General features: G+C 45.6%; 3 protein-coding genes, 1 long non-coding RNA gene and 1 pseudogene across 15 annotated transcripts; 2 read left to right on the top strand and 3 right to left on the bottom strand.

The window, feature by feature from the left end:
- Positions 1-6022: 6022 nt before the first annotated feature.
- On the bottom strand, positions 6023-8139 carry LOC100273591 (putative D-mannose binding lectin receptor-like protein kinase family protein). Its single transcript, NM_001148008.1, has 2 exons — positions 7577-8139; positions 6023-7482 (listed from the first exon to the last, which is right to left on the bottom strand). Exon 2 carries the CDS (start codon positions 7223-7225, stop codon positions 6185-6187), a length of 1041 nt encoding a protein of 346 aa, NP_001141480.1. The 5' UTR covers positions 7226-7482; positions 7577-8139; the 3' UTR covers positions 6023-6184.
- An 844-nt stretch (positions 8140-8983) lies between these two features.
- Positions 8984-9763, top strand: LOC103654592 (uncharacterized; annotated as a pseudogene).
- A 2973-nt stretch (positions 9764-12736) lies between these two features.
- On the top strand, positions 12737-13577 carry LOC103654590 (uncharacterized). Its single transcript, XR_002268885.2, has 3 exons — positions 12737-12832; positions 12913-13332; positions 13419-13577. It is a non-coding gene; the product is annotated as an uncharacterized lncRNA (long non-coding RNA).
- A 12593-nt stretch (positions 13578-26170) lies between these two features.
- On the bottom strand, positions 26171-30399 carry LOC103654591 (uncharacterized). Its single transcript, XM_008681431.4, has 8 exons — positions 30294-30399; positions 30012-30142; positions 29848-29929; positions 29420-29549; positions 29172-29323; positions 28704-29102; positions 28575-28619; positions 26171-27958 (listed from the first exon to the last, which is right to left on the bottom strand). Exons 1-6 carry the CDS (start codon positions 30365-30367, stop codon positions 28862-28864), a joined length of 810 nt encoding a protein of 269 aa, XP_008679653.2. The 5' UTR covers positions 30368-30399; the 3' UTR covers positions 26171-27958; positions 28575-28619; positions 28704-28861.
- A 1277-nt stretch (positions 30400-31676) lies between these two features.
- Positions 31677-68213, bottom strand: LOC100193624 (Terpenoid synthases superfamily protein). Of its 12 annotated transcripts, none has more exons than XM_035966667.1 (7): positions 67991-68213; positions 65477-65573; positions 59968-60047; positions 59034-59121; positions 58834-58922; positions 56995-57082; positions 31677-32969 (listed from the first exon to the last, which is right to left on the bottom strand). In XM_035966667.1, exon 7 carries the CDS (start codon positions 32933-32935, stop codon positions 32153-32155), a length of 783 nt encoding a protein of 260 aa, XP_035822560.1. In that variant the 5' UTR covers positions 32936-32969; positions 56995-57082; positions 58834-58922; positions 59034-59121; positions 59968-60047; positions 65477-65573; positions 67991-68213; the 3' UTR covers positions 31677-32152. The 12 variants fall into 12 exon arrangements, with proteins under 12 accessions (XP_035822560.1, XP_035822556.1, XP_035822562.1 ...); XM_035966663.1 differs by having other exon boundaries at positions 58834-58932; positions 67991-68211; XM_035966669.1 differs by lacking the exon at positions 58834-58922 and adding an exon at positions 34935-35041 and having other exon boundaries at positions 67991-68211.
- Positions 68214-71108: the final 2895 nt, after the last annotated feature.

Below are 71108 nucleotides of genomic sequence, written 5' to 3'. Positions count from 1 at the left end.
TTGCTACGCTCAGGAGCACGAGCGAGAACAGGCTGAGCAGGACGCCAGGCTCCAACGTGAGAAACCACTTGTCCCTCGGAACTTGCTGCCTGATTTTGCTCGAGCATTGAACATGCCGAGTGAAGTCAGTGGAGACCTAGCTCAGATCGCCAATGCTAAAGGCTTGCCTCGCACCTCGGACGCGGAAGGCTACAGGCAGATCCTCACCCAGGTGGCGAACAATCTTCTTCTACTCGCCCATCCAGCAAACGAGATGTGCCACGTCATCAATAGTCAGCGAGATGCAGGGAGCAACATCAATGCTTCGCGCGATCGTCGGCACGAAGGGGAGATGAGGTGACAGGAAGATTACGACCGAGATCATGGTGCACCAGCACACAGCCATGCCACCAGAGCTAAGTCGACAACATCTTCTATGAACTGCCCGGTTGTAGGCCAATCTGCCTAGGAGAGGCGACATGACGCACGATGTCACTCACCTCCTAGGGACCGTCATCGATACCATGCTCGAGAATATCGCTGGTAGGAGCGGGGGACATGCGGTGTCTCGGCCCTTTCCCCTCGGCTCCGGGCAATTCAATGGTGACCTAACTTCAAATTCTAAAACGTTGACAAGTATGAGCCCAAGCAGGATCCGGGTGGCTAGTTGGCTGTCTACACGACTGTGGCTTGGGTCACCGGAGCAACGAAGGATGTCATGACAGCGTACTTGCCCATTATCCTCGAGCAAGATGCGCTGCAATGGCTCTGACATCTTCCTCACCACTGCATCGACGACTAGGACGACTTCAGCCGCCAGTTTGTCACAAACTTTCAATCTCTTTCTGACAAACCGACACAACCTTGAGACCTCAAGTCCATCAAGCACCAAAGCAACGAGACAATCCACTCGTTCTTGAGGCATTTTCAAAACATTAGGAACCGCATCCTCAACATCGTGGAGGCTCCCATAACAGAGTACTTCTACTACAGGTCCAATGACTCGGCCTTCATCCGGGTCATCCTCTAGAAAGCTCCCGCCACCTTAGAACAGTTACTCTGAGAGGCAGACATCTACATCACCACCGATGAACGGGCCCAGGACCTCATCGACCATACAAAGCCTTCACTCCACGCACAGAAGGAAGGGAACCAACAGTAGGACAAACACTGGGATAAGAGGCCCATAGGCGAAGTGCACGTCGTTAGGCCCCTGGCGACTCAGCCCCATGGCACGCCATGAGGCAATGTACAAACAATAGACGAGATCCTCAACACCTAGTGCCCATACCACAAGGAGATGCACCACACCCTGCAGAACTACAGGGATTTCAAGAACTCGGTCGGGCACGACCGACCATTCAAACTGCTGCCCCCACCGCGAGGAGAACCTACCGAACAAGAACAACCACAACAGCAGGGTGGGTTGGTGGCGGTGCCTTCTCGCACATCAACAGGGAGGTCAATGTTATTTTTGGGGGCCATGGGTCCCAGGAGAGCAAAAGACAGCAGAACCTCACCGATTGGTAGGTCCTGGTGGCAACCCATAATGCCCCAACACCGTATCGGTGGTCAGAACACTCCATCATGTTTAGTCGAGTTGACAAGTGGCTCAACTTCGACAAACTCCGGCAAGTACCCTCTACTTGTCGACCCTATGATTCAAGAAAGTCGGGTCAAGAAGGTTCTGGTGGATGGTGGAAGCACCAAGGGATCCCGACTGCTGACCTCATTCAGTCAGATACCCCATTCTTCGACATCATACCGACTGAAGGGTAGTTTCTGTTAGGGCACATCTTCATGTCGGTCACCTTCAGCGCTCCAGACAACTACTGGACCGAGTTCCTATGCTTCGAGATAGCTCAGTTCGAGTGCGGGTACAACACCGTCATCGGGAGACCGGGGCTGTACAAATTCATGGACATCCCACACTACCCATAAATGATACTCAAGATGCCTAGAACTCAGGGTGTCGTCACCATCCGGGCTGACTTCTAGGGAGCCGCTGAATGCTTTTAGGGGCTATCCAGAGGGCCCTCGCCGCTGGGCCCTCGATGTCATTTCTAGGGACGAACGACAACTCATCGCCAGGGGATGACCTCACAATCCCCACAAATGAAGCATCTACCGCTATGACTATGCGACTGACCAAAGAAACCAAGAGAGCTAACCTTGGTTTCTCCGATGAGCGCAAGACGATGATCATCAGTTCCAGCCTCACTGCCAAATAGGAAGGCACGCTTGTCCAGTTTCTGCAAGACAACCATGATGTATTCGCGTGGCAACCCGTAGACATGCAGGGAGTCCTTAGAGAGCTGGCCAAGCACAAACAAAAGGTGTATCCTCAAGCAAAGCCGATCCATTAGAAGCTACGTCGTTTCACACCCGACAAGAGAGAAGCCATATGAGTAGAGTTAGCTCTCCTAGTAGCAGTGGGTTTCATTAGAGAAGTAATGCACCTCCAGTGGATTGTGAATCCTATTCTTGTACTCAAAAAGAATAAAGTCGATTGACGCATGTGTGTCGACTATACCAATCATAACAAACATTGCCCAAAGGATCCTTTCGGGCTCCCTAGAATATACCAGGTGGTCGACTCTACCGCCGGCTGCTTTATGCTCTCCTTCCTGGACTGTTTCTTGGGATATCACTAGATCAATCTAGCAAAGGAAGATCAAGAAAAGACTATGTTCAACATGCCCTTTGGGGCATTTTGTTATACCTCCATGTCGTTTGGCCTCAAAAATGCTAGAGTGACTTATCAACGAGCTATCCAAACATGCTTAGCCGACCACTGGGGCAAGCGAGTGGAGGCTTACGTTGATAACGTGGTGATCAAAACCGTGAACCCAAAAAATTTCATCGACGATCTCCAGCAGGTTTTCAACAGCTTGAGGCGCTACCATTCTAAACATAACCCGGAGAAATGCGTATTCGGGGTACCAGCCAGGAAGCTTCCCAAATTCATCATCAGTCAGCAGGGAATCGAGGCCAACCAAAGAAGATTGAAGCATTCCGAGGATGGATCCACCGTGATCACAGAAGAAGGTATAGAAGCTTTCTGGCCGCATGGCAGCACTGAGTCGTTTCATCTCACGGCTCGGCGAGGGAGGAATGCCATTCTACAAATTGCTTAAGAAGGTGGACAGATTCTAGTGGACTCTCGAAGCTCAAGAAGCACTAGAGGCAGTCAAGAAACTCTTGACCACTCCACCAGTTCTCAACCCACCCAACCGACCCACCAGCTGAAGACCTACTGTTATACATCTCATACACGACTCACGTGGTAAGCACCGCGTTAGTAGTCGAACGGGTAGAAGAAGGGCATGCATATCCACTCCAGCATCCTATATACTTCATCAGTTAAGTCCTCGGGCCCTCAAAGATCAGATACCCTTAGGTCTAGAAATTGTTGAATGCAGTTCTCCTCACCGCGTGAAAGTTGCGCCACTATTTTGATGATCTCAAAGTCATAGTTGTTATAGGCTTCCTGATATTTTTGCCTAAGAAATACAACAACCAAGTGTCACATGAGGACCAGGGGAAGAGTGCAAGGCAATAGAGCAAGCAGAATCAGATCGGAATGATTGGAGGATGCCAATCATTAGGTATATCAAGAATGAGGAAGAACCAAATGATAAGGACACTACTGAGCGCATCGCGAGGCAGTCGGTTCACTATGCAGTCATAGGATATGTATTGTACAAGAGAGGGGCCACGTGAGTCTTCATGAAGTGCATCGACTCAGGTGTTGGGAAATGTTTACTGGAGGAAATTCATGCAGGGCAATGTGGAGTGCATGCAGTATCAAGGACACTCATGGGCAAAGCTTTCAGAGCTGGTTTCTACTAGCCAACAGCTAATAAAGATGCAGCCGACCTAGTCCAGAGATGTGAGGCATGTCAATTCTTAGCCAAGCAACAACATCTGTCAGCACAGCAGTTACAGACTACTGCAGTCACCTGGCCCTTCGCATGCTAGGGGTTGGACTTGATCAGACCATTCAAGAAAGCTCAAGGAGGGTATACACATGTGCTGGTAGCTATCGACAAATTCACAAAATGGATAGGATGCAATCCGATCGCTACCCTTACTTCAGCCAAAGCAATAGGGTTCATCCAGGAAATCATCTTCTGATTCGGGATACCTAATAGCATCATCACAGACCTAGGTTTGAATTTCACCAGCGCTGAATTCTTTGATTTCTGTGAACAGAAATGCATCCAGCTCAAGTATGCTTCAGTAGCGCACGATAGAGCTAATGGACAGGTAGAGAGAGCAAATGGAATGATATTAGAGGCGCTAAAAAAAAAGGTCTTTGACAAAAATAAAAAGATTGTGGGAAAATGGATCAGAGAACTGCCCCACATAGTCTAGAGTTTGCGAACCTAGCCCAGTCGAGCTTTGTATGGAAATACTCCTTTCTTTATGGTGTATGGGTAGGAAGTAGTATTGCGAGCAGATCTAACCTATGGGGCACCCGATTGGCCTTCAGAAGTATCGCAGAGGCAGAAGCAACCCGACTTGAATAAATTGATGTACTAGAAGAGGAGCAATTAAATGTTGTTATTTAGTTGGCCCGATATCAGCAGACCTTGAGGCGTTACCATGACAAGGATGTACGTCACCGAGCATTCTCAGTAGGAGACCTAGTGCTCCGCCACATACAATCAGGAGAAGGATGGCACAAGCTATCACCACCATGGGACGGACCTTTTATAATCGTAGAAGTAATTGAGCCCGGGTCATATCGACTCACTCAGATGGATGGTACTCCGATAGGGAACTCTTGGAACATTGAGCACCTCAGTAAGATTTATCCATAGTAGCACCATGGACTCTAGATCGTAAGCTACCACTTGTAATTTTGCGACTTCATTATCAATAAAGCTTCAACTTTCTCTCCAGATACAAATATACTCTCGTATGCTACTTACAGAGCAATCGGCTTAAGTCGGGATTGACTTAAGTCCGTGTCGCATGCTCACGCTTACAAAACAAAGGGTGTAAACTATACCCTATTAACGGAACCATCGGCTCAAGTCGGGATCGACTTAAGTCGGTGTCACATGCTCACGATTATAAACGAAGGGTGCATGATGTACACTTCTAACGGAGCAATCGGCTTAAGGTGGGATCGACTTAAGTCGGTATTACATGCTCACGCTTACAAACAAAGAGTGCATACTATACCCTACCAACAAGGATATGGCTCACATCGAGAAGTGGTTTAGCCGATGCCTCATACACACACATACACTTATACGCAAAAAAGGATGCATGCAAAATCCCATCAAAAGAAACAAAGCAAAATACAGGGACAAACACTAAGCTCCTTTTCCCGTAACTCGTCACAAAACACAACAAAGCAGTTCCAGATCTCAGATTCAAATTAAATGGCAAGTACACTTATCAAAGGAGGAAGCACCTCCCTGCTTACCCAAACCTTCGTTCTATTTTCCAAGATTACAATGTGTCATGGAGGAGCATTTTCTAGAGGGGCGTCGGTCACGGGATCACCAGGGGGCGATTATAACAACAGCAGTAGGTGGTGAGAGTCCAAGTGCTACTACTCGCTCCCATTATTGGTGTGTCTGTGTCTCTGTGAGATGGTTCAGATCAAAATCTTTCAACAATAGAGCTTGTTTTTGGCGTTTTAAAAAATGTCAATATAATGGTCCACCGTCCATGCCTAACTTGGTGGGAACTTTCTTGGAACGCAGCTCTGCTGGAATTTGCGTGTCTGCCGTGCTACGGTTAGTGGACAGCGTCCGAGATATCTGTGTCGCTTTCTCTCTAGAGAAAATAACTCAACCAAAAAAAAAGGCTTCAGTTTCTTTTCTTTCCAGCAGGAAATGGCTTCAGTTCTCTTACTGAACTTGTTTTAATATGTGTTAATTAATTTGGTTTTGCAAATAGAAGGTGTTATAATTATTTTTAATCTTCCACAGTCATCCAACCCACTGATTATCTGTCCTTATCTCTTACAATCCTACGGCTTTCATGTTTGTGCATTTCTTTCAGTTGCTTCATATACCATTTTAGGACATGCTATTGGTTTTCTATATAAGAATGAGCAACATAATTTCTGTTGTACACTAGAGACAATTTACAATGGTGTGATATCCACAATTCCAATCACTGAACATATTGTTTTAGAGAGGACTGCTAAATTCTCTACACAAATAAACTGCCTCAAGGAATTTCACCTTGGGCCTGACACTTCTGAAGCTAGAGGTGGAGCTGACATGACCACAATTCTAGGAGCGCTAAAGCTTGGTGGATTTGTCACGACAAAGTTATGATCTATGTCAGTTTCGACACTGATAGAGCCTTCCAAGACTTTTACGACCTCGGACATTTTGGGCCTTCGTTTGCAATCAATCTGCAAACACCACATTGCGAGCTTCATCATCTGAATTGCTTCTTGCTCCTGTGCCTGACTGTCACTAGTAATGCACATATCAATCAAATCTACCAAGCGATCACTCCTCAACTTCTCCTCTAGCAAGGTAATAAGGTGAAAGCTCTTTTCAGACCGAGAAGTGTCCAGGTTCTTCCTTCCACTGATGATCTCCATCACAACCACGCCAAAGCTATATACATCAGCCTTTTCAGTGATGTGCGACGTCAACCATTCTGGAGCTAGATATCCAGGCGTGCCTCTCATTCTAGTAACCACTTGGCTCTTATCCCGGTCGATGAGCTTGCAGAGTCCAAAATCAGAGAGCTTAGCGTCGAAGTTGTCATCTAAGAGGATGTTCTGTGGTTTCACGTCCAAGTGAGCAACTCTCTTCATGCACTCCTCGTGAAGATAGGCGAGGCCCTTTGCTACATGAGCAATAATCTTGTGTCGCGTTTGCCAATGCAGGCGAGGAGCGTCGTCATCGCCCTGCCCCTGCCGGCAAAAGATCCACTGGTCCAGGGATCCATTGGGCATGTACTCATAAACCAAGAGCCTGTGAGTTTTCTCTGCGCAGAAACCGATTACCCTCACCAGATTGATATGGTGAATGCTACCGATGGTCTGGACCTCCGCCAGAAATTCCCTCTTTCCCTGACCAGCTCTATCCAAGCGTTTCACCGCAATTGCTTGCTCACCAAAACGTCCTTTGAAAACGGAGCCGAATCCTCCTTCCCCCAGCTTCTCTCTGAACTGATCAGTTGCTTCCTGTAGCTGCTCAAATGTGAACCGTCTGGGCATCCCTGGTAGCCTCCCAAACTCTGCTTCCTCCTCTTCCTGCATCTCTTGGCGTCGATGCAATCGTCGTCTATGCAGGACGAAGAAAAAGACCAAGGATGCGATCAAAATGAAGCCACCTATTGAACCACCTAGAACATAACCAAATATTCTTGGCCTCTTGGATTTTGATGAGGATGTGATGCTGCTTGTTCCATTTGTTGCAGTAGGTGAAGTTGGAGGCGGAGACAATGGTGAAGTTGGAGGTGGAGACAATGACACAAGATCGACGGGGGGACAGAAAATGATCTGGTAATCTGTTCCTGACGGACACGAATATGTAACGGGACCATTATCAGTGGCGTAGGTATAGGCGTCGGGGCACATCCGAGCGTAGAAAACCGTGTTGCTGTTTACCGTGCTGGCGTCGCAGGAAGATCCGTTGCACGCGCTGCGGCAACCCCCTGGCACCTTGAGCTCATCGGGGCACTGCGACGTGATGTCGGCGGCGCAGCGTGGACCCCTGCTGCACCCCGACGACCCCTTGGACGACGGCACCGGCAGAAAGTCCATGGGCAAGTTAAAGCCGTCGACGACGGTGATGTCGAAGTAGTCGTCCATGTTGTTGGAGTCACTCAGGGTGAACTCTGCCATCGTCATCGGCGGTTGGCCGCTGGTAGTGCATGCCAGCACGCCGCCGCAGTCACCCGTCTGGCAGGATTTCTTTCCGGGGCCGTCGAACGAACAGCCCGTGCGCGCCCACACGCGGCCACTTTGCGTGTTGCCAGGCACTTGAAGCACCCAGGTCTTCCCAGGCTCCAGCTGCATGCCGCCGCCCACTGGTGTGGCGGCCGGCCACACTGTGTAGGAGCATCGGTTGGTGATGTTGATGGTGGAAGAATGGCTGCTGTTGGTAGCGACGCCGAGGACGAGGAAGAACAGCAGCAGGAGGTGCTGCGTCCAAGTGCTACTACTCCTCGCTCCCATTATTGGTGTGTCTGTGTGGTGGTGCCAATCCTTTTCAGGACCCAATCTTTCAGAGGGGCAATAATACAGGTCTCATTTGGCACATGCGTTCTGTTCTGAACGGGTCAATGGTCCACCGTCGACGCCTATACATGGTGGTGGCCACACTTTCCTTGAACACAGATATTCTGGCATTTGCGTGTTGAACGGCCGACTGGAGTCCAGGGAGAGATGTGCCTGCGCCGTTGTTTTCTTACTAGTGCGTTACGCGCGCGCCTGCACGCGTGTTTTTTTATACCAATAGCACAATAGCAGCAGTAATACAAATTTAGATTACAATAAATAGCAAGTTGCATTAAACTAGTATACTTGAGTGTCCGGTAATAGTGTATCTGCAGGGTTTATATAGGCAAGCATAGTTCTAGAAAAGCTCCAACAGTAAAGTCATATATACATAAAAGTCTACTGACCAAAAGTGACTTAGTTTTTTCTTGCATCCACACAGTTTTAGGAAGGCCTCAACGTCAGGTTAATATGTACATAAAAGTCTTATGACCAAAAGTGATGAGGCCTTTCTGTGCGTGCAAATAAAAGTCTACTGATCAAAAGTGACCTAGCCTTTCTTGCAAAGACACAGTTTTAGGAAGGCTTCAACATCAGGTTAATCTCTACTACTACTTAAGTCCTTAGTGTAGACGTCCACAACACCAACGGTGCACGGTTCTGCCATCTATCCGAGCTTGGAAGGTTCCCGAGATCCCCGCCTCCCTACGCCGATCCGCCCCTCACGCGACGTCTCTCTCGCTGCATCCTTCCGTAGTCTCCTCCCGCAATCAACGCGTCCTCGCCTTACCATGCCGACCTAGCCTCGGCTCTCCATGGAAGGTGCGACCTCTGCACCCAACTCTCCAGGGAAGGAGCGGTCTACTCTCCATGGCCTCCCGCAATCAACGGTCTCTCGCCCCACCACGATGCCCCTAGCCTGGCTCCCCATGGAAGGCCGTGGAAGGTGCGACCGAGCCCCAGCTCAACATGGAAGGCGCGATCCACTCTCCTCGCCCCATCATCGGCGTCCACTATCCATTGAAGAGTCCCGCCTTCCCAGTCCCCTTCCCCACATATGGCCGGCGAACCCATCGCCACCGTGCCATCGGGGCCCGACTCCGCGGCGGAGGCCGACCACCTCCTGGCGCTGGCCGAGTCGGAGCTCTCCGCGGGCAGGCTCCGAGCCGCGCGCAGGCACACCCTCCGCGCTGCCCGCCTGTACCCGATCTCCCCGCGCGCCCCGGTGGTGGCCACCGCCGCCAACGTGCTCCTCGCCGACGCCTCCTCCCACCACGCCGTGCTGCTGCTGCCCGAGCCCGACGACCCCGACGCCTCGCCGCTCTCCACCTCCGAGCTCCGCCGCCACTTCAAGTCGCTCGTCAAGTCCCTCCGCGTCGGCCTCGACGCCGCCACCGCAGCCGCCTACCCCTTCGTCGCCGCCGCCGCCGAGGAGGCACTCGGCCGCGCCACCGAGGCCTACGAGGCGCCCACCGCCCCTGCCCCTGGGACCTTCTGGACCGCCTGCGCCGGGTGCCGCCTCCTCCACGAGTTCGAGCGCAAGTATGTGGGATACTGAGTGCGATTAAGGTTCATCAAGTGAAATTTAGATACTGATCGAGTGCGATTTATGTTTCAGCTCTAGAAATTGCTGATCAATTAATTGTGGGGGAAGCGTCTCTACTTCCTTCCCGGTTGGTCAAGGCGGACAAGCGGTCGTCGGTCTGGTATCCCATTCCTGTGTCCTCTCTCCTCTGTGTAGATGGCGAATTCGTGGAGTCCGAAGAATCTGAATGTTCTCGTGTTCTTTACATAATCCCTTGCCAATTATGGCAAGTTTTGTTTGCTCCATTTGTTTTATGGTATGATGGTCTGGATCTGATGAGCCCATTCAAATTCTTTTGCCCACTCGTCGTCCCTCTTTTTCTACTGTCTGTCTGTGCATCGGAATTGCTGGATCTATCACGATCTTGTCTGTCAATCACATCGCAAATACACCCAACTTTTGTTTGCGGCGGGGGGGGGTGTGCTACATCGGAACTCAGGGACATTATGCATTACGACAGCAGCAACGCATAAAAGTTTGGCACATGCATTGATTCAGAGTTTCAGACAAGAAATTCAGAGTCTATCGGAACTCAGGGACATTAAGCAATACGACAGCAGCAACGCATAAAAGTTTGGCACATGCATTGATTCAGAGTTTCAGACAAGAAATTCAGAGTCTAACCCCATACTTTTTGTGTGATTTTCTTCATCCTTTCTGTCTGTTTCCTTTTCTCTCTTAACTGTTCATTCTTCTTGCTGCCCCAAACATGCCCTAACCGTGTTACACCTTTCTCCAAATCTCACTTTTTTATAGAAAAAAACAAGGCCTACGACTCGACCTAGAACTGAGATGTGTTCTAGAAATGGAAAAATGGTTAGGCTCAACGAACTTTGTATCTAGCCGTGTTAAACACTATACTTGAAATTTTTATTTGACCATGCTATTTAAGGGTCAACAGAAACATGTTTCGGTTCCCCCCAATTTACAAGTAATATGTACGTCAGGTGTGTTCAGATTCTCTTTGCAACGCACGGGAATCAAGTTGAAGTAGTGTTTTCTTGGCAGATGTTCGCCTTTAGGACATTGCTGCGAGGTACTACTACAATATTGGGGATTACTTCATTCCTTGATCATCTAATATTTTTTTCATCGTCTCTGCATTTCTTTCTGCAGGGGAATCGGATATGCCACAGGCTGCGTGATGTTGTTGTGGGGGAAAGTTGTGACCGATATGTTCTCTACTAATCTCGGTACCAAGCTCTGACTTCACCTTTTCATCAGATGCAACTTCAGAAGCCCGTGAAGACCACCTACCTCATTGATCTTGTTACCCACCAGATATAAACTCTGATAATTTTGTTATATGCGATGATGTCAAGATATGGTTAGGCACTGATACTGCTCTTTATCTAAGCTTTCATGCAGACTCCTATTTCCTTCACATTTTATTCCTTTTGTTATGAGGCACACTTGAATTGTGTATTTCTAGGAGTATTGAATTAATTGTACCAGCAATCGTCTTTTGTATGTATTAGTTAGGTTGTGCATTTGTTGGGAAATGCCATAATTCTTTGGAGTTTCTATGTATCACCATATCAAATTTGTTTTTCCCTAATCAGGGAACTCAATTGGTAAGCTTTTTTATTATTAGCTCAACATTAGTTATTAATGGGATATTGTATGATGTTTTCTTTCTTTTCTTTTGCAGTTGTACTGCTCATCTCTTTCGAGAAGATCACACTGTCGCATTTCTAATGTTTGGAGCTTTCTTCACAGTGCGAGTAATAGCAGGAGATCTTCCGATAATGGAATGGCTTTGATGTCTCATTCCTTTTATGTGGTCTTCTTTTTTTGGCAATGAGCACAAAAACAAGGATATTGACCAGAAGGACATTGTCAATGTCATGCCATGTTGCATGCCAACAAATTTGAAGTATGCAAAAATGTTATGCAATGTCATGGTTTTTCGCCTGACTTGTTTTTTTGTTACTTGTCAGATTTCATCATGATCATATGGAAAAATGTTATGAAGATTACTGAGCAGCTCGGCAAAACAGGTGACTAAACATAGGCACTCAAGAGTGGGCTCTCCTCTCGTGCGACCGCAGCAGCCAGCCACGGCCTGGCCCCGGCAGCTATAGCAGGCAACAGTCCCCACCCGACTTTCCCGGCACCCAGCCCCAGTAGCTGTAGGCAGCGGCAGCGCAGTCGCCTGCCAGTGCCCTCCGCTCTCCCAGCCACCCTCCATACAAGTACGCTTATATGTTCTTAAAAAACTCTTCACTATATCACAAAGCTCCAAAACACCACATTGTTATTGATCTTCCAATCGGTCTTATCATATACTAGCTTAAATTTTCTGTGTTTTCCTGATTGAATAGCCATTTGGTCCCTTGCTGCACTTTTTCAGCCAGTAATTGCTACATTTCTTTCCACTCAGTAAGTTCTCATTATATTCATCAAGTGATATTTTACCCTCTTCATATGGAACATGATAATATCATTTCTACCAATATAAAACATATTTCCTGAACTGTTTTTTTCGTTTTCTATATTGTAATCACGCTAAATGACCATTTGTTGGATTAGAACAGTCCTGAAACATCACTGATTTCTTATTGTTACTTCGACATAGTATTCAGAATAGAATACAAAAATATAGTAATGAGAATAGATTACGAAAATCATGATTACATAGTAGATGTAAAAATGCATTTTATTGAAACAGAAACTAGTTCTTTTACCAGAATAAGCCAGCTTATGCCATCTAATTTTGTTTGGGGAAACTGAACCTATTATCAGCTCAGCATCATGTACATCATTCTCTGTTTATTTGAATTCCATGTGATGATTTTACAATGTATATTTCTGATATTATCAGATTTGCGTAGTTGTATTGACAAAAGTGGATCTGATAACCATTTACAGATCTGAAAGTTTCCCTTTGTGGGTCACAGGATGGTCAGTTGAGCTGATGGCTTATGCCTTCCTTGTGGTCAGTCCACCCGACATGAGTCAATGCTTTGAGGATAAATCCGTGCGGTTGATCACTGATGCTTCAGTAAGTTCTCCAATTTCAAGGGAGAAGTCTCAAGATTTGGACCCCAATATGCGAGGTAGGTTTGATGATTTTACAGGAATTCTTCTTGCATTTGATTCATGCTTATTAAGAGGTCTATTTTTTGCACTTTTGCAGACAAAGTTATCTATTCATCTCCAAATTTTGATCCCAAAGTTTTCCTTTTGTGGGTCCACAAAGACACGAGCGCTGCTGACTTAGAGGCTGGTGCTCTCACCTTGAAAACTGATCTCAAAGGGAGAACACAACAGAAAAAACTATTAGTCAAGGAGAACTTCGATTGTTTTGTCTCGTGCAAAACTACAATAGATGGTATTTGTGTAGTTGTTAGATACATCCATATTGCAAATAAATGTTCATGATCCTGAGTTCATGGACAATGTTTTGCATCCCCATGTAACACAAAAAAAATTTCTGTCAAAATTGAGACAGATAGAGGAAGATCCTGAAGGTGCAGGTACTGCTCACTTGTATTCAGTGACACTAAAAATTAGTGGTGTGGCAAATCGTGCATTTGAGCCTCTATTTGAGAGGCAGGTATATACACTAACGCGTCTCTAGAACTATTGCTATTGCTTCAAGTTTCCTTATTGAGTGCACTAAATTCTTAACTTCTGGTACAGGCCCAAGCTGAAAAGATCAGATCTGTTCAGGGAATGCTTCAAAGATTCCGAACACTATTTAACCTACCAAGTGCAATTCGTGGGAACATTAGAAAAGGAGAATATGATCTTGCTGTCAGAGAGTACCAAAAAGCAAAGTCAATTGTTTTTCCTTCTCATGTATGGCAACTTCCTGTTTTATAGAGATTGAGCGCCCTTCCTCACTATTTGAACTTTACTCATCCTCATGAAACTATGATGCTACCTGTAGGAGCGGTTTGTTAAAGGAGGGAATGACTTTTAGACCCTAATAACTTGTCTACACTTAAGGTAAAAATTGTTGTAATTACTATGGTTACCTCCTTTAGTGTCGTAAACTCAGAATAACCATAGATCCCTTTGTTGCTTACATATTATTCATGTTCTACAAGCTATTGAGATTTTGACTAGCCGCTACATTTTAGTGCAGGTTTTCATAATTTCTTACCTTTATATCTACATTTTAGATTTCCTCCCTTTTGACACTACATTTTAGCTGCTCACTCGGAAGCTTTCCATCCCTGCTGGAGTACTCAGCCCATACAGGTAAATGCATGCCTTTACTTGCATGAAATGCATTGTCTTTCTTTTCAACCGTGAATGTGAATTGGATCCATCATTCATGTGCACACACAAGGCTGGTCTGAATTTGGAATGCACTGTTGTTCTGCCTGTGATCCACTTGGTGGTTTTTATTTGCGTTCACATATTAAAAAATATATTATACCCTAATTCTGAGTCAAACTTTGGTTAGACCTGGATTTGTTGATTAGTTTCCGTTGTTGTGATCTGTTGAACAAACTATAGGTTAGGTGTGTTATCAGATTCTTAGATCTGTCCTGTATGTCTGATCTCTACCATGTTACAAACATCTGAAACTTAATAATAGTCACTACTACATTCACATCTGCATCTGCTGGTATGACCAGGATCCGTCCACCCTCTTTATCGACGATGAAGCGACACCCAATTCTAGGCGCGAACGAACGATGGCGCCCTCGTGCGGGATATCGGTCTGAGTGATGAGACACTGCTGTTATTGGGGTTTCAGGCGCGCCTGACTGCTCCCACTCCTAGGCCCAACATGTCTTTCCGACGCTACCTACCGGTGCCGATGAAACGCAAACTTAAAATCGTGCATTGCAAGATGTTGCCTTCTCTTTATGTCTCCTCTACTCTACGCCTATGAGCTTTCTTTGTTTCTAACTTTTTCTGTGGTTTCACTTTCAGCAAGCTCAAGCGGTCAACAGATCAACTTAGACGAAATGCAGATGCATTGGAAATATTGAGGAAGACCAGATTCCCTCATGTTCATGGAGCAGGTGAAAAGAAGTCACCAGAGACAATTCTGGATCATGAGACTATGAGAGGACTTTGGCAACAAATGTTCGGTTTGGGTTTCTCTGGGTGGTTCTATGATACTTTATAATTTCTTTTGGCTTATGTGTCATATCAGTAGATATGAAAATAGCTAAGCAATGTCAATAATATTAGCTTCCTTGTTTCTTGTTAACCTAAGATGACTGACCTATTTCACTTGTTTTTCTAGATGTGGTAGTAGGTCATTAGAGTAGTTCCCTTCAATCCTAGCACTCAGCCATGTTGTAAATGGTTTATTTCTATTGTGAATCGTGTTTTTCTTTTTTACTGGTGGGGTTAGTGGAAAATCTGGACGTATCCGCGAATGGTGGAGAAGCACACAAAACAACAATTATATGCAAAAACTAAACAATTATACGAATTTAGTACCTTGATAATCACATTGATTAGAGTCCATTTGTATTTATATTAAAACATAACTGCTTAGGAGGTGTATGAGGAGGATAACGAGATGTGCAATGCGCGCAACAGTAAGTAGACTACCATCACTTGGTTGCTCTTCAAGTGTGCAAGTGTGTCTATGGACTGTATGGTTCTTTGGTTTTTGTTGTTCGCTGAGGTGTAAAGTAGGAAGAAAATGCAGCCCTGACCCTGCAAGTGGGGAATGTATCGTTTTTGCTGCAACTGAAATATGCGGTGTTCTTTTTTATGCACTAATATTTTGTTGAATATTTTGTATACCGTTGCAACGCACGGGCATCTACCTAGTATGTACATAAGTCTCATGACCAAAAGTGATGAAGCCTCATACCTGTATATAAATGAGAGTAGTATGTTAGAATAGACAGCACTAAAGAGCTCAATGTAATATCAGGATCATGAAAAAATAACAACATTCTTTGAAAGGAGAGAAACAATAATATACAACATGTTTATTTTATCTTTCCCTCTGATCACGGCAAGCAGGTACTAAGTCTATTAGTACAACAAGATATGTTATGTCTATGATCTCAAATTACAAAAACTTAATCGAAAAGTTAAATTGTTTCTCGAAAAAGGTACATGAGGAGGCTAATAATCTAACACACTGTTATGACAATATGTAATGAAAAAAAGGAGCAACTGCATCTAGGTAATGTTTGAAGAAAAGGTTTAAAGCATTTAAATAGAAATCATGAAAGACAGGATAACGTTAAAGAAATAAATTGCTGGATTGTAATCTATTGTTATATTAAATGCTCTTATCAGCACCTGAAGCATAGTTACTTTTTAGTATGAGACTATGAGTCATTAATCCTTACAGCAGATTGACCTCTGAATTGTAGTGTAACCTTTTTGGTTCTTGACAGTATAATAAAGGTTGTGCTTCTCTAATCAGAAGACTGCAATTTAAAGTTAGGCACTTCCGAGTACAAATTTAATAGTGAATCTATGTCGGCCCAACATATAAATCCAACTGAATTCTGGTTATGGTCAGATACAAATTTATCTACGTAGTAAAGGGAAATGTTTTTTGTACTACTCAAGTAGTGCCATGTATCTAAACCATCGATCATAATTATGATCATTCTGTCCAAGTGATTTCAACCATTAGATTATTGTGTTAAGAAGAAAAAGAGTATAAATACAATGCAGTCATGGCACACACATCTTCAGCTACGTGTAGCAGCACTCATAAAGTGAACTTCAAAACTTTTTGCTATAACTTATTGGGAAGATAATACAACAAATGTATAAGTATGGTGGAATGATCCTAAATTTTCCTGGTTCTGAACCCTTTTCCGCTGGTATCTGTAATCTAGTGTCAGCATACACTTCAGTTTGTGATTATTGGAATATGTCTTTTTGGTTTTATCATTTTGATTATTTTGGTCAATTTCATCATATGTTATAATTACAAGGATTGAATATGTTTACAATGCAGATGACTATGATCGCTCAATAAATGAAGCTATAAAAATTACAAAGTATGCTAGCCATTCCTTTCTTAACAATCATTATTAAGAAGGAATATAATGTAATTGATAGTCGCCTAGAGGGGGGGTGAATAGGGCGAAACTGAAATTTACAAATATAAACACAACTACAAGCCGGGTTAGCGTTAGAAATAAAAAACGAGTCCGCGAGAGAGGGTGCAAAATAAATCTCAAGCAAATAAGAGGTGTGACACAAGGATTTGTTTTACCGAGGTTCGGTTCTCGCAAACCTACTCCCTGTTGAGGTGGTCACAAAGACCGGGTCTCTTTCAACCCTTTCCCTCTCTCAAACGGTCCCTCCGACCGAGTCAACTTCTCTTCTCAAATTAAAACCGGGAACAAAACTTTCCCGCAAGGGCCACCACACAATTGGTGCCTCTTGCCTTGATTACAATGGAGTTTTGATCACGAGAACAAGTGAGAAAGAAAAGAAGCAATCCAAGCGCAAGAGCTCAAAAGAACACGGCAAATCTCTCTCGCTAATCACTAAAGTCTTGTGTGGAATTGGAGAGGATTTGATCTCTTTGGTGTGTCTAGAATTGAATGCCTAGCTCTTGTAAGTGGTTGAGAAGTGGAAAACTTGGATGCAATGAATGGTGGGTGGTTGGGGGTATTTATAGCCCCAACCACCAAACTAGCCGTTTGGTGGGGCTGACTGTCGTATGGTGCACCGGACAGTCCGGTGCACACCGGACATGTCCGGTGCGCCAGCCACGTCACCAAAGTCGTTGGGTTCCGACCGTTGGAGCTCTGACTTCTGGGCCCGCCTGGATGTCCGGTGGCGCACCGGACATGTACTGTAGAGTGTCCGGTGCGCCAGTATGGGCGTGCCTGACTTCTGCGCGCGCTGGCGCGCAATAAATGCGCTGCAGGTAGCCGTTGGCGCCGAAATAGCCGTTGCCCCGCAGTTACACCGGACAGTCCGGTGTACACCGGACATGTCCGGTGAATTATAGCGGAGCAGCCGTTGCAGTTTTCCGAAGCTGGCGAGTTCCTGAGGCGCCGTTCTTTGGAGCACCGGACACTGTCCGGTGTACACCGGACAGTCCGGTGAATTATAGCGGAGCGCCTCTGGAAATTCCCGAAGGTGACGAGTTTGAGTTGGAGTCCTCTGGTGCACCGGACACTGTCCGGTGTACACCGGACAGTCCGGTGTGCCAGACCAGAGGTGCCTTCGGTTGTCCCTTTGCTCCTCTGTCGAACCCATTATTTGATCTTTTTATTGGCTAAGAGTGAACCTTTGACACCTGTATAACTTATACACTAGAGCAAACTAGTTAGTCCAATTATTTGTGTTGGGCAATTCAACCACCAAAATCATTTTGGAAATAGGTGTAAGCCTAATTCCCTTTCAATCTCCCCCTTTTTGGTGATTGATGCCAACACAAACCAAAGCAAATATAGAAGTGCATAATTGAACTAGTTTGCATAATGTAGGTGCAAAGGTTGCTTGGAATTGAGCCAATATAAATACTTACAAGATATGCATGGATTGTTTCTTTGTTTTTAACATTTTGGACCATACTTGCACCACATGTTTTGTTTTTGCAAACTCTTTTGTAAACCTTTTTCACAGTTCTTTTGCAAATAGTCAAAGGTAAATGAATAAGATTTTACGAAGCATTTTCAAGATTTGAAATTTTCTCCCCCTGTTTCAAATGCTTTTCCTTTGACTAAACAAAACTCCCCCTAAATGAGATCCTCCTCTTAGTGTTCAAGAGGGTTTTGATATATCATTTTTGAAATACTACTTTCTCCCCCTTTTGAACACAATAAGATATCAATTTGAAATTTAACAATTGAAAATCTCCAATTTTAAAACTAGGTGGTGGTGCGGTCCTTTTGCTTTGGGCTCATACTTTCTCCCCCTTTGGCATGAATCGCCAAAAACAGAATCATTAGAGCCCTTTTATTACTCTCTCCCCCTTTGGTCACAAGTAAAAGAGTGAAGATTATACCAAAGACGAAGTCCTTTTGCTTTCTCCCCCAAAGATGGAGAGTGGCGCGGAGCGACGGTGAAGGATGAGTGACGAAGTGGAAGCCTTTGTCTTCGCCGAAGACTCCAATTCCCTTTCAATACACCTATGACTTGGTTTGAAATAGACTTGAAAAACACATTAGTCATAGCATATGAAAGAGACATGATCAAAGGTATATAAATGAGCTATGTGTGTAAGTTAGCAAAAGAAATTGCGCGAATCAAGAATATTGAGCTCATGCCTAAGTTTGTTAAAAGTTTGTTCATCAAGAGGCTTGGTAAAGATATCGGCTAATTGATCTTTAGTGTTAATGTAAGAAATCTCGATATCTCCCTTTTGTTGGTGATCCCTAAGAAAATGATACCGAATGGCTATGTGTTTAGTGCGACTATGCTCGACGGGGTTATCCGCCATCTTGATTGCACTCTCATTATCACATAGCAAAGGGACTTTGGTTAATTTGTAACCGTAGTCCCGCAGGGTTTGCCTCATCCAAAGCAATTGCGCGCAACAATGGCCTGCGGCAATGTACTCGGCTTCGGCGGTGGAAAGAGCAACCGAATTTTGCTTCTTTGAAACCCAAGACACCAAGGATCTTCCCAAGAACTAGCAAGTCCCCGATGTGCTCTTCCTATTGATTTTACACCCCGCCCAATCGGCATCCGAATAACCAATTAAATCAAAAGTGGATCCCCTAGGATACCAAAGCCCAAACTTAAGAGTATAAGCCAAATATCTCAAGATTCGTTTTACGGCCGTAAGGTGAGCTTCCTTAGGGTCGGCTTGGAATCTTGCACACATGCATACGGAAAGCATAATATCCGGTCGAGATGCACATAAATAGAGTAAAGAACCTATCATCGACCGGTAAACCTTTTGATCGACGGACTTACCTCCCGTGTCGAGGTCGAGATGCCCATTAGTTCCCATGGGTGTCTTGATGGGCTTGGCATCCTTCATCCCAAACTTGTTTAGAATGTCTTGAGTATACTTCGTTTGGCTAATGAAGGTGCCATCTTGGAGTTGCTTTACTTGAAATCCCAAGAAGTACTTCAACTCCCCCATCATAGACATCTCGAACTTTTGTGTCATGATCCTACTAAATTCTTCACATGTAGACTCGTTAGTAGACCCAAATATAATATCATCAACATAAATTTGGCATACAAACAAGTCATTTTCAAGAGTTTTAGTGAATAAAGTAGGATTAGCCTTTCCGACTTTGAAGCCATTAGCGATAAGGAAATCTCTAAGGCATTCATACCATGCTCTTGGGGCTTGCTTGAGCCCATAAAGCGCCTTAGAGAGTTTATAGACATGGTTAGGGTATTCACTATCTTCAAAGCCGGGAGGTTGCTCAACATAGACCTCTTCCTTGATTGGTCCATTGAGGAAGGCACTTTTCACGTCCATTTGATAGAGCTTAAAGCCATGGTAAGTAGCATAGGCCAATAATATGCGAATTGACTCAAGCCTAGCTACGGGTGCATAGGTTTCACCGAAATCCAAACCTTTGACTTGGGAGTATCCCTTGGCCACAAGTCGAGCTTTGTTCCTTGTCACCACACCATGCTCATCTTGCTTGTTGCGGAAGACCCATTTGGTTCCTACAACATTTTGATTAGGACGTGGAACTAAATGCCATACCTCATTCCTAGTGAAGTTGTTGAGCTCCTCTTGCATCGCCACCACCCAATCCGAATCTTGGAGTGCTTCCTCTACCCTGTGTGGCTCAATAGAGGAAACAAAGGAGTAATGCTCACAAAAATGTGCAACACGAGATCTAGTAGTTACCCCTGATGAATGTCGCCGAGGATGGTGTCGACGGGGTGATCTCGTTGGATTGCTTGGTGAACTCCTGGGTGTGGCGGCCTTTGCTCTTCATCCTCCTTGTCTTGATCATTTGCATCTCCCCCTTGATCATTGCCGTCATCTTGAGGTGGCTCATTTGCTTGATCTTCTACTTCATCATCTTGAGCTTCATCCTCATTTTGAGTTGGTGGAGATGCTTGCGTGGAGGAGGATGGTTGATCTTGTGCATTTGTAGGCTCTTCGGATTCCTTAGGACACACATCCCCAATGGACATGTTCCTTAGCGCGATGCATGGAGCCTCTTCATTACCTATCTCATCAAGATCAACTTGCTCTACTTGAGAGCCGTTAGTCTCATCAAACACAACGTCACAAGAAACTTCAACTTGTCCAGTGGACTTGTTAAAGACTCTATATGCCCTTGTGTTTGAATCATATCCTAGTAAAAAGCCTTCTACAGTCTTAGGAGCAAATTTAGATTTTCTACCTCTTTTAACAAGAATGAAGCATTTGCTACCAAAGACTCTAAAATATGAAATGTTGGGCTTTTTACCGGTTAGGAGTTCATAGGATGTCTTCTTGAGGGTTCGGTGTAGATATAACCGGTTGATGGCGTAGCAGGCGGTGTTGACCGCCTCGGCCCAAAACCGATCCGAAGTCTTGTACTCATCAAGCATGGTTCTTGCCATGTCCAATAGAGTTCGATTCTTCCTCTCCACTACACCATTTTGTTGTGGCGTGTAGGGAGAAGAGAACTCATGCTTGATGCCCTCCTCCTCAAGGAAGCCTTCGATTTGAGAGTTCTTGAACTCCGTCCCGTTGTCGCTTCTAATTTTCTTGATCCTTAAGCCAAACTCATTTTGAGCCCGTCTTAAGAATCCCTTTAAGGTTTCTTGGGTTTGAGCTTTTTCCTGCAAAAAGAATACCCAAGTGAAGCGAGAATAATCATCCACTATTACAAAACAATACTTACTCCCGCCGATGCTTATGTAAGCAATCGGGCCGAATAGATCCATGTGGAGTAGCTCAAGCGGCCTGTCGGTCGTCATGATGTTCTTGTGTGGATGATGGGCACCAACTTGCTTTCCTGCTTGGCATGCGCTACAAACCCTGTCTTTCTCAAAATGAACATTTGTCAGTCCTAAAATGTGTTCTCCCTTTAGAAGCTTATGAAGATTCTTCATCCCAACATGGGCTAGTCGGTGGTGCCAGAGCCAACCCATGTTAGTCTTAGCAATTAAGCATGTGTCGAGTTCAGCTCTATTAAAATCTACTAAGTATAGCTGACCCTCTAACACACCCTTAAATGCTATTGAATCATCACTTCTTCTAAAGACAGTGACACCTACATCAGTAAAGAGACAGTTGTAGCCCATTTTGCATAATTGAGATACAGAAAGCAAATTGTAATCTAATGAATCAACAAGAAAAATATTGGAAATGGAATGGTCAGGGGATATAGCTATTTTACCCAACCCTTTGACCAAACCTTGATTTCCATCCCCGAATGTGATAGCTCGTTGGGGATCCTAGTTTTTCTCATAGGAGGAGAACATCTTCTTCTCCCCTGTCATGTGGTTTGTGCACCCGCTATCGATGATCCAACTTGAGCCCCCGGATGCATAAACCTACAAAACAAGTTTAGTTCTTGACTTTAGGTACCCAAACGGTTTTGGGTCCTTTGGCATTAGAAACAAGAACTTTGGGTACCCAAACACAAGTCTTTGATCCCTTGTGTTTGCCCCCAACAAACTTGGCAACTACTTTGCCGGATTTGTTAGTCAAAACATAAGATGCATCAAAAGTCTTAAATGAAAAACTATGTTCATTTGATGCACTAGGAGTCTTCTTCTTAGGCAACTTAGCACGGGTTGGTTGCCTAGAGCTAGATGTCTCACCCTTATACATAAAAGCATGATTAGGGCCAGAGTGAGACTTCCTAGAATGAATTCTCCTAATTTTGTCCTCGGGATAACAGGCAGGGTATAAAATATAACCCTCGTTATCCTGAGGCATGGGAGCCTTGCCCTTAACAAAGTTGGACAATTTCTTAGGAGGGGCACTAAGTTTGACATTGCCTCCCTGTTGGAAGCCAATGCCATCCTTAATGTCAGGGCGTCTCCCACTATAGAGCATACTTCTAGCAAATTTAAATTTTTCATTTTCTAAGTTATGCTGGGCAATTTTGGCATCTAGTTTTGCTATATCATCATTTTGTTGTTTAATTAAAGACATGTGATCATGAATAGCATTAATATCAACATCTCTACATCTAGTACAAATAGAAGTGTGCTCAATAGTAGATGTAGAGGACTTGCAAGATTTTAATTCTACAACCTTAGCATGTAACATATCATTCTTAGTTCTAAGGTCGGAAATAGTAGCATTGCAAACATCAAAATCTTTAGCCTTAGCAAGCAATTTTTCATTTTCATTTCTAAGGCTAGCAAGTGAAATGTTCAATTCTTCAATCCTAGCAAGTAAATCATCATTATCATCTCTAGAATTGGAAGTTAAAACATTGCAAACATGAGAATCAACCTTAGCTAATAAATTAGCATTTTCATTTCTAAGGTTGGCAATAGTGTCATGGCATGTGCTTAGTTCACTAGATAGTTTTTGACATTTTTCTATCTCTAGAGCATAAGCATTTTTAACCTTAACATGTTTCTTATTTTCCTTAATTAGGAAGTCCTCTTGGGAATCCAAAAGGTCATCCTTTTCATGAATAGCACTAATTAATGCATTTAATTTTTCCTTTTGTTCCATGTTAAGGTTGGCAAAAAGGGTACGCAAGTTATCCTCCTCATCACTAGCATTATCATCACTAGAAGATTCATATTTAGTGGAGGATTTTGATTTAACCTTCTTCCTTTTGCCGTCCTTTGCCATGAGGCACTTGTGGCCAACGTTGGGGAAGAGAAGTCCCTTGGTGACGGTGATGTTGGCGGCGTCCTCGTCGTCGGAGGAGTCGGTGGAGCTCTCGTCGGAGTCCCACTCGCGGCACACGTGGGCATCGCCGCCCCTCTTCTTGTGGTACCTCTTCTTTTCTCTCCTCTTGCCCTTCTTGTCGTTATCCCTGTCACTGTCACTTGATAATGGACATTTAGCAATAAAGTGACCGGGCTTACCACACTTGTAGCAAACCTTCTTGGAACGGGATTTGTAATCCTTCCCCTTCCGTTGCTTGAGGATTTGGCGAAAGCTTTTGATGATTAAAGCCATCTCCTCGTTGTCGAGCTTTGAAGCGTCGATTGGTTGTCTACTTGGTGTAGACTCCTCCTTCTTCTCCTCCGTCGCCTTGAATGCCACCGGTTGTGCTTCGGATGTGGAGGGATCATCAAGATCGTTGATCTTCTTTGAGCCCTTGATCATACATTCAAAGCTCACAAAATTCCCGATAATTTCCTCGGGAGTCATTAGTGTATATCTAGGATTACCACGAATTAATTGAACTTGATTGGGGTTAAGAAAGATGAGTGATCTAAGAATAACCTTAACCACCTCGTGGTCATCCCATTTCTTGCTCCCGAGGTTGCGCACTTGGTTCACCAAGGTTTTGAGCCGGTTGTACATATCTTGTGGCTCCTCCCCTTGGCGAAGACGGAAGCGACCGAGCTCCCACTCGATCGTTTCCCGCTTGGTGATCTTGGTGAGTTCATCACCCTCGTGCGCGGTCTTGAGTAGATCCCAAATCTCCTTTGCATTCTTCAACCCTTGCACCTTGTTATATTCCTCTCTACTTAGAGAGGCGAGGAGTATGGTTGTGGCTTGGGAGTTGAAGTGCTCGATTTGGGCTACTTCATCCTCATCATAGTTTTCATCCCCTACGGATGGTACCTGTGCACCAAACTCAACAACATCCCATATGCTTTTGTGGAGCGAAGTTAGATGAAATCGCATTAAATCACTCCACCTAGCGTAATCTTCACCATCAAAAGTTGGTGGTTTGCCTAATGGGACGGAAAGTAAAGGTGTATGTTTAGAAATACGAGGGTAGCGTAGGGGAATCTTACTATACTTCTTACGCTCTTGGCGCTTAAAAGTGACGGACGCCGCGTCGGAGCCGGAGGTGGATGCCGATGAAGAATCGGTCTCGTAGTAGACCACCTTCCTCATCCTCTTTTTCTTGTCCCCACTCCGATGCGGTTTGTGGGAAGAGGATTTCTCCTTCTCTTTGTGGTGTGAAGAAGATCTCTTCTCCTTCCCTTTGGAGGAATCCTTCTTCTTCTCCTTCCTCTTGGTGCGGGACTCTTCCGATGAAGTGCTCCCGTGGCTTGTAGTGGGCTTTTCGCCGGTCTCCATCTCCTTCTTGGCGTGATCTCCCGACATCACTTCGAGCGGTTAGGCTCTAATGAAGCACCGGGTTCTGATACCAATTGATAGTCGCCTAGAGGGGGGGTGAATAGGGCGAAACTGAAATTTACAAATATAAACACAACTACAAGTCGGGTTAGCGTTAGAAATAAAAAACGAGTCCGCGAGAGAGGGTGCAAAACAAATCTCAAGCAAATAAGAGGTGTGACACAAGGATTTGTTTTACCGAGGTTCGGTTCTCGCAAACCTACTCCCCGTTGAGGTGGTCACAAAGACCGGGTCTCTTTCAACCCTTTCCCTCTCTCAAACGGTCCCTCCGACCGAGTCAGCTTCTCTTCTCAAATCAAAACCGGGAACAAAACTTCCCCGCAAGGGCCACCACACAATTGGTGCCTCTTGCCTTGATTACAATGGAGTTTTGATCACGAGAACAAGTGAGAAAGAAAAGAAGCAATCCAAGCGCAAGAGCTCAAAAGAACACGGCAAATCTCTCTCGCTAATCACTAAAGTCTTGTGTGGAATTGGAGAGGATTTGATCTCTTTGGTGTGTCTAGAATTGAATGCCTAGCTCTTGTAAGTGGTTGAGAAGTGGAAAACTTGGATGCAATGAATGGTGGGTGGTTGGGGGTATTTATAGCCCCAACCACCAAACTAGCCGTTTGGTGGGGCTGACTGTCGTATGGTGCACCGGACAGTCCGGTGCACACCGGACATGTCCGGTGCGCCAGCCACGTCACCAAAGCCGTTGGGTTCCGACCGTTGGAGCTCTGACTTCTGGGCCCGCCTGGATGTCCGGTGGCGCACCGGACATGTACTCTAGAGTGTCCGGTGCGCCAGTATGGGCGTGCCTGACTTCTGCGCGCGCTGGCGTGCAATAAATGCGCTGCAGGTAGCCGTTGGCGCCGAAATAGTCGTTGCCCCGCAGTTACACCGGACAGTCCGGTGTACACCGGACATGTCCGGTGAATTATAGCGGAGCAGCCGTTGCAGTTTCCCGAAGCTGGCGAGTTCCTGAGGCACCGTTCTTTGGAGCACCGGACACTGTCCGGTGTACACCGGACAGTTCGGTGAATTATAGCGGAGCGCCTCTGGAAATTCCCGAAGGTGACGAGTTTGAGTTGGAGTCCTCTGGTGCACCGGACACTGTCCGGTGGTGCACCAGACAGTCCGGTGTGCCAGACCAGAGGTGCCTTCGGTTGTCCCTTTGCTCTTCTGTCGAACCCATTATTTGATCTTTTTATTGGCTAAGAGTGAACCTTTGACATCTGTATAACTTATACACTAGAGCAAACTAGTTAGTCCAATTATTTGTGTTGGGCAATTCAACCACCAAAATCATTTAGGAAATAGGTGTAAGCCTAATTCCCTTTCAGTAATCATCTCTCTAACATTAGTGTATAGGAAAAAGAGAGAACTCAGCTGAGCCTGTTGTCACTACTGCCAATAGAAGGATGCTTCAGTTTTAGATGAAAAACAATGGATACATACATAGAATCGCTACTTGTATCGATTGAGGACACGGTAAATCACTTCGGCAAACATTTGCCATGGTATATGCACTGTGTTTAATTATTTTTTCTGGATTAAATTATGTCACTTATTGATTCGATTTTCTTTCAGCATAAGTCGCAATAAGCGAATGAGAGCAACGGGGCATGCAAGCATGCATGGGCATCCTGGCATGTGATGTGCTCTTCAATCCGTGTGGCTGGAGGGCTGCCGGCTGGGTCATGTGAACAGAACGTGTGTATTGCTAGCGGATGCTCCTAGTCCTAGCCCAACTCACTCACTGCCGGTCCGTGGAATTGGAGTACACCGACCAGGAAACATCCAGCCTCATCACGCATGGGAGGTAAGCTAGCTAGCTGACAACTCTCGAGTGACTAAACATATATACCATATCTGTTAATCTGTCGTGCATTGGCCATATCATTTTCTTTTCCCATGAAGAATTGCATTATCCAAATGGTCGATCAGCACCAAGCAATAGGAAGTTAAATAATGGTCTTTCACCAACAACCAATGACTCATCTGATGGAAATTCTCAAAATTAGATGACTGCCGAGACAGCGATGGTGAACAAGAAAATGAGGCACTTGATCGCAGGTACTCTTAGTGTGTGGTTTTTATCATTACTCTACTCAAGGTAGCAGGTGGCTCATGTGAATTTGTGTTTTGTGTGGTTGTGTCACAACAACCGGCGGAGGAAAAGATCTCAGAGATACGCACAAGACTTTGTTGAGGCTGTCTCAAATGTTGATTCTAACTTTGACAGTGACGACGATATCATGGGAGAGGCATTGTATGATGATGAATACCTGAGAAGTCGCAAACAGAATAAGCCATCAAGTGCTTCTGAAGATGATGAAGAGTTCTAGTTGGAAGAAAATGTCGAAGATGATGATGAATAAGAGGAATATTCATTGAGTACCAGTGAAGATCTATCGCCAATATGATTCTTTTTGGACTCAGATACGGAGCCTCGAAAGGTAAGGAAATCTAACGCATCAGATCCTGATGCTGGCTCCGATGCCGAGAATGATATGAAGCTCTCGACATCGGGTCAAGAGCAAGAGGAGGGAGAGGATGATAATCATGGTGGACAAAATGGCAATAACGCGAATGATAAAATGGAGGAAGACCACACTGCAGCAGAAAATAAAATAGAACCAGAAGAGGAGGAGAAGGAGCAGACACAGCAGTAGTCTGTAGAGAAGATGGATGCTCCTATAAGGGAAAATAAAAGTGTAGGAAGAACATTCCTAGATTTAAACAAGCTTGCACCTAGAGGTGGCTTTGATGATGGTCCAAGCTTGACAGTGAGAGATGACATGGACAACATCTAGGGAAATAAAGTTGTGTGCCATACCTTAATGTATTTCAGGATGGACTAAATGTTGTCATTCTTAGAACATGTAGAATCTGGCATGGCTTTGCTAACCTGGGTGTGCTTCATCTTGCATGTAGTGTATTATAGCAATATGGAATAAAATTTGTAGTTGTAAGCTTAAAAGGCATACTTTGTTCTCATTTTATAACCAATGTATTTGCATACATACCTTTTGGGTGGTGATGACAATTCATTATTGGTTGGTTGGTCTGTATACTCGTCAACATTCTGTGATTAAAAGAAAAAGTGTCAGTTAACTTAGATGGTTGAAAAGAATGAGTATGTACAGCTGAAATTCGGAGAGCTGGCTTTTTTTAGACTCAACTTCATGTGATAATGACATATTTAGGACAGCTTGAACAATAATTTGTAAGCTAAATTCAATCATTCTATTTTATATTTCAATAAAATAAAAGAGTGGAAAGCTACATCCTGATCAAAAAACTGGTTTTATACACGTATTTTTGGTTTATGTGAGGTTGTCACGTTGATCTAATTATACTTAACACTAGAGAAAATACCTATATGTGTCTATGTACATAAGTTAATATTATAAGTGCATGGAAATTACCTCTTGCACAGGCTTTTTTCAGACTCAGCTTCATGTGATAATGACATATGTAGGACAGCTTCAATGATAATTTGTAAGCTAAATTCAATCATTCTATTTTATATTTCAATAAAATAAAAGAGTTAAAAGCTACATTCTGAGCAAAAAACTGGTTTTATACACATATTTTAGGTTTATGTGAGGTTGTCACGTTGATCTAATTATACTTAACACTAGAGAAAATACCTATGTGTCTATGTACATAAGTTAATATTATAAGTGCATGGAAATTACCTCTAAATTCTTGGATGCATCGTAATACTCTAAGATGCGTCGAACCTGTCAAATATGTTTCAGTATGTTACGTATTTTTGAAATGGTTTACAGAGACTTGAAGACATTATTATGTAAGAAGTTTTGTACCATATTTTCCTGTCTAGCTGAAGTGGATCGTTTAGCAAATGATGTTGCTGGAGAATCCTGTGTGGCCGTAGATTCAAACACATCATCTTGTGTAAGTAGCTGCCCTTGAGGATAGTTGAGCATTGCAGATGGTACCGAGGTTTGTCTTCCATGATTTGTTAGCACATATAGGATAGAGAAACTTTGTTTGTCACTGAGAATGCTGACATATAAAGGGTGACTACAAAGGTAAATTTCAAAGATACAATGGCAGCTAGATCTGGTGGGAAACCCTGAGAAGCTATAGGTGTTGTAATAAGAGTGTCACATGGTTTCCCTACTATTCGCTTAGCTATGGTATCGAAACAGAAGAACTCAGCTTCACATGTTCCATCAGTGGCAACGAAGCTGAGTTTGTAGCTGCCAAGCAAATGTGTTAGCAATACGTAAAGGAATCGTAGGAAATAAAATGTGTATGTTTAGGGTTACCTAAACTTTACATCTGTACAACCACATGATGTACAGCGGTATCCAGTGGAGGTTTGAGGTGAAGACTTTTTGCATTTGGTGCAAGATGGAAACCACCATTTGCTATCTTGTATGAGTCGTGATATAGTGGCGGTGCACTTAAAGCCCTGTGGCTGCATCATATAAGACAAAAATCGTATTATAAATACATTAAGTTCATTTTTTATGTATTTAAAAGGTGGAATAGAAAAGGATTTGACAATAATTACAGGGAACATATCTAGATCCATCTCAAGTAGTTCTTGGATAGTCTTGTCTTCGATATTCGGTTTTTGAGAAACCTCAAATTCTTCTTCTGCTACTGTGGGTTTAATCATTTGGAGATCACTTCTTTGTAACCTTCAAGTAATGTGACGTTTTGGATCAGATAAATGTTCGTAAACTTCTGTCCACTCTATCTTTTTTTGTTTCCATTCTATTGGTTCATTATGGAGTAAATGTGGATTTGTGAGGAAAAGTGGCTATAAAAAGATTGTAGTATTATAACCTTTCTATAAAAAATCAATATTGGTAAAATATTAGATTGGGACAGTTAACTACATGAATAATATTACTTAATTAAAGTGCGTGTGTGGAGGGGAAAATCGAAAGTACGGAGTGTCTTAAAGTTCTGAATTTTCTAATTATTGTGTCTTACTTGATGTAGTATTCCTGTGCCTCAGGAATGTCTGGATTGAAGTACCATGTAGTTGCTGCAGTGCCGCTTAGATATGATTGGCCTATGTAACAAATAACACACTTGTTAGATTGTTTGTCTATGTAAATAATGTAGACATTGCTTTGAACTATTTGAAAACATACCTTTGAATTGCTTAGCTAAGCATCCAACAAACATTATGACAATAGGTTTATTATTGCCTTGATTGCAGACATTGTCAATAGAGAAACCTGATGCTTGATCCCCGCAAAGCGTGATTTTTAGAGAGGCGTCACTAAAGAGGAAAAAAGAAAAAGAATAACATAGTTAATTATAATCATACTACCTATTGTAAGGGTTATTATGGAAAAGGTATTGTAGGATCTGATACATTATGTATGGTGCAAGATAATAGCAACAGTACATAGCTAAGAATTTGTTTGTACCTTATATTTTTTATGAAGATATCCCTGACGATGTTTTCAAAAATAAAACTTGATGGTGGATCCAACATGGCCATGATGGGTTCAACATCGGAAAAGATGTACCTCTGTCAGGTACCAAACTTTGGGTTTGAAATGATAAAGCTGAGACCGGGCAGGTGACTTGCACGAGAAGAGAGTCTCAGTGAAGTGTCTCCGTCTGAGTCGATTAAGGACCTTGTCGATGTAGGCCCGCTGACCGAGGACCCTTTAACTGGTCACATGCCTCATCATGGGTAAGCTTTGCCTCGGGCAGACTAATACCAGAATAAGATAACACACAATGGGAGTGAAGAGATGGCAAGAGTAGCGTGTACCCTCCGTTGCAAGAGGCTGGACGGTGGTGTATCTGTGCTCTCGGTTGGCGTGAACCTGATCTGGTCTTAAGAACCCCGGTGGCGAGTTGACATATGCAAGGGTTAAGTGCTACATATGTCATGTGATTGGAGATCCTCAGCTGAGTATAATCGATTCGGATCGCCATAACTTCGCGGACATGACTTGGTCACTAACTTACACGTAGCATTCCAGTGAATAAGAAGGGTTGAAAAGAAATTGGCTGTATAGGTCAAGTGATTGAATTAGGGTAGAAAGAACTCTAGAACTCAGGTAATGACTTAACTGGCTAAAACTGGACTTTTAAGGATCCACTATTAGTAAGCATTTCTGCAAACAGAGTCTTTGATTATTGATAAACTATACCTTGATTCCCAAAGGCCAGCATATCCTTGAGAGTCTTTTATTTTGACGGGTAAGACTTGCGAAAGTACACTTCGTACTCAGGGCTTTGTCCCATATTGTTTTAGGTGAAGAAGCAACAAATTTTTGTTGCTTCTGTTCCAAGGTGGTGCCCAAAGAAGAAAACCAAGACTGAAGCTGCGGGAGGAAGTGTCCTCCTTTAAGAAAAACTTTTTACTGTTCGGTATCTGTATTCCTTACCTTTTCCAAGAGCGTTTCACCCGTCACGCAGACATTACATCAGAGGTACGCGAATGCGGAAGCAGTTACAATAACGTACTTTATTTTAAAGTAAGAAAGTGTAGTATTATTACAGAACAGAGTAAATATAGGAGTGCAGAAGTAATATTATTACATAACCTGGGAGGCAAAACCCCTCCCAATAAAAATCTAAAAATTTGTTTTGAGAGTTCGAAGACCTAGATGACAGGCTGAATAAGTTTAGAAACCTATAGTGCTCTTGGATGATTATTCTCGTATCAGCAGTCAACACAAAACTGGACTTTTCCATGGTATTGTGTTTTATGAGGCTGGCAGGAGTGAAGGACGTCTCGTCTACACGCTCGACTTCCCCATACAAGTTTCAGTTGCCCATACAAGTTTGACATCTGAACCGAAAACAGGAATTTTATAAACTATAGAGTAACTAATTGAGTTTATCAAAAAAATAGTGTCTGCTTTCTGCTGTATGAATACAAACAGGCATTGTATGTTCCAAAACAAAAATAAAATAGGCATTGTCAGTGTTGCAATTGTGCAATGTAAATGAGCCCAACCCACAAACACAACAGAAAGCACGACACATATTCAACAGCTTCAAATCTGCTGCAAGTAGCAGACCCTACTCATCTTATTCAATCTCTGCTATGTCAAAAACCCCCCAATAAAAAGCTTTTTGCTACAAGGAACAACAGCAGCTCCCATGGTTGAGGGCAAAAAGTTCCTCCTCCTCATTAGTACCTGCTTCGCCACGCGTTCCAGTTAAGCTTCAGCTGTTACCACAGAGGAGAGACCTCGTGGACTCCCCTCGACAGCCGAGGATCAAACACGTTGAACTCACACCTTCGCAGGGTATCTAGGAGGACCTAGGCCGGCAAGGCTGGGAGGAGCACAGGGATCGCCTCTTTGGGCACGGACGATGCCAACTCCCGCGCCTTGTGCAGGTGAGCCTCTGCAACAGATGTGACCTTGAAAACTACGTCTGGCAGCCTCACGCCCGCCCTGACCTCCGACCTGCCACCCTCCCGTGTGATGAGCAGGCCGCATTCCTCGGCCACACTAGCTGGGATATAATGTACCGTCCCTTGCTTATTTACATGGTGCGGCAGCGCCTTGAGCAGTAACAGAAGCCCGCTGGCCTTGCCGATGTGAGAGGCGGCGTGGTCAGCCACGGTAGACTGTATTCCGCCAGCCTGCAGGGTCATGTAAAGGATGGTGGACTGGGTGTCCTCTGCATACCTCTCCAACTCCGCGCTCGTCCCAGGAATGGTGCCTTCCTCACGGTTGGTGTCGTTGATCCTCGCCTCCACGGACCGCTTCAGCCAGTGCTTGCTAACCTTATGGTCTGCGATGACCGAAGAGAGCGCGTGGGCAACTAGGTGCTCGACCAGCTTGTTGCCAAAGACCTTGTCGACCGCCTCCTTCCACCAGAGGAGGCGCATGAGGCCGGTCCGGGGGTCGGACACCACATCCATGGCCCTTGCTGTCTGGATGTTGAAGGCGCGGAAGGTGAACGCGGCCTTGCGCACGGCCGGGGCCAGGTGGAGAAGGCAGAGGTAGTGGTGGTAGTCATAGGCGCGGACTTGCCTCACGCAGTATGAGAGTGCTGCCCGCAGGCTACTGCTTGCTGCAGGCGTGCCGCCGCTCATGAACCCTGCCTTCCTATATCAGGAAGGAAGGTCTCTGCACCACACAAACAAAAGAAAGGCACATGGTTAGATTAAATTCTGAATATACAACAGCCAAGATTTGTGCACACGTTCAGATTAGTTAGGGCCTATTTGGATTCATTGGCAATAAAAATTAGCTAGCTAATAGTTGCTAACTTTTAGCGAGAAGTTGTTTGCATCCATGTGCTAATAGGTAGTTATATAGTGAGTTGAAGGTTGAAAGTCGCCTAGAGGGGGGTGAATAGGGCGAATCTAAAATTTACAAACTTTAAGCACAACTACAAGCTGGGGTTAGTGTTAAAATTAAATTCGAGTCTGGAAGAGAGGGAGAAAACAAATCACAAGCAAATAAGGTGGATGACACAGTGATTTGTTTTACCGAGGTTCGGTTCTTGCAAACTTACTCCCCATTGAGGTGGTCACAAAGACCGGGTCTCTTTCAACCCTTTCCCTCTCTCAAACGATCACTTAGACCGAGTGAGCTTCTCTTCTCAATCAAACGGGACACTAAGTCCCCACAAGGACCACCACACAATTGGTGTCTCTTGTCTTGGTTACAATTGAGTTGAACACAAGAAAGAATGAAGAAGAAAAGCAATCCAAGCGCAAGAGCTCAAATGAACACAAGTCTCTCTCTCACTAGTCACTATTTGATTGGAATGATCTTTGGACTTGGGAGAGGATTTGATCTCTTTGATTGTGTCTTGTATTGAATGCTATAGCTCTTGTAAGGTGTTTGAAGGCTGAAAACTTGGATGCATTGAAGTGTGGTGGTTGGGGGGTATTTATAGCCCCAACCACCAAAAGAAACATTGTCAGGTGCGCCAGCCACGTCACCCGGCCGTTGGATTCTGACCGTTGGAGCTTCTGACATCTGGGGCACCGGACAGTCCGGTGGTGCACCAGACAGGTCCTGTAGACTGTTCGGTGCGCCTTCTGCGCGTGCTCTGACTTCTGCGCGCACTATAGCGCATTTAATGTCTTCTGCAGGCGACCGTTGGCGCGAAATAGTTGTTGCTCTGCTGGCGCACCGGACAGTCCGGTGCTACACCGGACAGTCCGGTGAATTATAGCGGAGTGGCTCCCGGAATTCCCGAAGGTGAGTAGTTCGGAGTTGAGTTTCCTGGTGCACCGGACACTGTCCGGTGGCACACCGGACAGTCCGGTGCGCCAGACCAGGGCACACTTCGGTTGTCTATTGCTCCTTTTATTTGAACCCTTTCTTAGTCCTTTTATTTGTTTGTTGTGAACCTTTGCCACCTGTAAAACTTATAATCTAGAGCAAACTAGTTAGTCCAATTATTTGTGTTGGGAAATTCAACCACCAAAATCAATTAGGAAAAGGTGTAAGCCTATTTCCCTTTCAATCTCCCCCTTTTTGGTGATTGATGCCAACAGAAACCAAAGCAAATATAAAGTGGAGAATTGAACTATTTTGCATAAGTGCAAAGGTTACTTGGAATGAAACCAATAATTATTCCTACTAGATATGCATGGATGACTTTCTTCTTATTTAAAATTTTGGACCATGCTTGCACCACATGTTTTGTTTTGCAAATGTTTTGGAAATTCTTTTCAAAGTCTTTTTGCAAATAGTCAAAGATATATGAGTAGGATTTTGAGAAGCATTTTCAAGATCTGAAATTTTCTCCCTTTGTTTCAAGTGTTTTTCCTTTGACTAAACAAAACTCCCCCTTAATGAAATCCTACTCTTAGTGTTCAAGAGGGTTTTAGATGTTAATTTTGAAGAGGGTATACCAAATTGAAATTATATCACCAATAAGATACCAATTTGAAAACACTACTTTAAAAACAAATTGAGAGACTAAAATTTTTGAAATTGGTGGTGGTGCGGTCCTTTTGCTTTGGGCTAATACTCTCTCCCCTTTGGCATGAATCACCAAAAACGGAGTCATTAGAGCCCTTTTTAAACTACTTTCTCCCCCTATGGTAAATAAAATATGAGTGAAGATTATACCAAAGTTGGAGAGCGGTGCGGAGCGACGGCGAAGGATGAATAATTCGATGGAGTGGAGTGGAAGCCTTGTCTTCGCCGAAGACTCCATTTCCCCTTTCAATCTATGACTGAGCTTGAAATACACTTGAAAGCCACATTAGTCATAGCAAAGAAAGAGATATGATCAAAGGTATATAAATGAGCTATGTGTGCAAAACATCAATCAAAATTCCTAGAATCAAGAATATTTAGCTCATGCCTAAGTTTGGTAAAAGTTTGCTCATCTAATGGCTTGGTAAAGATATCGGCTAATTGTTCTTTGGTGTTAACATATGCAATCTCGATATCCCCTTTGTTGGTGATCCCTTAAGAAATGATACCGAATGGCTATGTGTTTAGTGCGGCTATGCTCAACGGGATTATCTACCATGCGGATTGCACTCTCATTATCACATAGAAGAGGAACTTTGGTTAATTTGTAACCGTAGTCCATAAGGGTTTGCCTCATCCAAAGCAATTGCGCGCAACAATGACCTGCGGCAATATACTCGGCTTCTGCAGTAGAAAGAGCCACAGAATTTTGCTTCTTTGAAGCCCAAGACACCAGAGATCTTTCCAAGAACTGGCAAGTCCCTGATGTGGTCTTTCTATTAATTTTACACCTTGCCCAATCAGCATCGGAATAACCAATTAAATCAAATGTGGATCCCCTGGGGTACCAAAGGCCAAACTTAGGAGTATAAACTAAATATCTCAAGATTCATTTCACGGCCCTAAGATGAACTTCCTTAGGATCGGCTTGGAATCTTGCACACATGCATACGGAAAGCATAATATCCGGTCGTGAAGCACATAAATAGAGTAAAGAACCTATCATCGACCGGTATACCTTTTGATCTACGGATTTACCTCCCGTGTCGAGGTCGAGATGCCCATTAGTTCCCATGGGTGTCTTGATGGGCTTGGCATCCTTCATCCCAAACTTGGTGAGTATGTCTTGAATGTACTTCGTTTGGCTAATGAAGGTGCCCTCTTGGAGTTGCTTCACTTGAAATCCTAAGAAATACTTCAACTCCCCCATCATAGACATCTCGAATTTTTGAGTCATGATCCTACTAAACTCTTCACATGTAGATTCGTTAGTAGACCCAAATATGATATCATCAACATAAATTTGGCATACAAACAAATCATTTGCAAGTGTTTTAGTAAAGAGAGTAGGATCAGCTTTTCCGACTTTGAAGCCATTAGCGATAAGGAAATCTCTAAGGCATTCATACCATGCTCTTGGGGCTTGCTTGAGCCCATAAAGCGCCTTAGAGAGTTTATAGACATGGTTAGGGTATTCACTATCTTCAAAGCCGGGAGGTTGCTCAACATAGACCTCTTCCTTGATTGGTCCATTGAGGAAGGCACTTTTCACGTCCATTTGGTAAAGGTTAAAGCCATGGTAAGTAGCATAGGAAAGTAAAATGCGAATTGACTCAAGCCTAGCTACGGGTGCATAGGTTTCACCGAAATCCAAACCTTTGACTTGTGAATATCCCTTGGCCACAAGTCGGGCTTTGTTCCTTGTCACCACACCATGCTCATCTTGCTTGTTGCGGAAGACCCACTTGGTTCCTACAATATTTTGGTTAGGACGTGGAACTAAATGCCATACCTCATTCCATGTGAAGTTGTTGAGCTCCTCTTGCATCGCTAGCACCTAATCCGAATCTTGAAGTGCTTCCTCTACTATGTGTGGCTCAATAGAGGAAACAAAAGAGTAATGTTCACAAAAATGAGCAACACGAGATCGAGTGGTTACCCCCTTTTGAATATCGCCGAGGATGGTGTTCACGGGGTGATCTCGTTGGATTGCTTGGTGGACTCTTGGGTGTGGCGGTCTTGGGTCCTCATCATATTCCTTATCTTGATCATTAGCATCTCCCCCTTGATCATTGTCCTCTTGAGGTGGCTCCTCTTGATCTTCATCATCATCTTGAGCTTGATCCTCATCTTGAGTTGGTGGAGATGCTTGCATTGAGGAAGATGGTTGATCTTGTGCTTGTGGAGGCTCTTCGGATTCCTTAGGACACACATCCCCAATGGACATGTTCCTCAGCGCGTCGCACGGAGCCTCTTCATCATCTAGCACATCAAGATCAACTTGCTCTACTTGAGAGCCGTTAGTCTCATCAAACACAATGTCACAAGAAACTTCAACTAGTCCCGTGGACTTGTTAAAGACTCTATATGCCCTCGTGTTTGAATCATATCCTAGTAAAAAGTCTTCTACATCCTTAGGAGCAAATTTAGATTTTCTACCTCTTTTAACAAGAATAAAACATTTGCTACCAAAGACTCTAAAATATGAAACATTTATCTTTTTACCGGTGAGTTCATACGATGTCTTCTTGAGGATTCGGTGTAGATATAACCGGTTGATGGCGTAGCAAGCGGTGTTAACCGCCTCAGCCCAAAACCGATCCAAAGTCTTGTACTCATCAAGCATGGTCCTTGCCATGTCCAATAGAGTTCTATTCTTCCTCTCCACTACACCATTTTGTTGTGGCGTGTAGGTAGAAGAGAACTAATGCTTGATGCCCTCCTCCTCAAGGAAGCCTTCTATTTGAGAGTTCTTGAACTCCGTCCCATTGTCGCTTCTTATTTTCTTGATCCTCAAACCGAATTCATTTTGAGCCCATTTCAAGAATCCCTTTAAAGTCTCTTGGGTTTGAGATTATTCCTGCAAAAAGAACACCCAAGTGAAGCGAGAATAATCATCCACAATTACGAGACAATACTTACTCCCGCTGATGCTTATGTAAGCAATCGGGTCGAATAAGTCCATGTGGAGTAGTTCAAGCGGCCTATCGATCATCATGATGTTCTTGTGTGGATGATGAACACCAACTTGCTTTCCTGCTTGACATGCGCTACAAACCCTGTCTTTCTCAAAATGAACATTGGTTAGTCCCAAAATGTGCTCTCCCTTTAGAAGCTTATGAAGATTCTTCATCCCAACATGGGCTAGTCGGCGATGCCAGAGCCAACCCATGTTAGTCTTAGCAATTAAGCAAGTGTCGAGTTCAGCTCTATCAAAATCTACCAAGTATAGCTGACCCTCTAACACTCCCTTAAATGCTACTGAATCATCACTTCTTCTAAAGACAGTAACACCTAAATCTGTAAAAAGACAGTTGTAGCCCATTTTGCATAATTGAGAAACAGAAAGCAAATTGTAATCTAAAGAATCTACAAGAAAAACATTGGAAATAGAATGGTCAGGTGATATAGCAATTTTACCTAATCCTTTGACCAAACCTTGATTTCCATCCCCGAATGTGATAGCTCTTTGGGGATCATGGTTTTTCTCATAGGAGGAGAACATCTTCTTCTCCCCTGTCATGTGGTTTGTGCACCCGCTATCGATGATCCAACTTGAGCCCCAGATGCATAAACCTACAAAATAAGTTTAGGCCTTGTTCTTAGGTACCCAAACGGTCTTGGGTCCTTTCACATTAGAAACAAGCACCTTGGGTACCAAAACACAAGTCTTTGATCCTTTGTGTTTGCCCCCAACATATTTGGCAACTACTTTGCCTGATTTGTTAGTTAGCACATAAGATGCATCAAAAGTCTTAAATGAAATATTAGGTTCATTTGATGCAATAGGAGTTTTCTTCTTAGACAATTTAGCACGGGTTGATTGCCTAGAACTAGATGCCTCACTCTTATACATAAAAGCATGATTAGAGCCAGAGTGAGACTTCCTAGAATGATTTCTCCTAATTTTGTGCACGGGATAACCGGCAGGGTATAAAATGTAACCCTCGTTATCCCGAGGCATGGGAGCCTTGCCCTTAACAAAGTTTGACAATCTTTTAGGAGGGGCATTAAGTTTGACATTGCCTCCCTGTTGGAAGCCAATGCCATCATTAATGCCAGGGCGTCTCCCACTATAGAGCATACTACGAGCAAATTTAAATTTTTCATTTTCTAACTCATGCTCGGCAATTTTAGCATCTAATTTTGCTATATGATCATTTTGTTGTTTAATCATATCCATGTGATCATGAATAGCATCAATGTTAACATCTCTACATCTAGTGCAAATTGTAACATGCTCAACGGTAGATGTAGAGGGTTTGCAAGAATTTAGTTCAACAATCTTAGCATGTAAAATGTCATTCTCATCTCTAAGATTGGAAATGGAAACATTGCAAACATCTAATTCCTTAGCCTTAACAATTAATTTTTCATTCTCATTTCTAAGGCTAGCAAGAGAGGCATTCAATTTTTCAATCTTAGCAATTGAACTAGCATTATCATTTCTAAGATTGTCAATTGAATCATCACAAATATTTGACTTCTCAACCTTAGCAATTAATTTGGCATTTTCATTTCTAAGGTTGGAAATAATATCATGGCAAGTGCTTAGCTCGCTAGTTAATTTTTCACATTTTTCTATCTCTAGAGCATAAGCATTTTTCACCTTAACATGCTTTTTATTTTCTTTAATTAGGAAGTACTCTTGGGTGTCCAAGAGTTCATCCTTCTCATGAATAGCACTAATTAACTCATTTAATTTTTCCTTTTGTTGCATGTTTAAGTTGGCAAAAAGTGTTAATAAATCATCCTCATCATCAGTAGAATTAGCCTCATCACTAGATGTTGCATACTTAGTGGAGGATCTAGATTTTACCTTCTTCTTCTTTCCGTCCTTTGCAATGAGGCACTTGTGACCGACGTTGGGGAAGAGAAGCCCTTTGGTGACGGCGATGTTTGCGGCGTCCTCATCGGAGGAGGAGTCGGTGGAGCTCTCGTCGGAGTCCCACTCCCGGCAAACATGGGCATCACCGCCCTTCTTCTTGTAGTACGTCTTCTTTTCTCTTCTCTTTCCCTTCTTGTCGTCGCCCCTGTCACTATCACTTGATAATGGACATTTTGCAATAAAATGACTGGGCTTACCACACTTGTAGCAAACTTTCTTGGAGCGGGGCTTGTAGTCTTTCCCCCTCCTTTGCTTGAGGATTTGGCGAAAGCTCTTGATGATGAGTGCCATCTCCTCGTTGTCGAGCTTGGAGGCATCGATGGGGACTCTACTCGGTGTAGAGTCTTCTTTCTTCTCCTCCGTTGCCTTGAATGCCACGGGTTGCACATCGGGTGTGGAGGAGACGCCTTGCTCGATGATTTTCTTGGAGCCTTTGATCATTAATTCAAAGCTCACAAATTTTCCTATTACTTCCTCGGGAGACATTATCTTGTATCTAGGATCACCACGAATTAATTGAACTTGAGTGGGATTAAGAAATACAAGTGATCTTAGAATAACCTTGACCATCTCATGGTCATCCCACTTGGTGCTTCCGAGGTTGCGCACTTGGTTCACCAAGGTCTTGAGCCAGTTGTACATGGCTTGTGGATCCTCCCCTTGGTGAAGCATGAAACGACCGAGCTCCCCCTCGATCGTTTCCCTCTTGGTGATCTTGGTCACCTCATCTCCTTCGTGTGCGGTCTTGAGTACATCCCAAATTTCTTTGGCACTCTTCAACCCTTGCACCTTGTTATACTCCTCTCGACTTAGAGAGGCGAGGAGTATAGTGGTGGCTTGGGAGTTGAAGTGCCGGATTTGGGCTACTTCATCCGAGTCATAGCCTTCATCCCCCACGGATGGTTCCTGTGCACCAAACTCAACAAAGTTCCAAATGCTAGCGTGGAGTGAGGTTAGATGGTGCCTCATTTTATCACTCAACATACAATAATCTTCACCGTCAAAAACCGGTGGTTTGCCTAGTGGGACGGAAAGTAAAGGGGTGCATTTGGAAATGCGAGGATAACGTAAGGGGATCTTACTAAACTTCTTGCGCTCATGGTGCTTAGAAGTGACGGACGGCGTGTCGGAGCCGGAGGTGGATGGCGATGAGGAGTCGGTCTCGTAGTAGACCACCTTCTTCATCTTCTTCTTCTTGTCACCGCTCCGACGCGACTTGTCATGTGAAGGGGATCCCTTCACCTTGTTGCCAGACTCCCCGGATGGAGCCTTCCTATGGCTTGTGGCGGGCTTCTCGCCGGTCATCATCTCCTTCTTGGCGTGATCTCCCGACATCACTTCGAGCGGTTAGGCTCTAATGAAGTACCGGGCTCTGATACCAATTGAAAGTCGCCTAGAGGGGGGTGAATAGGGCGAATCTGAAATTTACAAACTTTAAGCACAACTACAAGCCGGGGTTAGTGTTAGAATAAAATTCGAGTCCGGAAGAGAGGGCGAAAACAAATCACAAGCAAATAAGGCGGATGACACAGTGATTTGTTTTACCAAGGTTCGGTTCTTGCAAACCTACTCCCCATTGAGGTGGTCACATAGACCGGGTCTCTTTCAACCCTTTCCCTCTCTCAAACGGTCACTTAGACCGAGTGAGCTTCTCTTCTCAATCAAACGGGACACTAAGTTCCCACAAGGTCCACCACACAATTGGTGTCTCTTGTCTTGGTTACAATTGAGATGAACACAAGAAAGAATGAAGAAGAAAATCAATCCAAGCGCAAGAGCTCAAATGAACACAAGTCTCTCTCTCACTAGTCACTATTTGATTGCAATGATCTTTGGACTTGGGAGAGGATTTGATCTCTTTGATTGTGTCTTGTATTGAATGCTATAGCTCTTGTAAGGTGTTTGAAGGCTGAAAACTTGGATGCATTGAAGTGTGGTGGTTGGGGGTATTTATAGCCCCAACCACCAAAAGAACTGTTGGTGAGGGCTTCTGTCGCATGGCGCACCGGACAGTCCGGTGCGCCAGCCACGTCACCCGTCCGTTGTATTCTAACCGTTGGAGCTTCTGACATCTGGGGCAACGAACAGTCCGGTGGTGCACCGGACAGGTCCTGTAGACTGTCCGGTGCGCCTTCTGCGCGTGCTCTGACTTCTGCGTGCACTGTAGCGCATTTAATGTCTTCTGCAGGCGACCGTTGGCACGAAATAGTCGTTGCTCTGCTGGCGCACCGGACAGTCTGGTGCTACACCAGACAGTCCGGTGAATTATAGCAGAGCGACTCCCAGAATTCCCGAAGGTGAGTAGTTCGGAGTTGAGTTTCCTGGTGCACCGGACACTGTCCGGTGCGCCAGACCAGGGCACACTTCGGTTGTCTATTGCTCCTTTTATTTGAACCCTTTCTTGGTCCTTTTATTGGTTTGTTGTGAACCTTTGGCACCTGTAAAACTTATAATCTAGAGCAAACTAGTTAGTCCAATTGTTTGTGTTGGGCAATTCAACCACCAAAATCAATTAGGAAAAGGTGTAAGCCTATTTCCCTTTCAAAGGTGCATATGAATCTTTAGCAGCTCCATATCCTGCTAATGGAACTAGTAATAGTTAGCAGCCCTTCCGTTAACAATTATCAGATTATTAGCAGGTCTGTTTGTATCAACTAGTTTTAATTTTAGTTGCTAATTTTTAGTGTTAACGGATCTAAACGGGCCCTTACTGATAAAGGAAGTGAAAGAAACTCCAACAGATTGGCTAAAATTAATAGCTAAATCCTAGTATTTTGTCATTTTGTAAAATAGAAAATCCCTCGAAGAGGAAGAGGTCCACAACAGCCTTGCTATTTTGCAAAGTTACATAGCAACACCCATGATTAGCTATATATGGCTAATAAAAATCAAGGTATAGCTTACTTTCTATTTTACAAAATCATAGCACATCATTAAAAGGAACAACAAAAATAGCATATATATGAAAATGAACACCTGCTTCAGTTTCAGGGGTTCATATTTGATACATATATATGAAATGGAGTGCAGAAATTGCAGGGAAATTAGACATGACATGACCAAAGTTAAACTGCAATTGGTTTGGGGCTGATGAATAACTATATCCAGTGCAAACAACAATGCAGACGCAGCATATCGGGTCAAAAGAAATGTAGAAACATAAATGTTACTGGCTTCGATGGTGACCTGACCTAGCAGCCTAGAAGGTGGGATGGGCGACTGAGGAAGGGAGACCACCTGATGTGGTGATTGCTAGGGAGGCCATTACCGCGCACCGGAGAGTTAGAGCGCGGTGACGACGGCTGGCCATCGGAGGCGCACCGCGAAGGGCATGGATCTGCATGCTCAAGCGCAGTGTTATTAAAACTAAGTTTAAACGACGTTTAAACTACATTTAAACGTCAAAACTCTAATTAGAGGTTGAGACCATGTTTTAGCATTTTGGCATTCTAAACTGTAAAACGCAAAGTTTTATGAATTTTAGACCATTAGCTACTTTTGGGCCCAGTCTATTAGTTACTTTTGGGGGTCCAATCCAGCTCATGGGTGAAGTTTTGGTAAGCCACTAACCTCTCTATCTTAATATTTAACTTCATGTTATTGTCTGAAATTATGATGTATTGATATTTTTCCTATGTTGTTTAAACCTACATTTAAACTTTGTTTAAACATTTAAAAGTCAAAATTTCACCCATGAGCGTTTCAGCGTTTTATCGTGTTAATAACCTTAGTAAAAAGAGAGTAGGTGTCGATGACATCAAAGATATGCAAAGAAATTATGCATCGTATGTTTTCCTTTGTTTTGTAACAGAAAAAAATGTGCTCATAGTAAGCAGATCAAGTTCACATAAGCGAACAAGTAGCATATTGTGTCCATCTCAGCAAAATATGAACCTGAGGGCTAGTTTGGAAACATCATTTTCCAAGGGATTCTTATTTTTCCCAAAGAAAAATGAACTAATTTCCCTTTGGAAAATGAAAACCCCTTAGGAAAATGGGGTTTCCAAACTAGCCCTAAATAGGTTAAGTTTCCTGACTGGTAAACAAGGCAAGTAACAGAGGATTATAAGAGAACAAAACTGAATCAAACTGCAAGCTCTAAATAAAGAAGCCTGGGTCAACTTGAAGCAACAAAATCCAGGTATGTAGTCGTCCGTTTGAGTATCAGAAGCTACTATGTAAGATCCAGATGGAAAGTCCCTCCATTCACCTTCTAAGTAGCAAAATTGGCCTAAAAAGTTGTGATGCTTAGCCTTCCTCGAGAGGTCAAGACTACAAATTTCAAATGTAAAATCAGTGTTCCATAACCCATTGTAGACCTAATTGTCAGTGCCCTCAATGTGACAGCCCAGGCCATGAACTAAGCACCAACCACCATGGTTTTGGCAGATAGGCATCGATTCTCCCCAACTTACAACAGCTCGGTGGCAATACCTTCATCAATCAGAGGTTTTACAAGATTGTACAAGATTGAGCCTTTCTTCTCTTCTTTGCTCGTACAAAATAAAAATGTTTAAACAAAGTGTTTAAACAATCGGAGTTAAAATAAAAATGCTTCGATGCAGCATGGAATATATCAGCAGATGAAGCTTAGATATAGTTATGCCATGTTTTGCATTACCTGCCTATAGAGACTAACAAGAGTTGTTTTCGTAAAACGCATGGAATCTACAAAGCTTTTACACTGTGCTGTATTGTTGTGGAATGCTCTACCCCTGTAACAGTGTCTAAGGTAACTGCTTTTGCCCATGTTTTAGGGCTTCAAGAGATAATGGTAATTCCTTGTCTATTGTTGTGATGATCCTAATTTTATCCTTACAGTGCTCATCTTTGTCTTGCAGAAGGAGGAGCCCTTTGCCTTCCCCGAGAAGGCGTGAGAGCTGTTCTCCATGTCCTAGGAGGCACAATAGTCCACCTCCATCACGGAAGCGTTACAGAAGAAAGAGTAGTCCGAGTGTCATTAAGTTTCCAGTTACTGCATCTCAAAGTTCCCACCTTGGGTTGGAAGAGAATAAGAATGCTATTGATACGCAAAGGCTAGAAGAAGAAAAGAAAAGGTGGGAAGTTTCTACTTTACTATGTAGTCTACATTATTTTTTTTCCTACAGAGTCAAATGTTTACTGTTGCACTGTTGGAACTTGCTCTCAGCAGCAAGGAGGCCAACAAGGGTGAACAATGGTAACAACAGGGTTACGTGCTCGGGGGCAATAGCTCTGTTAATCCAGCCTCTCACGGGCACTGTGCGGGGGTATTTATAGGTATCTGAGTGCCCAGCGCCTCGTGTTAAGGACGCATGTGCCCTCAGACACCTAGTTTATCCCCAGAATATTCCCATAAAGCAGGGTTACAAGCTGTAATTACAAGCATGCCTTTACAAATTAGGCCCGTAACACAAAGGCGGCCACGCAGGGCCCGTTACAATGGGCCAGATCACACGTGGGCCTCAGAACTGAACGAGGTCGCGCCGCGGGAAGGCGTCGCCGCAGGCCTTCGTCTGGTGCCGAATGGAGCGAAGGGTGTCCCTGCCCGTTTTGTCTCTGTCAGACCAGCGACTGCGGCGAAGGCCTCGAGCGAAGGGTGGCGTCTTTGCCTTCGCCCCAACATTTGCCCTCCGAGGGACCAGTTCGACAAAGTCACCTGGTGCCGAAGACGTCGCTAGATGGCGGAGACGCTGCCCTCGCTCGAAGTGGTTCCGCGGGGGTTTTTGATGTGACCGTTGATGGACGGCGTACTGTTGGATTGCGGGTTTCCCGAAGCGTCGCGCCCTATCGGATTGCGGGTTTCCCGAAGAGCCGCGCCCTGCCTATAAAAGGGGGCGGGGGTTGGCGCTGTTTAAACTTTGCCTTCCGCGCTCCGTGAAAACCCTAGCCACCCGCCGTCTTGCTGTTCCTCTTCTTCCGCTGCTCCTTTTGCTCGCCGGAGTTCTGGCTCGAGTGAAGCAGACCGCCCGCCGCCGCCGACGGTACGTAGCAATGCCGTCCTCTTCTTCTTCCGCCGACACCACGCCGCCGGCCGCCGCCTCGTCAGAGGAGACGTTGAGTAGCGTGATGGTGGAAGAGTTGCGCGCCGGCGACTCTGTTGATTTTGGTGTGTCACGGATGACGCCAGCCCGCGTTGAAGATATGCAGCGGTTGGGCTACTTTGGCGGCGGAGTTGCTCGTGCTCCAGGGACGGAGGAAGTCCCCGAGCCGGAGGGTGAGTTGGTTGTTTTCGAGGCGTTCTTCGCCGCCGGTCTCCGCTTGCCTGCGCACCGGTTTGTTGGCGAAGTCCTGCGTAGATTCAGTGTTCAAATACATCAGCTGACACCGAATGCCATGGTGGCGCTGGCGAAGTATGTCTGGGCGACGACTTCGTACGGCGGACAGCCTCCGGTTGAAGTTTTTGCGAAGAATTATTGTTTGCATTGGCAGAAGAGGGTGGTTGGGGACGGAATTGCCCGGTTCGGGTCATGCACATTCACGCCGAAGACCGGCAAGACCACAATGCCAGTAGTGGAGTTGGTTCCGTGCGCCCGCAACAAGTGGGGCAATTGGAATGAATTTTGGTTTTACGTTGCGGAGGGTACTGTCGAAGACCATGAGGGACTCCCCGTGTCTGAGTTGTGCTCTCATTATTACTCTGCGTATCCGCCCTTTGAAGTGGCGGAGGAAGATGCAGACGAAGGGGCCCTTCGGTGCGCCGCCGGTCAGAGCAGTGGGCGTGATTTAGTTGAAGAGTTTGTGGCGTACGGGGTGTGGCCCTTGGCGCACGGCTGGGCGCTGGGCGAAGTGTGCCCTCGCCAGATGCCTTTTCACGGAGGGAGGGTGGTGCGAAGCCCTGCCTTCGCACTAAATCTACGAAACCGCGACCCGGCCGCCTTTGTGCGCGATGCGGAGGACGAGGCGGTGCGGCTCGTGGGGCGTTACGTGCCGAGGACGGAAGGCCAGCGCAGCTTTGATATCCGCGGGTCAAATGACCGTTTGAACAGGGTCTTCGAATTAAATCAATTGCCGTACGACGGCTATCCTGGTCAAGACGAAGCGGACCGCCGTGGGAAGAAACCGGCGGTGGAGACTGGAGGCGACCCTGCGCTGGTGGCCGCCCCTTCCTCAAAAAAGAGAAAATTAGGTACTGCGATGGGAGGACTTGGGGTTTCTGATAGCTTTGCTAGAGAGTTAATGAGGACGTGTGTGGCCCCGGGGGAAAGGATGTCTTCGCCCGAGCTCCGGGAGTCTTCGGCTCGGATGCTGAGGGTTACCGGGGGTTGTTGGCCTAGGAATGTTCCTATTCCCAGCGCGGCTGACGAGGACTGTTTTACATCTCGCATGGTTCGTCAATGGAGAGTTTTTCCTTACGGGCACAATATTGCTGCTGTTGTGTCGGCAGTGATGGACAAAGATCGCCAAGGGGCAGCGCAAAAGCGCCAGGCGACTGTCAGGATTCACGAAGCTCGGCCGAAAAGGCAGCGGGGAACTGCGAAGGCTGCGGCCTCCGGCGGAGGCAAGCCACCGCTGGCGGCGAAGACGGGCGCCTCTGCACCTAGCAAGGCGCCGGAGGCGACGGCGGGCGCCGGAGGCTCCAAGTCAACGAAGGTGGTGCCGCCGGCCAGCGGAGTGGCGGAGGCTTCGAAGGCGGCCCGAGCGCTGCCGTTGGCGGGCAAACGTGTTGCCGACTTCGGCACCGATATTACTGTGGACGACTATCTTGGTGGTAAGTCGCTGGCCTATTAATTTTTTTTTTAATTTGTTGACGCGTTGCAGGGCCGGACGAGGGCCAGCTCGCTATAGTTGCGCCTGGCGCGGCGATCGCGACGGCCGCCAAAGTGCCGAAGACGTGGGGCGAGGCGCTTGGCGCCGGAGGCGAGGTGTCGGCCCTCGCGCTGGTCAGGGACGAGGCGGGAGTGGCGACCCGCCGGCTGAAGGGAGTGACGGAGGCGCTGAGTCAAGCGACGGAGGCGCTGAGTCAGGTCCGCTGAGCTATACTCTTCCCCCCCCCCCTTTTTTTTACGGCAATGGCCTTACGTGTGCTCTGCAGGTGGCTGACTTCACCAGCCGTACTGCGTCGGGGGCCCTTACGGCAGCTTTGTCTGCCGAAGTCGAGAGACTTCGGACGCAACATGCTGACGCTGTCCGTGAGAAATTGGCCTCCGACAGCAAGTGTCGTAAACTGGCGGACAGGGTGGCCGCCCTGGAGAAGGAGAAGGCTGACCTCCGGCGCCAGCTGGCGGGGGAGAGGAGGGAGGCCAACGAAGCCATCGCCAAAGAGCAGGTTGCGCAGGCGGAGGCCAAGCTGGCGCGGGCGGAAGGCAATATTGCCAAGGAGCTCGCCGGTCAGCTGCAGGAGCGGCTTACTGCCCTGGAGAGCCGCGCGAAGGGGGCCGAGGCCGCGACGCGAGCGGAGGCCGAACGGACGCGCACACAGCTTATGGCTACATATCGCGAGCTGGGTGCGCGGACCAGTGACTTCGAGGTGCCGGAGCGAGAGCCCGAGCTTCGCTGTCTGGAATGGGTGTAGGAGGAGCTGCAGGAGCTCCCCACTGTCTTGGGGGGGTTAATGTCGTTCACCTCCCTGGTCACCTGCGAGGGGGCGGTGAACGCACTCTCTCGCGAAGGGTGCCGGCACTTTGAGGCCTTCGACCAGGCAGATGAAGATTTTGGGCGAGATATCTATGAGGTCGAAGACCCCGTGGTGAAGGAATCCGCCGGGGCCCTCTATGACCGGATGTGGGGTCTGTACGGTCGTGAGGTGGTCAGGGAGCGGGCCGAGGCTGCGAGGGCTCAGGTAACGTTGTCGTTTGTTCGGCGTTTGCTGGATGTGGTCTGTGCGTGTGTTTGCTGAATTTTTGTGTGTTTTGTCTTAGGCGGAGCGTGGCGAGCGGGTGGACGACTTCGGGGCACTGAACAGCGCGCTGCCTGACCCGGAGCCGACCCCTGCGGAGGCCGCGACTGGAGTCGCCCCGGAACCAACCCCGGAGACTGCGGAAGACGCGCCAGGCGCCCCCACATCTGCTACGGCCGGCGAAGACCTGCCCCCAAAGGTGGCCGAAGGCGCGCCTGATGCCCCCGCAGCTGCTGTGCCGAGCGCTGAAGATCCCGCGGCGGTGGCGGCGGAAGCAGCGGCGGAGCCAACGGCGGAGGCTCCCGCAGCGGCAGGGCCTTCGCAGGTGGCGTAGTGGGTGTTTAGGGTTGGGGAATTTTTGGATGTTGTGCTGAATTTTGGTTGCTGCGCAGGTTCAAGATTTTGGGCCTGCGCACGCAACCGCTACTACTGAGTTTTTGGCGGCTTCGACCGCGGAAGGTGGGAATGAATATGGTGGGTCTGCATCTGAGTTTTTTGATTTTACTGATTCTGGGAGCTCGGTTGAGTGGACTGAAGAGTCGTCGGAGGAGGACTTGGATTATTTTGTGGCCTTGGATGTGGCTGCGGCGGAGGCTTCGCCACACGCCGCGGACGCGCCAGACGTGCCAGGTCCTAGCACCGGGCGCCGACGACGAAGGGCGGATGCAAAGCGTAGGGTTAATGCGGAGGAAGGGGCTCGACTTCGCGTGAGTAGGGTTGGTCGGCAGGAGCTGTTGTCTTTGCCGGCCGCCGTGGGTACAGGGGAAGGGGAACTGCGAAGCCTTTTTGCGGGTGAAGAGCTTAGGATAATGTTATTTAATTATAGGGAGATGGGAATTATTCCTAAGGTTGAGCCGATGTAGAGCGTGGTGCCCTCGCTTGTATATGTGTAAGGGCTTGTAAGATGAAGTTGTGTGCCCTCGCATGCCTGTGCCTGCGAGGGCGCTGTGTACTTTGTCTGGTATGGTTGGTTATGCTGTGCTGGTGTGATTATAGTCGGTCTTGGCGCGGATGGTTTGATGCTGTCGTTTCTGCTTTTGTTGTACTAGTTCGGCTGCGCCCTTAGGCGGCTTCTGCGCGGAGTCTTTGCGATAGACTTCGGGCTTTTTCGCACTTGTTGTGCTAGTCCGGCTGCACCCTTAGGCGACTTCTGCGCGGATAGTCTTTGCGATAGACGTCGGATTTTTTCGCACTTGTTGTGCTTAGTCCGGCTGCACCCTTAGGCGACTTCTGCGCGGATAGTCTTCGCGATAGACATCGGATTTTTTCGCACTTGTTGTGCTTAGTCCGGCTGCACCCTTAGGCGACTTCTGCGCGGATAGTCTTCGCGATAGACATCGGATTTTTTCGCACTTGTTGTGCTTAGTCCGGCTGCACCCTTAGGCGACTTCTGCGCGGATAGTCTTCGCGATAGACATCGGATTTTTTCGCACTTGTTGTGCTTAGTCCGGCTGCACCCTTAGGCGACTTCTGCGCGGATTTGTCGCACGCGAGGGTGGCTAGCGCTTAGCCTCGCGGTGACTTCGAATTGGTCGAATGCCGAAGACCGTTGTCGCGGTCTTTTTTCGACACATATTTTTGCGGGGGATTTTTCTCACATATATTACATGGCTCCGCCTCGTTAAAAACCTCACCCCCCGGGAGGAAAAGAGTGCGGGCCGGTATAAGTTTGATTGCGGCGAATTACAAGGGCGAAATCAGCCCTAAATGGGTCAAACAAAAAATTTGCGAAGGTTGTCGATGTTCCAGGAGTGCTCTAGGTCCTCGCCGTTTGGCGTTGTGAGCCTGTAAGCGCTAGGGGAAGCTTTTGTCTTGACTATGAAGGGGCCCTCCCACTTGGGCTCCAACTTGCCCTTGGACTCCGTCCGAGCTGTTCGGACGAGTACGAGGTCCCCCTCGCTGAACTCCCTCGGGATGACTGTGTGGTCGCGCCATGCTTTGGTCTGGGCTTGGTATTTGTTTAGGGCCTGTAGGGCGAAGACCCGGTCTCCGTCAATGAGATCTTTTGAAGTTGGCTCGTCCACGTCGGGGACGGCTGACGGAACTGTACGCGGGGACCCATGCTTTATTTCTTGCGGGGTCATTGCCTCCGATCCGTATAGAAGGCGGAAAGGAGTGAACCCGGTCGCCCTGCACTCAGTTGTATTTAGCGCCCAGACTGCCTCCGGTAATAAATCGGTCCATCTGCCTTTTTTTCATCGAGGAGCATCTTCTTGACAGCTGTGAAGATTTTCCCGTTGGCACGCTCCACGACCCCGTTGGACTGCGGATGATAGACTGAAGCGAAGGCAAGCTTGGTGCCGATGGAGAAACAAAAATCCTTGAAATCTTGACTGTCGAACTGCTTGCCGTTGTCAACTGTTAGCTCGGACGGTACTCCGAAGCGGCAAACAATGTTCTGCCAGAAGAATTTTTGGGTAGTCTTTGATGTGATTGTGGAAACAGCCCTCGCTTTAATCCATTTAGTGAAGTATTCGACGGCTACGAAGGCGAACTTAAGGTTCCCCTGAGCGGTGGGCAGGGGCCCGACAATGTCCAGGCCCCAGCGCTGGAGAGGCCATGTATGGGCAATCAGCTTTGTATATTGCGAGGGGTTGCCTGACCGAGGAGAGAACTTCTGGCAGGCTTCGCAGGACCTTGTGACTCGATTTGCGGCGCAGATCATTGCAGGCTAGTAAAACCCTTGTCGGATCACCTTGGCCGCCAGGGCCCTTGGCCCTGCGTGTGAGCCGCACGTGCCACTGTGGACTTCGCGTAGGATCTGCATGCCTTCGGTTTCGGTGACGCATTTAAGCATTGGCTGACTGACCCCTTTCTTGTATAATTGGCCCTCAATCAGTGCGAAGTCCCGGCTTCGATGTCTGAGGCGCTTTGCCTCACTGACGTCGGTTGGATGATAGTACCCCTGTAGGAACAGGGTTATTGGTGCCCGCCAGTCTTCGGTCATGATTAGGTTGACTATGTGGTGGCCCTCGCTATCATTAGTTATTTGGAGCCCTTCGGGGCTCCGGACGGCTCGCGTGCCGATGGTGTGAAAGAACACGTCGGAGGGCAAGGGCTCGCCCCTAGCGGCGGCCTTGGCTAATGCATCGGCCTCCTCGTTCTTGGCCCTATCCACATGCTGCAAGGTGAATCCCTTGAACTGTCTCTCGAGACTTCGGATAGCCGCGAGGTATTGCATGAGCGCGGGGTCTTTTGCTGCATAGTCTTTCTCGACCTGGCCGGCAACTATCTTGGAGTCTGTCTTGATGATACATGTGGTGACTCCGAGGGCCCTTAGCTTGCGGAGGCCGAGGATAACCGCTTCATACTCTGCTACATTGTTTGTGCATCTGTCGGATTCCAGAGCGAAGTTGAAGCGTGCTGCATATCTGTGTTTGACTCCGGCTGGCGAGGTGACGACTGCGGCGACGCCTGCCCCCGCATGGCACCATGCGCCGTCGCAATGGATGGTCCAGACCTTCTCTGTGGACGGGTCCGGCTGTGTAACTGGCCCAGTCCAGTCGACGACAAAGTCTGCCAGGACTTGCGACTTGATGGCTGTCCTGGGCTCGAAGCTGATGTGGTAGCCGGAGAGTTCGGCTGCCCACTTAGCAATCCTCACCGATGCCTCCGGGTTTCTGAATAGTTCGCCGAGCCCCCTGTCTGAGGTGACTCGGACCTTGAATGCTTCAAAGTAATGGCGCAGCTTGCGCGAGGACATGACAACTGCGTAGGCGATCTTCTCCAGCTCTGTCATGTTGCATTTGGACGGTGTCAGGACCTCGGAGACATAGTAAACAGGGCACTGTCTGACTGCGCCCTCGACTGTCTGCTCCTGCACTAGTGCTGCGCTGACCGCGTGCGGCGAAGCTGCGACGTAGAGCAATAGGGGGAGCGAGGAGTCGGGGCTTGTGAGGATGGCCAGCTCCGACAGGTACTGTTTTAGTGAGGCGAAGGCCGCTGCTTGCTCCGGTCCCAGGCGAAGTCTCTCGCACTGCGGAGTGTTTTGAGGAAGGGGAGACTTCGCTCGGCGGACCTGGAGATGAATCTGTTGAGAGCGGCCAATCTGCCTGTCAGACGCTGGACGTCCCTGGCGGACTGCGGAGGCGACATGTCGACGATGGCCTGGATCTTGGTTGGGTTGGCCTCGATGCCGCGGTGTGACACCAGGTAGCCCAATATCTTGCCCTGGCGAACACCGAAGACGCACTTTTCCGGGTTTAGGCGGAGTCGTGCATCTCGCATGTTCGCGAATGTCTCGGCCAGGTCGGCGAGATGGTCCTCCTTATTCTTGCTGGCGACGACGATGTCGTCCACATATGTAAATATATTTCTGTCGACCTGCCCTTCGAGTACTGTTTTGGTGAGTCTGGAGAAGGTGGACCCGGCATTCTTGAGACCCTCCGGCATTCTGACGAAGCAATAAGTGCCGAAGGGTGTTATAAAGCTGGTGCTGGCCTTGTCTTCCTCCTTCATGTATATCTGGTGATAGCCGGAGAAGCAGTCGAGGAGAGACATGACCTCGCATCCGGCCGCGCTATCGACTATTTTGTCGATCCGCGGCAACGGGAAATTGTCCTTTGGGCAGGCCTTATTGAGACTGGTGAAATCTATGCACATTCGCCATTTCCCGTTTTTTTTCTGCACCATTACGACATTGGAGAGCCACGTGGGGTAAGCCACTGGCACAATGAATTTAGCCTCCATGAGGCGGTGCACCTCCGCCTTGGCGGCCTCTGTCTTTTCGTCGGACATTTTGCGAAGCCTCTGCTTTTTGGGTCGCACCGAAGGGTCAATTCCCAAGCTGTGCTCAATTATGGATCGGCTGACTCCGACCAGGTCGAGGGCGGACCAGGCGAAGACATCTTTATTCTTGGCCAGGCAGCAGAGAAGTTTCTCTTCTTCAAGTGAGGTGAGGTCTTCGCTGATAGTTACTGTCTGCTTGGGCGTGGCCTGATCGAGGGGGACAGTCTTGGTCCCGTCTTGGCTCTGCAACTGTGCCTTGTCGTGCTGCTTATCGGTTGGGCTGGCGGGCGCGGGGACCTCGCGCTGGGTCGTGAGACAGTGTACATTCCTCTGACCAGGCACGAAGTCCCGCTCTATGTTGCGCGTCGTCTGCTGGTTGCCGTAGATTGTAATGGCGCCTAGCGGACCTGGTATCTTCATACATAGGTACAGCCCGTGGATGGCAGCTTCGAACTTATTGATGGAGCCCCGGCCCATGATGGCGTTGTATGGATATACCATGTCGACAATGTCGAAGGTTACTTGCTCACTTCGGGCATTGGGTGCTACACCGAAGGAGAGGGGCAACTCTATTTTGCCAACGGGAAAGGTGCCCTTGCCGCCGAAACCATACAACGGGTTGTCCGAAGGCTTCAGCAAGCTGTGGCTTATACCCATGCGGTCGAAGGCGTGGAGGAAGATGATGTCCGCCTGACTGCCGTTGTCGACTAGGACTTTGTGTAAGTCCCAGCCTGCGACGCTGCAATTGATGACCATAGCGTCGATGTGGGGGGCGCTGCGCAGGTCGACGTCTCGTGCGTCGAAGGTTAGCGGTATGTGGGACCACTTCGTCTGCACGACTGGGCCAGTGACGGCGACATGGTTGATGCTGCGGTAGTGGTCCCGCTTCTGCCGCTTGGTGTCGAAGTCGGTGCTGGACCCCCCTGTTATCATTTGAATGACTCCGCGATATGGTTGATCGGCGAAGTCTTCCTGCTTTGGGGCATGGGGGATGTTTTGATGTTGCTGGTGTGGTGGTGGTTGTGGAGGAGGTACGATTTGTACTTCCTGATGGTGTTGGTAAGCGTGGTGCGGTGGATGCGGAGCGGGAGCGTGGATATATGGTGGAGGGGGTGGCTGGTAATTATGCGCGACAATTCTGGGATTGTCGGCTGGCTGCGCCCGCGCCATTCTGTCTCTGGTTGCCTTCGTCTCGGGGCAGTCTTTGGTTTGGTGGGCGCAGTCTTCGCCGTGGAAAAGGCAGTAGAACCGGCGCGGCGGCTGCGCGCGTCCTCGGCCCCTGCCACGAGTTCCATTTCCGCGGCCCTGGGGGGATATTCTTGGCGACGAGGGGGGTCAGCAGCAGGCTGCTGGTTGGCGATGTTGTGCACTTGCTGCTGACTGCGGCCATCTCGACCGGAGTCTGGTTGCGGAGTCCTCGTCCACATGCGGCTGGACTGCGGGGCATCTTTGGGTTTCCGCTGTGACTCAACCTTGCGCTGGTGGAGCTCTTCGGATTTGGCATATTTTTCGAAGAGCTGATATAGCTCCTGCAAGCTCTTGGGTGGATCTCTGATACAGTGGCTGTAGAGGACGCCGGCCCGAAGGCCGCTGATGGCGTAGTGGATAGCGATCTGATCATCGACAGAGGGCAGCTGCGACTTGAGTGTTAAGAATTTGCGGTAGTACTCCCTCAGAGTCTCCTTTTTCAGCTGTTTGCAAAGCGAGAGCTCGGCCAAGGCGTCGGTGTCTGGGCGGTACCCTTGGAAGTTGAGCAGGAACTTGTCCCTGAGACTTCTCCACGAATCAATGGACAGCAGAGGCAATCTGGTGAACCAGGTGAGTGCTGGGCCCTCTAGGGCGATGATGAAAGACTTCGCCATTGTGGCGTCGTCCCCTCCGGCGGATGCAACGGCGACCTGATAACTCATTATGTATTGCGCCGGGTCGGTGCTGCCGTTGTACTTGGGATAGGTCCCCGCTCGGAAGTTAGCTGGCCAAGGCGTCACCTGCAGGTGTGGCGCCAGGGGACTTCGCTCGTCGAGGTAGTTGACTCCTTGGAATGGCGCGCCGTGCTGGAAGGTGTGGTCGCGCTGGGGGAAACGCGGGCTCTCCGGCCGCGCCCGGTGATGCAGGGGTGGGCCATGCTGCAGGCTAAGGTGGCCTTCGCGCGTGTCTTCCAGTTGCGCACGCTGCTGGAGGGGTGGCTCTTGCTGCAGGCCGAGGTGGCCTTCGCGCTGCATCAGCGCGATCTCGCGCTCGAGGTCTTGGGCCTTCTGCTCCTCGTCGCGTATCATTTGCCGCACCTTGGCTAGTGCGGACACACGTTGGCGCTTGGCCTTCAGTATCTCTTTCTGCCTCTGGAGATTGCGGTTCTTGAGGCGCAGGGCACGCAGCTGTAGCTGTTCTTCTGTTGAGACGCCGAGGACCTCACCGTCCTCGGTGAGGTCCGCGCCTTCCAGTGGGGCGAAGCCTGGGGGCGGCTGCGATTGTCCTTCGGTTCCGCAGGTGCGGAAGGTGTCGTCTTCGCCGGTGTGGGGAACATTGTCTTCAGTGGGCTCTTGGTGGGTGGATTGGGTGAGGACGAGGGACTTGCCCTTTCTTGTGGCCAGCAGTGCTGCCTTCGCAGCCTCGTCAGCCTTCGGGTTAGCTCTCTTGGGTGCCATCGCGGGTGGTTTTGTCGTAGCACGAACGGTGGGCGCCAAATGTTGGAACTTGCTCTCAGCAGCAAGGAGGCCAACAAGGGTGAACAGTGGTGACAACAGGGTTACGTGCTCGGGGGCAATAGCTCTGTTAATCCAGCCTCTCACGGGCACTGTGCGGGGGTATTTATAGGTATCTGAGTGCCCAGCGCCTCGTGTTAAGGACGCATGTGCCCTCAGACACCTAGTTTATTCCCAGAATATTCCCATAAAGCAGGGTTACAAGCTGTAATTACAAGCATGCCTTTACAAATTAGGCTCGTAACACAAAGGCGGTCACGCAGGGCCCGTTACAATGGGCCAGATCACACGTGGGCCTCAGAACTGAACGAGGCCGCGCCGCGGGAAGGCGTCGCCGCAGGCCTTCGTCTGGTGCCGAATGGAGCGAAGGGTGTCCCTGCCCGTTTTGTCTCTGTCAGACCAGCGACTGCGGCGAAGGCCTCGAGCGAAGGGTGGCGTCTTTGCCTTCGCCCCAACATGCACCCTTTGCATAACTCTTTTGTGATGCTAACAATGAAATTGTGCTGATTTAGTTGCTATTTGCACTGGAATGTGTCACAAGGTCAGCTCTATTTGACAATCTCTTGTCCATCTGTTTTTCCAGAGTACATATGTGCAATATTATTTTGGATTTTGCAAGTATTACAGATATAAATACGACTTGAATATTGACAGCTGTGTGTGAATCACCTAGGTTATATGAGACGATTGTGGCTTAAGGTGCAAGTTTAAATTCAATAGTTGCGTCTGTATTCCTTGAAATTGCAGCTTTACATATAGCTACCCCGAAAAATCATTTATGGTTAACACACTGCAACTACTGAATACATTGCAGCTTTACGTACAGCTTTACGTACAGCTACCCCAAATTTTGAAGAACAGAGACATTCAGTCTATGTGCAAAGTAAAATAGTGGCATCTTAGAACTTCAATGTTTGGTGGCCAAATGAAATATGTGTAGTATACAAGTTTTAGAATGGAGCATAGAAACTAAGAAATAGGTTGAAAAGCTAAAACCATGGAAACCCTAAATACTGAAAAAAGTTTGAAGAACATAGACACTTAACTAATTAGCTAAGTAAAATGGTGTCATACCTTGATGTATTTCAGGATGGACTAAATGTTGTCATTCTTGGAACATGTAGAATCTGGCATGCCTTTGCTAACCTAGGTGTGCTTCATTCTGCATGTAGTGTATATTATATTAATATGGAATAAAAGTTGTAGTTGTAAGCCTAAAAGGCATGCTTTGTTTTCATTTTATAACTAATGTATTTGCATATATACTTCTTAGGTGGTGATGAAAATTCATTGTTGGTCAGCTGATCTGTATTTTTGTCAACATTCTGTGATTAAAAGAAAAAGTGTAAGTTAACTTAGATGGTTGAAAAGAATGAGTATGTGCAGCTGAAATTCGGAGAGCTGCCTTTGTCTGGTGCCCTGGTGTGGATAGTCTTTTTTCAGACTCAGCTTCATGAGATAATAACATATTTAGGACAGCTCTAACAATAATTTGTAAGATAAATTCAATCACTCTATTTTATATTTCAATAGAAAAAGAGTGAAAAGCTACATCCTGATCAAAAACGGGTATTATACACGTATTTTAGGTTCATGTGAGGTTGTCGTATTGATCTAATTATATTATAAGTCATTGCTGAAAATTCAAAATTATTGAAGAAGAGATCGTCTTAGAGCTAGAAATAACAAGCTCCTGCTATTGCGGGCGAGTGCCTTTACCAACTGCTTCTTTCAACAATATTATACTCACGTTATTCCGTAGCTATTCTTTTATGATGTCGTGCTGATTAACTGGTTAAGCATTGTTCTTTTTTACCATCTGTTTTTGACAACTTAACAGATGGGTGTGTACTACTACTAATTACCAAGTGGACAATTTCAAATACTAGGGACCCTCAATCAACAAAAGAAGATCACAGTGTACATAAAAATCGAGAAATAATCAAGTAGTAAAGAATAAACCCAACTTATCATCTATCTAATGCATCATGAATTCATGATCCAAGAAGGTGACTCTTTCAAGAATAAACCCAACTTATCATCTTGTCGTATAGAACAGGTAGGACCATCAGCAGTGGATAGAGAGTTTATCCAATTGTTGACCTCATGTGTTGTATCGTACACATAAAGTTGAAGAAACTTGGGAGGCTGGTCGTTTACTGGCAATAATGATCCTATTGGATGGTGGACTTGACCGCATATCTTATAGATTGGAGGACCATGACCATCATTCACTGACCTATCAATATGGGCTCCCATAGATGTGAATGCAAACAAGCAATTATATTGCCTGATATTTTGCATGAAGGATTTAGATATCGAATCGCCATCAAACCGGGCTAGTGATAATAGTGGTTTAGGTCTAGGGCTGTAAGGAGGAAGACGGACTTTTCCACCTTTGCAACAATTATTGTAAACAATTGATCGATTTCCACTTGACTATCCTATTCTTTCATTATACCAGAAAAGAGCAGAACAGTGGGTACATTGGTAGCATGGTGGTCCATAGTAAGATCGAGCATGGTAAGAAGTTGCATTTCGTTTAGACAAAGTAGTATTAGCAAGTATTTTTTTAAAAGAATTACTTTAAAATATTTTCTCCCTTTGTTCTCGTCCACCTTTATGTGCAAATTTATAAACTTTTTTAGGTGCAGTATTCACCTTGTTTTTATTCAAATCCGTAAATTTTTATTAGGTATAGCTAGTAAGTGCAGTTTATTTTAAAAAATGGGTTACATCCAGAATTAGACGTACCTTTGAGTGCCTCAACAAAATCTGGGTCGAAGTGACCACATTGTAATGTTGAGGCCTATTGAGAGGATGCGAATGCACCTAACATAGTATATCTATCTTCTTAGCACTAGGTACCTATGCAGTATCCTTTTTTAAAAAAAAGGTCGATGATCACGCTACCTGAGGATGTTAACCTTCGCTCATTCAACAATTGTCTACGTATGCGACGAGCTTCCACAGGAGGTACAGACGATGGGGCGCAACATGTACTGATTTGTTCTAGCATGATAAATTTTTGTATGAGCATAACAATCCATGGATGATACTTTTTTCTGTTTAGACTCAGGAGATGTATGTAGACAGGGTACAAAGGCGCTTACTCCTCTTCTTTATGATGTTTAGAATAACATGTTCCATTTTGGATCAGCGATAATAATGTAGCAACTTGGAACCTTTCACGTTTTGAACCTGCGTTTTTTTCTAATAATACGTAAGCATATATACCTAGATCAAGTATATAGTGATCTTTCGGTATATAAATATACACTGATGTACCAGCAAAACAAGGAATACATGCAGTGTTTAATAATTCTAACGAAAAAATAGAATCACAATTGTACATGAACACATGCAATGTTTCATAATTTAAACGAAAAAATGGAGTCGCAAAGTCATTCATTCTTCTTGTACAGCTATGTAGATTAACTCTTGTATTCTTAGATATGTATTTGTTTTGTCAGATATGACAGGCACATGCAGTTTTGGTGATGAACATGACCTATGAAAAAATTACTTTAAATTATACATAGTCATTTTCTTGATTTTTTTGTTTAAGGATCTAAGGTCCTAAAACCAGAAGATGTCATATTTATGCATCCTTGTGTTGTAGATTCCATATCATAATGGATGGTGACTAGAAGAGATAATTTACATGACTGATATAAGAATCAAAATTTAGCGTTGTAAAACTTATAGTTAGCATATAGAAAACTTATAGTTAGCAGATAAAAGGATTTCATTCAGAACTGATGATAAGTATGCTTCATGCAAAATGTTCTCTTAATGTTTGAATGCACACTTATGGAGGAACTCTTAGCTGAAGCTATCTCAAGCATAATAGGTATTTATTTGTATGAAACTATACATAGTCTTCAAAACCAGAAAATCATTTTTAAGGAACATGAAAGCACGTTGCTGAAGGAAAAAAAAGGATCCCAAAGAGGAATCAAACAGCTAGATTTAGATCATACTTTAGTAAGCATAAAACGGCTTACAGAAAACTAATAGCATCTAGAATTTCAAAAGTACTCTTACCAATGATACACGACACAACGTCCGGTGCAGCAATGTTTGAGGACCCTTGAAGGTGCCAACTTCCTTTCCGTCGTTGTAGGCTAAATAAAAAGGCAGGTATATTAGCGATTCACAGTTTTTCTAAAAAATATAATACAAAATTTGAAGCAGTCAGAAATATGACAAAAAGGAAATTTTCTTATTATGAAAGCTGACAAAGCAGCGCTAAGTCAGCACGAAGAAGATACAACATGCATGACAGCATTTCATCTGTGTCTCCAATGCGGTTTAGCTCATGGATGGACAACGTAACGAAGCGAAAATAAAAGTGCAGCAACACAGACAGCGATTCGCGGAGCAGAACACGACGACTAAAGAAGAATGATAGAAGAGATGATTTTGGAACACTATCGATATTGGAAACCTTGATACGTAAGCCTTCATAGTGTAAGTCACCTATTTCCACTTTCTTCCTTATTAACATTTTTGGATACCTTAAAATGGGGATGAGAAGGAAGCTTGTATGATGTACGAGAGTATGCGTCATGCAGGCATTGTTCCAGATGGAAAGTTGTGTTGCATTTTGGACATTGGCAATGACAGGGGTGGACATTGGCAATGACAGGGGTGATTGTGATGTTTCTCATAATGCGAAGGGTGTAACATAATTACATAATTTTCACAGAGATTTATTAACTTGATGAAGGGACTTCTCTATGATGGCTGAATGGCTATGAGCTCTCCAGTGCAGGACACACTGTTTGCTCCATTTGTTTCCTCCACTTCCACACTGCCATCATATGGACAAGGAATGCAAAGCAGTAACCTGAAATGTGGCAGTTAAATCCGTGGACAACTACCAATGGTGTGACCGATACAGGTTAGCCTTTGTATTGTGCAAATAATCATATAAGAAGTCTGCATTTTGAAAATGCTCCTTTTGTTCAAAGTGTTACATCAACAGTTTTAACTTCCAGTTACTTGAGATATAGCATCATACTGAAAATTTCCCTGCTTTTCAAGTTTCATGTTTAGAAAGATTTTCTCCATTTGTTTCTAAATACATTTAACCATGCTGTTATTTTCTAGATTTTTTCCTATAGAATCTTTTTTTACCATCTGTAGCACCTGTAAAGCTATGAGTTTGACAGATCTCAAAGATCACAGTAATTCATGAAAGCAATTAAATGGATGCACTCCACACATTAAGCCAATGCCATTTTACTAATAAGTTGATTGATGCTTCATGGACCATTCAAACTGCACCTAGAGCTTTAGAATGTAATTGATTGCATTGTCCCTAGGTGGTTCATTAATCCATGCCTCTTTTTTCATTGTTCGGTTAGCACATAAGCAACAGCAACTCTTCAGAGTTCAGATTGTTGTTGCTGCTTCTTTTTCTGAAACAGAAACAACAAAGGTCTGTCTCTCCTCGTCAGTGCTAAAGCAGTTTGACATGGCGTAAGCCTTCTAAGCTCCTCAGAAGGCATAATGCAATCAATTACATTCCTCTAGGTGCAGTTTGAATGGTATTACCATTGCTAGAAATATTGGCTACGAGGAAGGATTAAAAAATCCGAAGAACAAAAGCCGCTTTTTTCCATTGAAAACATCCATACCGAGTACAGAAGCACATAATTCAATGAATATAAAACTGAAATAAGATGTACTGAAGCACATCCATACGTAGGCGAGAAGGGACAACGAGAGAGGCGACACATGCAAGAAGAATCGAGAGGCAAGAAGAAATTAGCGGCTCGGCTGGTCGGACGATGCAGCAAGGTGGGAAGCCATGGACCTACTGTCGTCACGTCGTCGGAGTGGAATCAAACCGCTCCCCTTTTCGCTAGAAAGAGAGAGGACTCTAGAAGTATAGCACGCGGGCGAGCGGGGGGAGGTGGAGTTTTGGGGGAAGAGGAGAGAGCGCGAGATGTGAAGGAATAAATCGAACGACGAACCCTAAACCCTAAATGGCAGCATGAGGATTCCTAGTCAAACCCTAGCAAGAAAAAAACGTACGAGGGGGGAGGGGGAAGAGTCGCTGCCGCTGCCGTGTCTACTCCAACCCCAACACGACGAACCCTAGCAATGGGAATCGGAATGTGGTGGAGGGGGTGGGGTGGAACATAAACAACGGACTCGTGGGTATCTTCTATCGGAACAGTGACCCCACGGCAAATCCGCCAAGAACAAAGCTCCTTCGGAGGAAGAACTCCAACATCGACAAGACGGAGGAGATCCGATTAAGAGACAACAGACATATGGTTACCTACGAAGGGCAACTGGTTGTTGGGGTCGATGGGAGGGATCACTACCACAACAGAATTCTAGTTCTTCCGCTTGGGCGCCATCGCAATCTCGTCGGCGGATTGAACAGAAGCAAAATCAGAGAGAAACAGAGGTATGGCTTGAGGCAGAAAGGTGAAGTTAGGGCTCAAAACACAAAGGAATGCGACGACGTGATAAAGATGGGGTTTTCTCGGGCTGGACACGTTTCTAAAAAGTGCTAAGTCATCACTCGGGAAAGACGAGATTTCCAGGCATAACTCGGCAGTTACCTCTAAAGTGCCGACGTGGCCCAGCATAACTCGGCTGTTACCTCTAAAGTGTCGACGTGGCTCAGCATAACTCGATTGTTACCTCTAAAACGCTGACGTGGCCCAGCATAACTCGGTTGTTACCTCTAAAGCGCCGACGTACCCAAAGTAACTCGGTTATTGCCTCTAAGACGCCGACGTCGCCAAGCACCACTTGGCTGTTACCTCTAAAACGCCAACGTGGCCTAGCATAACTCGGTTGTTGCCTCTAAGACGTCGACATCGCCAAGCACCACTTGGTCGTTACCTCTAAAACACCAACGTGGCCCAGCATAACTCGGTTGTTTTATCAACAACTTATTTTATATTAAAGTATGGAAAGAGTAGTATTTTTACAGACCAGGGTACAGTCTTTTAAATAAGCAAAAGTAATATATGTTAAATATTACCAAAGTTGATAGTAGAATTTACACGTATGCACTATTTGTATGCAATACAATAAACATCTAAAATCTATGGAGGTATACTAAAAATACGGTAGAATCATAAATGAAAACAGATTCCTTAGAATTTTATAGTATGCAGCAATTGTAGATAGGGAGCGGGGAAGAGGAATGAAAGAAATAAGAAATTGAAATAGATTTGCAATGATAAATAGTTTCATCATGAAAACATAGTAAAATGTATTTGCACCTGCTTTGCAAGGACCAAATATATTACCACCTTTTATATCCTGTAACAACTCTTCCAATTTCATATGAAATACTCTTACAGGAATATCAGGTGCATCTGAAGATTTTTGGCTAGAGTGTTGAAGACCATCTACAATTTCAGGCCACTTTGCATTGCATGTAAATGTTACAAAAAAGTCGGGTGGACCATGGACTCTGCAGATGGCTATGCTATCATGGTAATTTTGTATCATATATCGTCGTCCACCAATGTGTGACGCCGGAAGTACGATTGTTTTTCCCATTTCGTCACCGTTTATGCAGCCTTTACTAACAGCATCTAATATGCCTTGAAGGTTTTCTATTCGTAATTTGTCTTGATTATTCAGAATATACATAAGTCTATTTTCATCAATACAGGCACGAGCATCAACTGTAGCCTAGTTTGATAGTGTCCCATAAGACAGAAATGGATTTGGCTGGCCAACCTTGTAATGAAATTGATAGCAATAGTATTCTTGCATGGTTATATGAGCCCTTGAATTTGTTCCTCTAACCCTTGTATCACTATATGCTACACCAACTTGGAACCCACGCTCTCCATATGGAAACAGAAGTGGATATTGGAGAGCCATATATGCTGGATGCAATGATGAAATACGCCTCAATTCCAAATTTCTTGTCTCTATAATAATGTCTCGTTTGAAGGTATCAAGTGAGAAATCACCAATAACAAGCATGGCTAAATCATCGGTTGTTGGCATATTGTACTGCACAGGATCTCCTTCTCTAGCCCCAATAATTCTGATGATAAATTCTTCATTTGTGTGTTCATTAAGCCTTTCCCTGGCAAGCCTAAATTTCTTAGCAAAGGGATTGTGCTCGTCCAACATCTTTGATAATTCTTGTACAATATCTTGTCTTATAGAAGAGGTAGGACCATCAGCAGTGGATAGAGAGTTTATCCGATTATTGACCTCATGTGTTGTATCGTACACATAAAGTTGAAGAAACTTGGAAGGTTGATCATTTAGTGACAGTAATGATCATATTCGATGGTGGACTTGGCCGCATATCTTAAAGATTGGAGGACCATGACCATCATTCATGGATCTATCAATATGCGCTCCCATAGATGGGAATGCAAACAAGCAATTATATTGCCTGATATTTTGCATGAAGGATTTAGATATGGAATCGCCATCAAACCGGGCTAGTGATAACAGTGGTTCAGGTCTAGGGCTGTAAGGAGGAAGACGGACTTTGCCACTTTTGCAACAATTATTGTAAACAATTGATCGATTTCCACTTGACGATCCTATTCTTTCATTATACCAGAAAAGAGCAGAACAGTGTGTACATTGGTAGCATGGCGGTCCATAGTAAGATCGAGCATGGTAAGAAGCTGCATTTCATTTAGACAAAGTAGTATTAGCAAGTATTTTTTTTAAGAATTACTTTAAAATATATTCTCCATTTATTCTCGTCCACCTCTATGTGCAAACTTATAAACTTTTTTTAAGTGTAGTGTTCACCTTTTTTTTAATGCGTAATTTTTATTAGGTGCAGCTAGTAATTGCAGTTTATTTAAAAATAGATTATATCCAGAATTAGACGTACCTTTGAGTGCTTTAATAAAATTTGGGTCGAAGTGACCACATTGTAATGTTGAGGCCCGTTGAGAGGATGTAAATGCACCTAACATAGTGTATTTATCTTATTAACACTAGGTACCTATGCAGTCTCCTTTTTTATTTAAAAAAAGGTAAATGATCACGCTACCTGAGGATGTTAACCTTCGCTCATTCAACAATTGTCTACGTATGCGACGAGCTTCCACAGGAGGTACAGACGATGGGGCGCAACATGTACTGATTTGTTCTGGCATGATAAATTTTTGTATGAGCATAACAACTCATGGATGATATTTTTTCCGTCTAGACTCAAGTGATGTCTGTAGACAGGGTATGAAGGCGCTTACTTCTCTTCTTTGTGGTGCTTGGAATAACATGTTCCATTCTGGATCAGCGATATTAATTTTTATATACTAATAATGTAGCAACTTGGAACGTTTCACGTTTTGAACCTGCGTTTTTTTCTAAGAATACGTAAGTATATATACCTAGATCAAGTATATAGTGATCTTTCGGTATATAAATATACACTGCTGTATTAGCAAAACAAGGAACACATGTAGTGTTTAATTATTTTTAACGAAAAAATGGAATCACAATTGCACAGGAACACATACAATGTTTCATAATTTAAACTAAAAATGGAGTCGCAATTGTACATATGTGCATGAACTGATAGATTAAATACCTGGTTGAGAGTCACTGAACTTGAGATGACCTGATAAGATTGATGAAATTCAACTGGTTCTCACGGACTACGATTTGTAACTCTAGCTTCTCCTGGCCTGTTACGAAGAAAAATCAAAATCAGTAGCTGCCGCAGTCAAGGTACAAACATATTATATAGCGAAATTAGTATGTTATACGCAGGAGCAGGAAGCTAACAAAGAGCACCCCGTTTTTTTATGTATATGTTAACGATCTCATAACCCACTGTAATTTATGGAGAAGTTATGCTATGCCATCAATTCTCAATTAATTTTGCAATTCTTAGGATAACATGAAGCGAAACGCGCCTGAGATGTCACCGGGCTCATAGGACATGGTGAAATTGGCAGCGACGACAAAAGTATAGCAGACCAAAAATACATGACCCTGCTGAAGGATGGCATCTTCTTGCTCGAGTCCGTTAACGCTCAGGCTGAGGTACTGTGTCTGGAAGCTGCCAGATGTCACCGAGCAGGAAGCTGGGAAAGGAAGGCTACTGAACAGGATTCACGAAGCAGAAAGCATGGAGGCTGCATACTTCCTAACTCTATCTAGACTTGTGTTGTCAGAAACAGTGCGACATTTTTTTTGGGTGGAAGCAAATTACCTTGTAGACTTGTACGGATCACAATCCCATCTACTGAATTTAACAAAGGTTGATTGATCCAGCGTCTGCACTGCTTACAGATCTAATATTTATGCATACTGTTTCACTTCTCATGCTTGATTATGACTCAGGAATAAGATTATTGTTAGCGTATTTGGGAAAGGATTGACATAATGTTTTCCAGCGTCTTAATCATCTTGATTATGTGGACAAACACTGACAAAAGACTCAAGTGCAATTGCTCTTATCAGTGACTTAGAAGACTCTAAATACAGTTCATTTTCATTTAACAAAAGGAGGGAATTAGAACTACGTCGTATAATACATCAAATACACACACTATTCGTTTGGACAGCATCCAAATCCAAGCAATTTTGTATTCCAATTACAAGCATCTCGGCGCGTGTAGAGCCATGCTTGGCGCGCGTGTGCAGCTGAAGGGGTGGCAACAGGCAGCTGTTGCACTTGGTTCTGCGTTTGGGGCCTTGCTTGACCCAAGGAGGGCTGATCTTATAGCTGCTCTTGGAGAGACTACTGGGAAACCAGCGTTTGAGCGTGTGCTGGAACGAATGAAGAACAGTGCAGAAGGCAGGGTAAACACATATTGCCCCCCCCCCCCCCCCCCCCCTCTTTGTGTTCTAGCTACCCTAGTTTAAGGCTGGGAATTCCTTGATTGTTTTCGGCAATAGCAGGTTTTGTAAATAAGGTGCAGAATTACCACATCAAGCTATAATAGGTTTTTTAAATCAAGTGCAGAATTACCACATTAGTGAAACACAGTTGTTTACTTGTTTTTCTCATTTCAGAACGAAATTACACAATGATCGCCAACAGGACGATACTCTGTACTAGAATGGTCATGAATACCATTTCCCTTATTTTCCATGGATTTTTTAGCAAGCTGATGTAATCAAGGACATATCTGATTAAGTTACTATTTTATGATTAATCGTGCTGTAGTCAGTTGCTGCTGCATTAGATTTCCTTAGTATCATCGGATTAGCAAATTTATGTGCAACTAAGATATGCCAAAACAAAAACTCATGCCAACTTGCAGTTATATTACCATTTTCATGTGCAGCAAAGATATTGTTGTTGCCTGAATTTCTTCCACTGGCCCCATGTCACTGATAGAGTTATTCCTCTAGGAAGTACAGTTCTTTCTCCCGGTGGGCACTTGTAGGCCGCCCAGCGCTAGGCCGACGCCCACCGCCTCCATTGCTCGCTGTGGTGCTCTGCTGCTGCGCGCGGGGGGAGCGGGGAGGGACGCGGCGATGCCGCCCAGCGCCAGGTCGACGCCCACCGCCTCCATTGCTCGCTGTGGTGCTCTGCTGCTGCGCGCGAGGGGAGGGGCGAGGGACGCGGCGACCAGTTGGGCTACGGCTCAATCTCTGAGTGATCCGGAGGTGAGGTGTAAAGAAGAGGAGAGAGATAGGGCCGAGCAGGCGGTGCTAGCTGGTGGCGGAAATGCAGTGACGGGTGTGATCGAGCAGGACGCACCAGGAGATGAGCAGCAGATACATCTAGGCGCCGAGTGACGACTTCACGGACCGGCCGCCGCGGTTCTCCGGCGCCGAAGAGGCCACTGGCGCGGTGGGTCGCGTTGGCAAGCATCCGGGGGTTGTCTTCCTTCTCCTCCTCGCGGGAGCAGGAGCCGCGCGAGGCCACGACGCCCGGCGGCCCCGAGTCCGTGGCGCACAAGGTGAGGGAAGAGGACAGCGAGTACTACCGGATGCACAAACCGTATGCAACACATTGTTGTGGCCTAACGATTGGGAAAGCCGGCACCGCCGACGCCGCCATGTCTACCCTAAACCCTAGCAATGGGAAACCGGAGTGGGATGGAGCAGATGGGGTGGAGGAGGGCGGGGGAGGGAGCACGATTACCTGGAACTCTGGAGCGCCGCCGATGGCCGAGAATGCAGACGAGCGGGGAAGATGAGGTTTTTTGGGAGAGGAGAGTGCGAGATTGGAGATGGGGAGGAGGAGAGAGCGTGAGATTTGGAGACGCTGGTACGAGGAGAGACCTAGAACCATCTACAAACGACGGACACAGGGAGGAACGCTGCCACCACTCGATGGAACGGCAAAGGAATTTTTTGGCGACGTGGACGCACGGGGGAGCCAGATTCCTTCCTGCTTTAAAGTATAGGAAATCTCTGAAGCAAATATATATCAACAAAAAATAAGGGCTTCAGCTTCTTTTGTTTCAAGCAATAAGTGGCTTCAGTTCTTGCTAACCTTATTGCAATAAAAATGGGCACATATGGACTTTCTTCAGTATGTAAAGCCTAACGCGTTTGCTAGTTCCGCGTTCATAGACTTAAATTCTTAATTCTACTAGTAACTTGTCCGCGCTTCGCACGAGCGTTCTGACAATTGTTTAAACAATCAATTTGATATGTAAATAGTAGGCAAAATGACATTGTATATTTACATAAGCAATATGTTGGGGACTTGTTCTCAAGTGCTAAGAGTTAAGAACAAGGCAACATAGAAAATGTTAATCGTTAACGTCCTTCGTCCTCCGAAGCATTATTTCCCCTAGGATATAATAACTTGTGGACGAAGGTTATGAAGGACATACCTTCATAAATTCATCAAACAATGACAAAGGATAAAATATAAAGAATGTAAGAGAAAACATGAACAATCATTTATTATTACTGAACATAAACAAAAATATCATTGAGCTATAAGTGTACCTTCAATCGGAAGGAAATGACAGTACAAGCGTGACGCAAAAAGCAAATGCCAAGTCAGCGTGAACAGTACGGGGATACTGTTCACCTATTTATAGACACGGGACACAGCCCTTATAAAATTACATTCATGCCCTTTACATTTGATAATAACTCTATAGTAGTCTATCGAGGTCTGAATAGCCTTTTCATCTTTAAGTCGGTTCCACTCTTTGCTGTTACGCCGAAGCTTTCCTGCTCAACACCTTCGGCTCTGTAGCAAGCTTCGTATTATTCCGGTCTACTGCAATGCCGACTTTAGTCCGAGGGTACCTGTTCACACATTGTACTACAGAAATACTGTTAAATCCTGTTTTTGAGGACCTTCGGACGCCGAAGGTCCCCAACAGTAGCCCCTCGCAATATTAATTTGTTTGAAATAATAAATTTAGATTGCGATATGGACGAAGGCTTTACGCCGAAGGTCCGAAAAAACACCTTCCCTTTGCTAGAATAGCAACATTCAATGACAAGTGGGGTCTTTTAATTTTCAACGCACCGAGCGTATATATACGGCCATACCGCAAACTCATTTTGCACGCTTTCTGGCCAACCACTCCCGCTCACTCAATTTTTAGCTCTTGTGCACTGTGTTTTGCTAAGCTTTTAGCTTTGAAGCTTCGGATTTGAAAACAGTTTTTTAGAGCTTCCGAAGATGTCTGAAGCTGCTAAGAAGGCTGCTGCTGAGATGAAGCTGAGTCTTGATGAAGAGAAGAACTTAGGATTTCTTATAGCGATGTCGAAGACCAACACAGAAAAAATCACCAATGAGATTCTGGAAGGACTGTCTGAAGATACTGGTGACAGTGAAAGTTATGATGTAGACAGCGGTGGCGAAGACTCCGAAGATCGCCCCTGGCGACCAAGCCATTCAGTTTATGGTAAATCAACTATCAAAGAGAATCATCTTGTTAATATGAGAGGAAGGTATTTCCGGGATTTGTCCGTTGTGAGGGCCGACGAAGGGGAGAAGACTTGTCCACACCCTGAAGAGAATGAAGTCGTAGTATTCCGAAGCTTTTTGAAGGCTGGGCTGCGATTGCCCTTGAGCAGCTTCGTCGTGGAAGTGCTGAAGATTTTTGAAGTCTATCTTCACCAACTTACCCCCGAGGCCATCATAAGGCTGAACATCTTCGTGTGGGCCGTGCGAAGCCAAGGTCTGAAGCCTGATGCAAAAAGTTTCTGCAATATGCACGAATTATCATACGAGACAATACCTTGGGGTAAGGAACAGTATCACAATAACTTTGGCTGCTACAGTTTTGTTTCTCGGTCTGGGTCAAGCTGTCCCGTGCCAACTTTTCGGAAGAGGTGGCCTAGCGGCTGGATGACAGAATGTTTTTATGTAAAAAATGATCTGAAAGCACGGGAAGACATCAAAGGTATAATCATGCGACCTATTTGGCAAAGCTTCGGCCTTCGGAGGCCGAAGGTTGAAATGAATGAAGCCGCCGAAGAGTGCCAAAGAGCCTTCGGCGTTGTCTGCTCTTTTATAGGAACAAGGGACTTAGTACAAGAGCATATCGCCTTCAGGGTGTGGCCGCTTGCGGAGAAATGGGAAATGCCACAAGAAACCATTAAAGAGGCCGACGAAGGTGGACTTATCAGATTTAAGTACACTTTTAAATTTGGAGATAAATTTATTGAGCCAGATGATGAGTGGTTGAAAAGCATTGACAATTTAAGTGATGAGCTACTCGGGACCTACTCGAAGGCTGAAGATAATGCAATGTCAGCAGCCTTCGGAGGCCGAAAAAAGAAGAGACTGAATCGGGTATTTGATGCCATCGGGTTTGTCTACCCTGACTATTGCTATCCCATTCGGAGGCAGAAGAGAAAAAACACAACCTCTGCAAAAGAAGAAGCTGCAGCTGCTCCTAGCGAGCCAGAACCGAAAAGGAAAAAGTTAAAGGTTCTTACGCATCGGTCGCGTTATATTGAACCAGCTTCGGTGCCTGAGTTTACCGGAAAAACTTCTTCGGCCACCGAAGCTGAAAAACCAACCGAGCCAGCCTTGTTGCCAGAGATCGCAGAAACGGCCGAAGTGCCACCAAAGATAGAATCAGAACAATCAAATATTTTGTTGTCAGAAACAAAAGAGAAAACCGAAGCGTCGTCCACAGAAAAAATTGAAGAGGTAAAAGAAGCAACTGAGGGCTCCAAAACATCAGAAGTTTTGAGTCCTACAGCAATCATTGGGACAGCAAAAAATGAAAAAGTGCCAGCCGCAACTCCGAAGAGAAAGAGAATGGCCAATGTGCTAG

Source organism: Zea mays, chromosome 4 (genome assembly GCF_902167145.1).
Source record: "Zea mays cultivar B73 chromosome 4, Zm-B73-REFERENCE-NAM-5.0, whole genome shotgun sequence".
Lineage (NCBI taxonomy): Eukaryota > Viridiplantae > Streptophyta > Magnoliopsida > Poales > Poaceae > Zea > Zea mays.
This window is presented reverse-complemented; position numbering and strand designations above follow the sequence as displayed.

Coding starts and splice junctions, on each gene's coding strand:
- LOC100273591 (NM_001148008.1), bottom strand. CDS start 7,225: ATGCAGGAAGAGGAGGAAGCAGAGTTTGGGAGGCTACCAGGGATGCCC.
- LOC103654591 (XM_008681431.4), bottom strand. CDS start 30,367: ATGGCCATGTTGGATCCACCATCAAGTTTTATTTTTGAAAACATCGTC. Junction 29,550..29,847: donor GCACAGGAATACTACATCAA/GTAAGACACAAT, acceptor CATTACTTGAAG/GTTACAAAGAAGTGATCTCC. Junction 29,324..29,419: donor TGGATCTAGATATGTTCCCT/GTAATTATTGTC, acceptor TATATGATGCAG/CCACAGGGCTTTAAGTGCAC.
- LOC100193624 (XM_035966667.1), bottom strand. CDS start 32,935: ATGAGCGGCGGCACGCCTGCAGCAAGCAGTAGCCTGCGGGCAGCACTC.